Raw genomic sequence first — 72,089 nt, 5'->3', positions numbered from 1 at the left:
AGTGTCTCTGGTCAGTTTTAGATTATAATTAAACTTAATTAGCTGATTAATCCTACTGGACCCACATGTCAGTGTCTTATTAATTTATCTGATTTATTTTTATTATTTCTAAACTATCCAGAGGATGGCCCCACCCGTCAGTGGCTCAGGCCAGCTGAGATCCACTCGCGGCGAGGTTGTCCTCGCCGGCGGGGAGCCTTGGGGGACCACCAGAACGTCGGGGGGCATCGGAAACGGCGCACAGGGGGCCAAACGCTGCGCGAAGAGCACCAGAAGAACAACACTTCTCTCGCGGTTCCATTTCTGCACTTAGTCGGGGCTGATCTGGCCGGAGATGACGCCGGCGACGAGCTTGGTAGCGGCCAAGGTTCGGGCGTCATCGGGGTCATCGATACAGAGGGAGTTGTGCACGGGACTTAGCTCCTACGGCATCTACGCAACGGCCTGAAGCTGTTGGTGGCCTCAGAAGGACGAGCTGGTCACCGGATGGCTACCGGCGACGAGCTCCTGCGGCAGATCTCGTCGGGCTCCGGTGGAACTAGGCCTAGAGGAGGGGATCGACGGGGAGATCTTGGGGGAAAGAAGCGCAAACTCACGAGGAGTGTAGTGGTGGCGCTAGTTTGCTCGGGGACGGCCTGGAGAGGAAGAACGCCGGCGTCGATCTTCGGTGACCCGAGGAAGAAGACGACTGCTTCTCGTCGTTTCACTGCATATGGGCATCCGGCTCGTGGCTAGGGACCTTCAGGGAGCTTCAAGGAGGGGAGGCTAGAACGACGGCGAGCTCGAGCTCTGCTCGGGCTCCAATGGCGGCAGAAGGAAACGGGGCAGAGGGGGAGAATGGGCACGGGGATGGATAGGGACGGGCTCGGGGAGCTTATCCTCGTGCTTGCCAGCGCGAAGCAGCGGCCAGGCAGCCAGGGAGCTGCGTGGAGGCGCGCGGCGACGCGGCGGCCACCTCCTAGTTCTACTGGCGAGGAGGAAGACGACAGGAGGAGCTGGGCTGGGCTGAGGTGAGCGACAGGTAAGGTTTTTCCCATTTCTTTCTGTTTTATTTCTGTTTTAATTGCTGACATTGATCTACTATTTATTTCAGCTCCCAAATAAATTGTAAAAACTATTTTAAACACCCCAGAATATTTGTTGGAATATTTCCAACCATTCCCAAAGTTTTCAATAGTTTTGAAAGTTTAAAGTTTCTGATTTCAAATTTAAAACTTGAAACCAGTAGCTTTTTGCATTTATTTAAAATGCTTAAAGTGTCAAGAAAAAGGTTTTCTTCATTGCTCATTTACTTTCATGATTTATCAGAAAGTTTGAACTTTTCTTGAGGCCATTTTGGGTTCATTGATTTTAACTAGTTTGAGATTTCCTTTGTTTAAAGAAGTGGCTAGGGTTTGAGTTTTCCTTCACCTCTTTCTTTGTTCTTGTTGAAAATTTCTTAGATGCAATGCAAAGAAGACATGAGCACAATACTAACTTGCTTAAGGTGTCAGGGATGTGACAACTCACCCCCACTCAAAGGAATCTCGTCCCGAGATTTAGAAGTCGTTGGGAATAACGCAAGATACTCAAGTCGGAGACGATCCTCTCTTTCCCAAGTTGCCTCCTTTTCAGAATGATTTGAACATTGAACTTTAAGAAACTTGAGGTTTCAACGTCGAGTGGTACACTCAGCTTGATCAAGAATACGCACGGGGTATTCTCTGCATGAAAGGTTATCTTGGAGATCAAGCGTTTCATGGTCCACTTCACGGATAGGATCCGGAAAGCAACCCCTGAGTTGCGAGACGTGGAAGACATCACGAACCTTGGAAAGATGCGGAGGAAGTTCCAACTGGTAGGCAACTTCTCCTCGTTTGGCAAGAATGCGAAAAGGACCAATGTAACGAGGAGCCAACTTGCCCTTGATACCGAATCGATGGGTACCCTTCAAAGGTGTAACCCGAAGGTAAGCCTTCTCGTCAACTTCAAAGGTCACAGCCTTATGATGACAATCATATTGACTCTTTTGACGAGACTGGGCTCTTTTCAACTTTTCACGAATAATGCAAACCTGCTCTTCTGCATCCTGGATCATATCCGGGCCAAAGAGTTGCCTCTCTCCAGTTTCTGACCAATTAAGAGGTGTTCGACATCTTCGTCCATAGAGAACTTCAAAAGGAGCTTTGCCCAAGCTTGATTGATAACTATTGTTATAAGCGAATTCGGCGAATGGAAGGCACTTCTCCCAATTCATACCGAACGATATAACACAGGCTCGGAGCATATCTTCTAGGATTTGATTCACTCTTTCTACTTGACCACTTGATTGGGGATGGAAAGCAGTGCTAAAAGATAAGTGAGTCCCCATGGCATTCTGAAAAATTTCCCAGAAGCGAGAAGGAAAGATACTCCCACGGTCCGAGTTAATCTCCAGGGGAACACCATGAAGAGATACTATTCGGGAGATATATAACTCTGCTAGCTGGCTAGCTGTTATACTCTCACGAACAGGAAGAAAATGGGCCACTTTGGAAAGACGGTCAATGACCACAAAGATAGCATTATTTCCTTTCTTGGTCTTGGGAAATCCGGTAATGAAATCCATACTAACTTTATCCCATTTCCATTCAGGAATAGCTAGAGGTTGAAGGGTGCGAGTAGGCCTTTGATGTTCTGCCTTAACTCGACGACAAACGTCGCAGTTAGCAACGAACTCAGCAATTTCTCTCTTCATCCTAGTCCACCAGAACCTCTGGCGTAGATCCTGATACATCTTAGTACTACCGGGATGAATGGTGAGAGGAGAATCATGAGCCTCCTTAAGGATTAACTGCCTTAGATGTGGGTTCTTAGGAACCACTAGACGATTCTGGAAGAACACAACACCTTGATCGTTCATGGAAAATTCTTTAGCGTTTCCGCTAAAAATATTCTCCTTGATCCGTGATATACCCTTGTCACGCTTTTGGCCAGCTATAATTTGATCCTTAAGAGTAGACTTCGCCACCAGGGTAGAAAGGAATCCTTGAGGAACAATATGAAGATTCAACTTCTGAAAGTCCTCATGGAGATGTGGTTGACCTTGTTGTAGCATCAAATTGTTACAATAAGATTTACGACTTAGTGCATCGGGCATAACGTTGGCCTTCCCCGGGGTGTAAGTTATCCCTAAGTCGTAATCCGAGATCAACTCAACCCACCGTCTTTGCCTGAGATTCAAATCCGGCTGGGTGAAGATATATTTCAGACTTTGGTGATCAGTGAATATTTCGCAACGATTACCCAGAAGTTAATGTCGCCAGGTTTTTAGTGCATGGACCACAGCTGCAAGCTCAAGGTCATGTGTGGGATAATTATCCTCATGTGGACGCAACTGTCGAGATGCGTATGCGATCACATGATGATATTGCATGAGAATGCAACCCAATCCTTGTCGCGAGGCGTCGCAATAGATAACAAAGTCCTTGGAAAAATCTGGTGGTAGCAACACAGGTGCGGAAGTCAGGCGTCTTTTCAGTTCCTGAAAACTATGCTCACACTATGGTGTCCACTCGAACTTTTTATCCTTCTTGAGGAGTTCAGTTAGAGGCTTTGCAACCTTGGAGAAATTCTCGACAAAGCGGCGACAATAGCTCGCTAGACCAAGCAAACTCCTAACTTGCTTAACCGATTCAGGTTGAGTCCAATCAAGGACAGCTTGAACTCTCTCGGGATTGACAGCAATACCCTTACCAGAGATTACGTGTCCTAGATAGGTCACTTCTGGTAACCATAATTCACATTTTGAAAACTTGGCATAAAGGCGATGCTCTCGAAGTTTCATCAATACCAGCCTTAGATGCTCGGCATGTTCTTGTTCGTTCTTTGAGTAGATGAGAATATCATCGAGGTATACCATGACGAATTTATCCAAATACTCCATGAAGATTGAATTCATCAGACGAGAGAAGGTGGTTGGGCATTGGTTAAACCGAAATACATGACGGTGTACTCGTATTGGCCATAACGAGTAACAAAAGCCGTTTTTGGAATGTCCCCGTTCTTGATCTTGATTTGATGGTATCCCAACCTCAAATCCATTTTGGAGAAGACTGAGGATCCAGCGAGCTGATCGTACATGTCTTTGATCCTGGGGAGCGGAAACTTGTTCTTTATGGTGACCAGATTAACTGGTCGGTAATCTACAACCATCCGATCCGTTCCGTCTTTCTTCTTGACGAAGAGGACGGGGCAAGCCCAAGGAGAAGAGCTAGGACGAATGAACCCTTTGCTCAAGGCTTCATCTAGTTGCTCTTAAGTAAGGCTAGCTCCAGGGGTGCCATCTTATATGGTCTTCTGGCTATTGGGACAGTTCCCGGAACAAGATCTATCACAAACTCTACATCTCTGTCAGGTGGAATTCCTGGCAGTTCCTCTGGAAAGACATCCGGAAAGTCAGAGACTACCGGAATGTCTTCAAGTTCCGGAAGAGGGTTGGCATTTAAGAAATAGAGTTGGCATTTGGCAACCCGAGTAGAGACATTTACTATCTCACCCGAGGGATGGGTAAGCTGGACATTTCTAGAATAGGTATCAATCTTGGCATAGTGAGCTGACATCCAGTCCATGCCCAAGATGATATTAATATCCGAAGATTTCAAAGCTATCAATGAGGCTAGAAAAACTAGCGTGTCTACTAGAATTTCATTGTCATAGGTTATCCTAGAGGTTTGCCATTTACTACCAGGAGTTTGGACAACCAATGGGATTGGCATATCACAAAAAGACATGTTATGCAACTGTGCATAACTTTCTGAAATGAAGGAATGAGAAGACCCAGTGTCAAAGAGAACAGACGCTGGGTGATGATTAACAAGAAACGTACCCAGCATGACGTCGGGATCCTCTGCAGCTTCTTCTGCTGACACATAGTTCACACGGCCACGTGCAGGAGTTGGCTTCACATAGTAAGCTTTGCCCGACTTGGCTTGCCCGACGGTCTTTCCGGGTTGCTTGGCACCCACATTCTGAGGACACTCACAGGAATAGTGCCCTAGTTCTCCACACTTGTAGCATATCACTTGGTTGGCACGTGGTGCAGCATTGCTAGCTGGACCACCATAAGCTTTTGCTGGAGGGTTGGTCTGATTCATCTGAGGCGCCACGTAGGATGGCCTCGGAGTGTATCTTGGCGGCAGAGAACTGTTCGGAACCCACAGCCTGCATTTGGGAAACGCAGAACGAGAAGACGAGCCAAAGTCACGGGAGTGCTTCCTTGTGGCTTCGAAGTCAGTATGACCAGTCTCGACACTGATCGCTTTGTTGACCAGGGCTTGAAAGCTTGCACACTCGTGGAGGCGCAGATCACGACGAAGCTCAGGGCTCAGACCCTTACGGAATCTTGCTTGCTTCTTGGCGTCAGTAGACACCTCCTCTTTTGCATAGCGGGAGAGGTTACCGAACTCGCGGCTATAGGCATCCACGGTCAACTTGACCTGAGTGAAGGCACAGAAGTCCTCTCTCTTTCTGTCCATCAGGCCCTCTGGAATATGGTGCAGACGAAAAGCTGCACTGAAATCTGCCCATGTGGCTACTGGTTCAGCGGGACGCATAGCTTCAAAGTTCTCCCACCACAGATTGGCGGGTCCTTCCAGGAAATACGCCGCAAAGTTCACCTTGTCGGCCTCAGACACATTCGCAGAGCGAATCTTGCGTGAGATGTTGCACAGCCAGTCATCAGCGTCGAGGGGATCGACGGAATGATGAAACTTTGGAGATTTCAGCTTCACAAAGTCGTTGAGGGACACTGCAGCATTCCTAGGCTGACGAGCCGTATTCTGCTCAATACGCTCTAACAGTCGGTTGGTCTCCCTTTTATTTCTCTCTGCCTCAATCATCACTTCTGCCAAAGAGGGCGGGTGAGGCAGGTCTTCCTGCGACGCTTGACTACCCTCGCCTTGCTCATGACCAGGGGCACGGTTCAACCTGGTGAACACCATCCTGACAAACAAACTCACAGCTTAGACCAATATCATATCAATACTAGCTATGGATTAAGAATGTAGTGAACACACGGAATGCGGAAATGAATATCCGAACAACATGGTAACAAGCAACTGCTATATATACACCATGGTTCATACACACCCTTACATAGTTCAGTACAACCTTAACCGAAGACCAAACTACTGAAATTATGAAACTACTCATCAGAGGCTTACAGGCTTCCTATACATTATTTATCTAGGCCTCCGGAATTCATTTCACATTACAGGCATACTTCACAAGTCACGCAGGACTCTGAACGTACGGCTACTACCATATTATCCTTCCGCTCACAACTCAGGCATCCGCATAGAACATCTCGTAGAGATTACCTCCATGACCTGGAAGCTCAACCTGCGGATCAGGAAACACACTAGCCTGAGATCCCTGGGATCCATAAGGACACGGATGTGGCCTTGGTCCCCTGAGTGGTGGTAAGAGGGGTCCCCGAAGAGGTGTGACTCCTCCTATAGCTAGCCAGTCAACGTGGGCCGGAAGATGGGTCCTAACAGGGTTCAGCATCTCCATATCTCCGTACCCTGTCTGGACTACCGGTGCCAGCTGCGTCAAAGCCGTCCACAGACGGGCACGGGTAGCATAAAGCTCCATGCGGAGAGCACGAGCATCCCTGTCTCTGTTCTCTAGCATCTCAACAGTGGACTGCAGTAGTGGATCCTCCATAGAAGAATCAAAATAGACTCCACTGAGGTATCCCTCTTCACCAGGCTGAGAGGCCGGAACATAGCAGAACTCTGAATTCTGCAGCAGTGCATGTCTCGCTCTTATAATGGTCAGCATTGAATAGGCAGCATCTTGTACTGCCATGTCAACAGTGACTCCCAACCCATAGGACCAATGGATTGGCTCCTCAGCTCCAGGGTAGTCTGGAAATACCCTAACAGTGCAGATGTACTGGCTCTGGTTGAAGTCTCGGTACTGCTCCTCCACTGTGTACTCGGGGTACCAGCGGTAACCGCACACCGACATCACCCTGACCAGCATGGCCATATGACCCGGTACATCAATGCACCTGGTCAGACGTACCACCTGACGAGAAGGACGGCCAGGCATCTGTAAGTAGAGAGTAATGCAAAAGCATTAGAGCTCTGAATGCAAAATTGGGCAGCATAACGGCTGTAAATGCTCAAAAACAAATTTTGAGACAACCCAAAATGGAATAGCGTAACCACTCAACTATCAAGTTCAACTCTCTGGTCATCAAACTTACTTCCCCTTTATCTAGGAATGAAAGAAACCCAAATATCTCTTGACTCATAGTCCTATAATCTACCGATCAGAAACACGAGCCTAGAAGAAGATGAGTAACCTAGTCCTTAATTCCCGCAGAAAAGACGAGGTTGACCAGAATAGAATAACCTGAGAAGAGAACAAGAGTCTTACGTTCCCTTCCACAAATAATTCCCTTATATATAACTAAAGCAATTCTAGACTCAACTTCGACCAGTTTGGCTTAGTAATCCTACAGTCAGTCAGGCTCTGATACCAACGCTGTCGGGGCCCCGATCCTAAGTCATAGGAATCCAGCCTGTAGCACATCGCAATTCTTTGCGGTCTCACGCACGGTTAACTCCACGGCTGCAACCTTACCTTAGCCGGGACCATTTGCGTCTTTTGACACACGTATGCAATAGTGTCGCTAGCATTCCAATGTCAAAGAACCCGGATCGACAAGTCTAGTCACAAACCAAAGTGGCAGTACCGCACAAGGACATGCATACATTACCCAACAAAGCAGGTGTCGGTCACCAGCGAGTGTACACGAGTCGTAGCAAGCTACAGGGACTCCATTACATCGCGTGACATTTCCCCAAGGGGGGACAGACACAACAGCTAAGAAGGACACATGCCGGTCAACCAATGTGTCCGGAGCAGCAGCGAACTACCAAGGCTCGTTGGATCACAAAGGGGCATTTCCTTGTAAGGAGTGCTACTAAAGTTCACGACTAGGTAATCGAACCCCATACATATCAAGTACGACACACGTACGCATGGCATACCGATATGTATAGATACATCGATGGCATCACAACATAACCATAAAACATACAAGCTTTATTTAAGAGGCTCGGAAGAGCCACACACATAATATTACACACTAAGGGTCTCATGACCCATAATAGCAGTCATTCAGTTACAAGCCAGCGGAAGAGTTTAAAACTGTCTGAGTACAGACAGGGCAGCTAGAAGGCACATGGCCTGACTATACTTCAGACCCAACGTAGGGCCAGATCGTAGCTGGGACATCAGCTACTCGTCGTCGTCGATGTCTACGAAGAACCCTCCATTAGGGTCATTAGCAACCTCTGCAACATTTATTAAGCAAACATGAGTACGAAGGTACTCAGCAAGACTTTAGGATAACTAACTACTCATGCAATGTATCAACAAGGTATGGTGGGGTTTCATGCGGAAAGCCAGCATTTGACTCGTGGCTAGACAACTTGCATTTTTAAATAATTTTGACAACTTGATTTCTTGCACACGAGTCCACTAACACCACAACAATACACCATCGTGGAATCATTCTCCATACGGAAATGCGTCCACGACACTCACACTTATCTTGACAATTTAAGTTATCTATGAACAACATATGTCTCCAAGTAGTCCATATCCGCGGACGCGGCTATTCGAATAGATCATAACCCTACAGGGATGTACTTCGTCACACATGCTCTCGCCACTTATCTCCATGTGCACGTCATGCACCTCGGCAACCTTCAAGCGGAAGCCTAGCGAGGGAGTCGGCCACGACCGTTAACCACACTAGTACCTAGTCCAGGTTTATCGCCTATCTGAGAGTAACCCGTACGGAAGTCCGGCCGAGGTTTCCGCCATGGCCTCAAACGATGTGCGCAGGGTTCCCAAGCCCACCATCTGGGTGCCACTTGGTACACCGTGCCACTGCCTACCGCACCACGGCCCACGTCTTAGGTCAACACCATGCACGGCCTCCAGCATAACTATAAACACCAGAAACTACTTGCAACTCCTGGACCGAGTACTAAGCGATTAATAGGCCGAGCGGGGTCATATTTCAGGGCCCAGCATGTGGTAGTATCTAGTCTGGGATTACATACACGGAACTCAGTTCCTAAGGACGGTTCCAATGAAACAACCCGCCATGTACTCCTACACAGCCTTTCACCGGTACCTTTACCAAATCAGATTCAACACACAACCTTTCCTTACCGAACGCATTCTCACAATTCTGTTCATCTCCCAGATGACAGACCATACACAACTCTAAGCATAGCATGCATAGCAGGATAAGGCATATCATGGCTCAAGCAACTACCAGGTATGCTAGGTTGCAAGGTTCGGCTATTTACTGTGACAATGATAGGTCATGCAAAGGAAGTGGGTTCAACTAACGTGGCAAAAGCAGTTGAAGCATTTGATCCTAATGCAATAAACAAGTGCAGGAGCAAGAACATGGGATTTATCGGGATGATCAAAATGGTTGCTTGCCTTGTTGCTCAGAGGAGGGACAATATCCGTCAGACGGATATTCGGTGGAATCCGGGGGTGCGGAGCCTACCAAAATGAATGGCAACAATCAATAACAATCATATGCAAACAAGATGATGCATGAGCATGGCATGAGAATGCAAGGTGATAAACTAATATAGTCAACATGTATTAGGTTTGAAGTTGATTTGAATCAAATTCAAATATCACTTCGAACGAGGTATTCTCAGATACCGTTTTAATTGATTCGACGTGATGCTCAGATCAACTTGATGTTAACATGCATGGGATGTCATTTTAAGTTGCTGGTTTCTTATTAGAACAGTGTTTGATCATGTCAAACATAAAGAAATTTAAATATTTTCCATATTCCATTTATAAAATATTTATAAGAATTGACTTATTCATTAATCTACATGTTTGGGTTCTGTAACTTTTTCAAACATGATTGAAAATAGCAGATTCAGATTCCTTGAATTTTTCTGATACTTTTTCATATATAAATTATTTTCATTGGAGTTACAGATTAATTTCTATGAATTTTTAAAGTTTTAAACATATCTGGAATTATTCTTATACTGGAAAATACTTTTACTGCATCAGCATGACATCAGCAGGTCCAACTGGCCGTTGAAAGTCAAACCTGACCAGTGGGACCCACTGGTCAGTGTCTCTGGTCAGTTTTAGATTATAATTAAACTTAATTAGCTGATTAATCCTACTGGACCCACATGTCAGTGTCTTATTAATTTATCTGATTTATTTTTATTATTTCTAAACTATCCAGAGGCTGGCCCCACCCGTCAGTGGCTTAGGCCAGCTGAGATCCACCGGCGGCGAGGTCGTCCTTGCCGGCGGGGAGCCTCCGGCGACCAGCAGAACGTCGGGGGGCATCGGAAACGGCGCACAGGGGGCCAAACGCTGCGCGAAGAGCACCAGAAGAACGACACTTCTCCCGCGGTTCCATTTCTGCACTTAGCCGGGGCTGATCTGGCCGGAGATGACGCCGGCGACGAGCTTGGCGGCGGCCAAGGTTCGGGCGTCATCGGGGTCATCGATACAGAGGGAGTTGTGCACGGGACTTACCTCCTACGGCAACTACGCGACGGCCTCAAGCTGCTGGTGGCCTCAGCAGGACGAGCTGGTCACCGGAGGGCTACCGGCGACGAGCTCCTGCGGCAGATCTCGTCGGGCTCCGGTGGAACTAGGCCTAGAGGAGGGGATCGACGGGGAGATCTTGGGGGAAAGAAGCGCAAGCTCACGAGGAGTGCAGTGGTGGCGCTAGTTTTCTCGGGGACGGCCTGGAGAGGAAGAACGCCGGCGACGATCTTCGGTGACCCGAGAAAGAAGACGACTGCTTCTCGTCGTTTCAGTGCATCTGGGCGTCGGGCTCGTGGCTAGGGAGCTTCAGGGAGATGCGGCGGACCTAATGCGTGGCTCAGGAGGAAGGAGGGGAGGCTAGAACGACGGCGAGCTCGAGCTCTGCTCGGGCTCCAATGGCGTCAGAAGGAAACGGGGCAGAGGGGGAGAATGGGCACGGGGATGGATAGGGACGGGCTCGGGGAGCTTATCCTCGTGCTTGCCAGCGCGAAGCGGCGGCCAGGCAGCCAGGGAGCTGCGTGGAGGCGCGCGGCGACGCGGCGGCCACCTCCTGCTTCTACTGGCGACGAGGAAGACGACAGGAGGAGCTGGGATGGGCTGAGGTGAGCGACAGGTAAGGTTTTTCTCATTTCTTTCTATTTTATTTCTGTTTTAATTGCTGACATTGATCTACTATTTATTTCAGCTCCCAAATAAATTGAAAAAACTATTTTAAACACACCAGAATATTTGTTGGAATATTTCCAACCATTCCCAAAGTTTTCAATATTTTTGAAAGTTTAAAGTTTCTAATTTCAAATTTAAAACTTGAAACCAGTAGCTTTTTGCATTTATTTAAAATGCTTAAAGTGTCAAGAAAAAAGTTTTCTTCATTGCTCATTTACTTTCATGATTTATCAGAAAGTTTGAACTTTTCTTGAGGCCATTTTGGGTTCTTTGATTTTAACTAGTTTGAGATTTCCTTTGTTTAAAGAAGTGGCTAGGGTTTGAGTTTTCCTTCACCTCTTTCTTTGTTCTTGTTGAAAATTTCTTAGATACAATGCAAAGAAGACATGAGCATAAGACTAACTTGCTTAAGGTGTCAGGGATGTGACAGGGTTAGAGGGAAGAGGAGGGCCGATGACGAGCATGTCCGCTTCAACGCAAATGCCGTTCAAATTTGTGTCTGGAAAGGGTCACGGACGAACGAAAAACGAATATGCGTTCGTTTGGGACGACGTCGATGCGTTGGATTGTATTTTCTGTCTATGACGATTCAAACAGATACGGACGGACGAAATGCGCTGGAGTTGCGCTTAAACAACGGCACGCTTAGCCTAAGTTCATGTTGAGTAATTGGTCTATTTTTAATAATTGGTTTGGTATCTACAGGAAAGGAATGGAATCCACATGTGAGGCCTCGCATCGATCAGTGCAGGCAAGATAGATGCTCACAAGTAGGCTCAGGCCTTGTGGAAATTTTGATTTGATGAAGCTATGCGAATCAGCCAATGCATTGGGTCACTCATTTTCTGCTGTGGTGCCAGCGTTCGGTCCTACGTCTTTGTCGAGAAAAAAATATATGGTAAATTCGTGGGCTGGGCTGGGCCGTGCAGGAGACGTGCTGAAGTGGGCCTGGTCCCCGAGGCAGCCAAGTCGTCGTCGTCTTCGGTCGTCACCTGGGTAGTCGCGTCGGTCATCGTCAAGCTCAGCTCTGTACATTTTTTTTTAAAAAGGAGGTTAAACCCCCGGCCTCTCTGCATCAATCGATGCATGCAGCCATCTTTATTAATTATTCCACAAAGTTCTAACAAAAGTACGTATCAATCTATCCAAAGCCACCACTCACACCTACAAACTCGATAATGTGGAGTGCTCTCACTCCACATATCTAAGACCGGTGTTGTCGCCAATCCATCCACATAACGTATCGGGAACAATAGCCGGTGCAGCACACCTCACATACACGTTTTACAAGCCGCCATCATCATTGAACCACTGACCCATCTTCAGGAAAGAGATTCGCATCATCCTTGTCAATTCAAACATCCGTCGACGCCACCACGACGCCCAACGGCGCCACCGTCCTACGCTCGTCCGTCCAGATGCGAAGACTTCGGGAGATCTGTCATGCGTAGCACCTGCCAACCAGGCGTGACTCGGCGTAGCACCTGTCGGCCAGGCATGACTTGACAGATCCACCGAAATTCCGTGCAAGACGAAGCCGCTCCACCTCCTACCTTAGTGTGTCAGCGCTGCTCCACAAACGATGCCCCGAAGAGAGAAACGACACCATAGTGCCGCCATCGTCCGATCTGAAAGACCAGATCCTAGGGTTTCCCCCGAAGCAGTGCCCCACCAGCAACCGTTTAGGACCCACACAGCGCCCACCATCATTCAGCCCTCAAGACGACGCCTTCAGGAAGGTCACGACGTCAAGGACGTCGCTGTCGCCCACTGGAATTAGGGTTTTCACCCGAGAGGTAAGGTAGGGGAGCAGAGGAGCAGATATATACCGACGTCTCCAAAAAGAAAAACGGCGCCCTTGACCGTCGTCGGCGGCGCGGTCGGCCTGGGCCAAGCAAGGGGTTTCCCCCAATCCGAATCTCTTCCACTAGCTTCACCCGCAGGTAGGGCCCCGGCAACCATGCTGGCACCGCCAAGAATCCGCAGGAGAAAGGCCCACTGATCAGGGTCGGAGAACAGCGGCCAGATCTGGCGCCACCGGCCGCCATAGCACCCACGCGACGGCTGACCACACGAGGGTACACGGCCCAGAGGTGCGCCCGCGACGACGCGCCGCTGCCCGCACTGCCACCTGCGCCCCACATGGGACAACCCCCCACCGCGCGAAGGGGAGCTGTCGGGGCGCGCCGCCCTCGCCCCTGCCTTTGGCAGACGGGCATGGCCGCCACCGCCGGCACCGGCGGCGACAGCGGCCGAGGGAGGGAGGAGATCGTACGCCCACTCGATGTAGGGTTGGGGCCTCCGAAGTCGCTCGCGCTAGCGACCCGGGAGGCAGTTTCTGGAGGAAGGTGCCGCTGGAAGGGGAGTCTCCTGAGGCGACGAGCCGGCGGCGGCTAAGGTTGAGGAGGCGGCAGCGCGGCGGCACAGGGATGGGGTCGCTGAGACGGACTGGGCGGTTTCCCTAGCTAGCAATCCCCTCAGCTCTGTACATCTCTTCGCTCCTCATTATCACTCTCACTCCCCTCATCTCCTCTAGGTTCCCCGGTATCCAGATCCGTCTCCTTCCCGGACCGCCTCCCCCCGATCCAGATCCGCATCCTTCTGGGACCGCCTCCGGCAGATCCAGTCCGGTCCGCCTCCTCCGCCTCCGGCAGATCCCGGCCAGTCCAGCTTTGTCAGTAATTTGCATTTGAGAGAGCTGGAGGATGTAGGCAGGAGTTATTTCTATGAACTCATCAATAAAAGCATCATTCAAGCTTGTAACACAGAGTATGGAGATGTGTTATTCATCCAAAGTACACAATATGATGCTTGATTTGATCTTAAGCAAGTGTGATGAAGATAACTTTATAACTGTGACATATAATTATGAAGATATGGAAAGACTCCATGCTAGGAAATACAAGGTCCGCTGATTATCCCGAGGTTCATGGCTAGTGGTGGAGCAACATATGGCCTAACTATTGTCCTTAGAGTATCTCCAGCCGCGTCCCCAACAGGCTCTGTCCAGGCCATTTTTTTCGTTGGGGAGGAAAAAAAGGTCTAGTCGTGTCCTCCGGAGCCGTTTTTTTACCGGTTAGGGCCGAATTTAGCCCTGACTGTCCCAATCCGAACCCAGCGCGTTGGAGGTGACCGGGGACGTCGGCGGAAGGAAAAACGACGCGTCGAGCCCCGTGTGAGGCGAAAAAGTCCTTTTCTTCTCCGGACCCGCCCCTCGCGCACCAAACCTTTCATCACAGTCCCGATTCCAGCGCCCCCCACCTGCCTACCGTTGCTACAAAGGCCATCTCCCCGTCGACGGATGTAGGGTTCGAACAAAAATTGTCTGCGGTTTCGAACAAGCTCTAAAGAAGCACCAAAATAATCCAAAAAAACCAAAGGATGCCACAACCGGCTAACATAGGCTGGATGCCTACCCCCCCCTCATCGGCAAGCTCACCACACTCATGGGTGATGAGTAGAACAAGTTCAAAGGGGTCAAGAAGCAGGCGTCCTTCCTCCAGAAGGAACTCAGCGCCATGAATGTCATCCTACAGAAGCTTGAGCTCATTGATGATGAGCTCGACCCAACTGTCAAGGATTGGAGGGACGACATCACGGAGATGTCCTATGATATGGAGAATTGCATCAACGACTTCATGCACCAGTCTCGAGCTGATGATGCCAAGTCAGGCTTCATCAAGAATAATGTTCGAAGTATCAAGAAGCTGTGACATTGTCTTTGAATAGCCCACCGGATGGAAGATCTCAAGGCCCTTGACATAAAGGGGAATGCTGGTGCCAGATGTACAAGGTTGATGATTGGAAGCATGCCTATGGCGCTGTGGTTGTTGATCCTCGCGTTCGACCGGTCTACCAGGAGGCAGATTCTCTCATGGGCATTGATGGCCCAAGGGTGGAGGTCGCGACTCAGTTGATGGATACTCAAGAGAAACTCAAAGTGGTGTCAATAGTGGGATTCGGTGGTCTTGGTAATACTACACTTGCCAAGCAAGTCCATGACAAGATTGTCTCACAATTCAATTGCAAGGCATTCTTTTCAGTTTCGCAGAGGCCTGATATGAGTGAGCTACTCAACAATTTACAATATAAACTTGGGATGAAAAAGCTTGATACATCTCACGCTCTCAAGGTTGATGACATCATTGAAGAGCTAAGGGATCATATGAAAAAGAAGAGGTACTGTCGATGGCCATTTCCATGAGCTACTCGTCTTAAATTTGAGCTAAGCAATGTCCTAACATATATCTAGTACTATTTTTTGTCTGTCCAAGTTGCATGTTTGATTGTTTAGTTCTTTGTGTGTTTATGATAGAACTTGAAAATCATAAAGAAAACATGTACAAAAATACATCTCTTTTTTGAAAAATCGAAGTATTGATATATTTTCCATCCAAGAGTCATAATTGCTCGGGTAATAGAAACATGTTAAACCCATGTGCCTTTCACTAGTAGAAAAGAGGACTTTGGTTCACTTGTTGAAATCACATTAGTCCCGGTTCACTTACGAACCGGGACCCGTGGGGGCATCGGTCCCGGTTGGTGAGGCCAGGGCACCGGACGGGCCACGTGGGCCATTGGTCCCGGTTCGTCTGGCCCCTTTGGTCCCGGTTCCAGACATGAACCGAGATGAATGTGCCTCTCTCCTGGCCCACAACAATTGGTCCCGGTTTTTGGCTGGAACCGGGACCAAATGTTGTCCTTCACTCGCAGTTCCGTCCACAAACCGGGACCAATGCTTGGCCTATATATACCACCCGACCGCGAGCAGAGCAGTGCACTGCTTTGTTTTTTGGCCGATCGTGGGAGAGCTTTGTGGTGCTCTAGCTCACCTCCTATGCACATGAGGTGTTCGACGAAATGCCCAAGCCACACTTAAGCTTTCTCCTCTCGAAGCACCTTGTCCAAGCTCCATTTTCCTCTAGTTTTGTGTAGCTTTGGCGGTCCATCTGTGTCTCCTCCCCGTCCTCGCCGCCGTCGATCGCCCGCGCCCATCTCGGCGTCGGCACCACCGTGGTTAGTCTCTTCTTCTTATCTTCTTTCTAAAAGAAAAAAGTTGTTACATGTATGATTTAGATAGATACTTGTGTAATTTTCTTACTTCTATTATTGTTTGTTATTATATAGTGCGATGGTTTTGGTATCCGCCTCCGTTGGCCCTCGTCCTGTCTATAATTCGGATGTGCTATATATTATCTTTTATAACTATTTGTTTTATTTAGTGTTTATGACAATTATGCCGACCAACGTGACATATATTTTTTATCGAGGAGGTATGTGAACCGGAAATTCGAACCGACATACAAATTCTTGCTGAGAAGTTAAATTTGGTTGAAAAAGAAAACAATAACTTGAAAGAAAAATTACAAAGAGTTGAAGAGGAGAAGATGATATTGGAGTTGGATGTTGCCGATGTGCGTGACGATCACAAGATCAAGATGAATGCAATGCGCTTGAAGATTAGAAACATTAAAAAATATGCCATTCATATTAAGGCTTGGTATCATTATGTCGTTGGATCAATTTGTACCTTAGTTGCGGTTATGATCGCATTTGTTGTTGCATTTAAATTTACTAGTTTCAATGTATGTTCTAATTGCTCTAGAGAGCTATATGTTGTTCAATAATGAGAACTGTGTAAGAACGTTATGTATTTATTTTGGTCACTACTTTACTTTGGCTTTAATGTGATGATGAATTTCTATTAATTTGGTCACTTCTCTATTCATGACATGTTGTAATGGTTTTTAATACATGCACCCATGTGGAAAAAATGAAATAAGTTTGAAAAAATAAAATGCCTTTTGTAACAGATGAGTTTTCGTATTAAACCCTCATACTTCGAAAGAGATTGTCCGATTTGTACACGAAGTGCATCCAGTTTTTGTGGCAACCCTCTCAATTTTTTAACACATGCTATTTGGGTGAAATGATGATACCGTGCCAACTTTCAACCTATTAAGAGTTCATTTGTAGTGCTTTTCAATTTCTGAGTCATTTAGCTCTAAAAAATCAGTAAAAGCATGAAAAATACCAAATGAAGTCAGAAAGTGTTGAAAATTCATGATGGTATCATCATTTCACTCACATAGCATGTGCTAAAAACTTGAGAGGGTTGCGGGAAAAACTGAATACACTTCGTGTACAAATCGGACAATCTCTTTCAAAGTATTAGGGTTTCTTACAAAAACTCATCTATTACAAAAGGGATTTCATTATTTTGAACTTATTTGAACTCAAGACTTTTTGTGTGTTCAAAATGCACCATTCAAGGCCGCATCATCAATTTTCAACATTTTATAAGTTCATTTGGTATTTTTGATGCATTTACTGATTTTTTGAGCTAAATGGCCCAGAAATTGAAAAGCACTATAAATGAACTCTGAATAGGTTGAAAGTTGGCATGGTATCATCATTTCTCCCACATAGCATGTGCTAAAAATTTTAGAGGGTTGCGGCAAAAACTTGATGCACTTCGTGTACAAATCGAACAGTCTCTTTCGAAGTATTAGGGTTTCTTACGAAAACTCATGTGTTATAAAAGAGATTTCATTTTTTTGAATTTATTTAAACTCAAGACTTTTTTGTGTTCAAAATGCACCATTCAAGGCCACATCATTAATTTTCAACACTTTCTCAGTTCATTTGGTATTTTTGATGCATTTACAGATTTTTTTGAGCTAAATGGTCCAGAAATTAAAAAACACTACAAATGAACTCTAAATAGGTTAAAAGTTGGCATGGTATCATCATTTCATCCACATAACATGTGCTAAAAAGTTGAGAGGGTTGCGGCAAAAACTGGATGCACTTCGTGTACAAAAGTTCCGAGGTGGGAAATGCATGATACCATGAAAAGTGGCAAATGAAGTTAGAAAGGGCTAAACCATTCAAATTTGAAAACTATAATGGCACACACAGAAACTAGACATATATAAATTGGTCCAAGCAGTACATAATGATACTAGTCCAAACAGTACATGATAATAGCTAGCATAGATATATATACAAGTATTCGCCGTTGTGAACACTACTCGTCTGAATCATCTGAATCAGAATGTCCACCTGCTCTAAGGTGACGCCGGCCATAGTTGACGACTCGAATCTTGCGGTACAAATCGTATGAAACGTGTGCATCTTTTGCTGCATACTCAATGTTGATACGATCAAGTGGGGTCTTCTCCCAAAGTTTGTGCTGAGACTTTGGGAATTTGGTCTTCATATCAGCATACTCCTCGTCGATCAAGGTGACTGCCATATGAGGCATCGAAGTCCTCTCATGTCGAAGGCTGAATTCCTGTTGGAGATCAATGAGGCAATCAACTGGTATCTCAATACCGAAGCTGTGCCTCATCTTCAGCTTGTCGTTCGTTATGTCAACGGTAGCAAAACTGATGCGGCTGCGAAGGAAGTCCAGGAGTTCTGGACAATGCTTGTCACTACTGCAATAACCACATATTAAAATGGAACAAATGTTACATACTGCTGCAACAAGGAAAAATGTTTCACTACAACTAAAGTGAAAATTATCTTTAGGATTCAAATGAAACATATTGCTATGCTATGCAATTTTCATATCCTATGAATTGATCAAGAAACCGTCAATTACCTATCCAATGGAACATATATAGAAACTACATATTGCTATCCAATGGAACCTAAAGAAATCACTATATATATATATGCAATTTTCATAACCTTGGATCAAAGAAAGCCTCAAAACATACCTCGCCCATTGGAAGATCAAGACATGGTGTTTGAAACATAGTTGGATGATGACAACACCTCGTTGATCGGCCGTGTACTCCAGATCAAGCCCCAAGAACTTCTCATGATCCACCACACCGTCAAGCCACCGTTCCTTCACCTGTCTAAGAAAATGCGGCACCTCCCTGCTCTCGTTCGTGCTTTTGCGAAGCGGGATGCAAACCGTTTGGTCCTTTAGTCCCGGGTTGAGCCACCAACCGGGACTAAAGGGTGATACGAACGGTTGCCACCACCACTTCGTCCCGGTTTTCTCTACTAACCGGTACTAAAGGGGGATACGAACGGTCCACCTGGTCCCGGTTTGACCCACCAACCGGGACTAAAGGGAGATATGAACGGTCCCTGCCTATTGGTCCCGGTTCGTGTCTGGAACCGGGACCAATGGCCCATGATGCCCGCCTGGCACCCTGGCCTCACGAACCGAGACTAATGACACCATAGGTCCCGGTTCGTGGGTGAACCCGGGACTAATGAGATTTCTTCAGGTGGACCAAAGCCTTGTTTTCTACTAGTGGGGCTAGGGAATACCTTAACTCAATTGATTAACACAATACACAATTCTTTGATTCTAAAAGCCAAAACTACAAATATATATATGTGTATGTATATATACACTTAATTTTGAGTAAACAAAAAAATGTTTTGCATAGAACAAATAGTGATTTGTGCTAAAAACCGAGCACAATTGAAGACCTTCAAAATGGAAAATAGAGTTATGCGTAAAAACAGAAATAATATGTTTCTGAGGGACGAGGGGGGGGGGGTTGCATTGATAACAAAAAGAAAAATATTGTTTGGTTTAAAATTGATAATTCTATAGTGTCAATTCCTAGAAGAGTTAAATGCATTGAAAGTCCTAATATTTCTCCTCAATAACCAACTTAGTCCCAATTTAATGGAACACTCCCTCCACAATGAAATGCCCGCCTAAGCATTACACACCCCTTCCCCCCTCTCTGCCTTGTGGCACAATGGGCGTCTGATGTCATCCTCGCGGATCTCCACTCCTTTTCTTTTCCGTCTCCACTTGGATGAACATGAATCATGATTCAATTTCGTTCAATGAAACACATAGGTGACTACGTTATGAAAAATTCATTAGTTTAACTTATACAAATACAATTACTGAATCACACTATCCTCAAGGAAAACGAAACTAAAAATACCTGAGCAAGAATGAGATTAATATCATATTATTCCTTTTCCTTCGAGAAACAAATGCAACATTGGTTCCTTTTCTATCCAGATGGACATTTGTTCTTTTATTTTTCACATGGATTCTCAAAATGTTTGGCAACAAAAAAGACCCTCCTCGAATGGCATTTGCGAGAACCTCTTATTTAATAAGGCAACACCGGAACTTTGATGTATGTTAATTCACTTGAGCATATACTTGATGACCCCGGGGAGGTGGACCCTATAGAAGTAGTCGTCCCAATCGATGGTCTTGGGGTCAATATTGAAGAGACTACCATGGTCATTGGCCATGGCGAGTCTAAGCTTGTTTAGGTTGGCATCGACGAAGCACCCCTTGAATAGGGCGAAGGGACCATACAAGTCCACTATTTGCATTGCGTGCCTTCAACAATTGTAACAGAGGTTGTCATTTTTGTCTCGTCAAGGTGATACAACCATAGAAGAGTTAAAGTGACTAACCTATACTTGCGTGCAAGTTCTTGGTACAAATCATCAAGGCCGAAGAAGCCACAACAGAGGACGGATATCAAGTGGAGAAGCTCGAGGGGGAGGCGGTACCTAAGCACCATGAAGAGTCGAAAGAAGAATATGTTGCCAATAAACCACATCTTATGAGTGAGCACGGTGCGTCCGTCTAGACCAGAGATGGGTTGCTCCTTGAAGAACCGAAATGCCGCCTCGTACAACACCGCGTATGACACTGGGTAGCGTAGGGACGAGCTCACGTGGTACACCATCGGTGTGTTTGGTTCAAGATGTGACTTTTTCTTCTCCAACAAGGACGAGCTGTGTGCCACCATCGTTGTCATCATCACATTCACCACCATGTCGCCGGGCATCTGCAAGAACATACGCCCAAAACCTCGGGTCTCATTCACCTTTTAATACAGCTTAATAAAAGATACACTCATAGCAGAAACATTGCGTGAACAAGATCATGATAACACGATACGAGGTGGCTAGCTTACCACATCCATTATTAGATTGCGGTTAGCCAAGAAGCTGGTATGTCCATTCTTTACGTAACCAATCAAGATTGAGTGGATTGAACTGCATCATCATCATCATCATCATCATCATCATCATCATCATTATTATTATTTAGGGGAATTAGTATTGTTTTTGTTGTTGTTGAACAAGTATCAAATTGTATTTCGAACATGCAACATGATGTTACAGTTTGGTGGTTGATAAACAAAACTAAGATTAGTATGAACCCGACGCCTTCAATCCATCCAGGCAAAGGGTCATTATGTAGGCTTGTGATAACGGTGGGACGGATGATGACAACGGAGACACTAGTCTCGCCCACGAATTGCTGGCCCAACACCATCTCTCCCATGGATTTGGTGAACACATACGTGTTGGGCCACCCAAAGTGTCGGGCCCTGCACATAGAATTCATATTTTGCGTGTGTAAACAAGTATCTTAGTTTGACTATAAAAACTATGAAAGATCCGTAGTATTTTGAATTTCTTTTCATTTTCACACCAAAGAGCTTTAGTTTTTCAATAATTATGAAGATCACCTAGTGAGGCCGAGGTCCTTCATGGCCCTCCTCTGAGCCTTGGGTGATGTGTACACATCAGCATCCATCTTCTTCTTGAGGTTTTTCGCCAACCTTACCTCCATGTCGATGTCGAGGTGGGTCCCATCACGCAGCGTCTCACTATCTTGGAACAACCTCTCCTGCACCAGCCCTTGCTTCTCACCCGCCACGTAAGCTACGCCCATTCATTGATGGATTTATTAGCATGATTCATGAATCGAATCTAGGAGGAGCTTATTTGGTATCCATGAACTTGGATAGTCAATGGTAGTTTTGTACAGTTAATGACTTCCGTACCCGTGGAGACGTGGAGGAGCATGTCAAGATTGGGGCACTTCTTGGCAAAGTTACACATATGCTTCACACCCATCACGTTCGTATCGAGAGCCACATCATACCTTGCACACATATGCACAATTGCAGATACTCGTTATGGTTTTTACCATGAACTTTCCTCGGATCAAGCATACAATACGTCAATGCAATGGAAATGGTATAGATGTACCTTTCATAGAAGTTGGTCGTGGCAGAGGCGTTGACAATGACCTCTAGCTCGTGGGTCAGTCTTAGCTCCGTTAGAGTCTCATAGTCAATGCCGAAGTCCTTGCACCTCATGTCTCCGGCCAATGGAACCACCTTCTCTGCAATGAAAGATTCAAACCCGTCCCCGTGCTTCTCCCTCAAAAGTCCGAACAACTCCTTCCTTATGACCTGCACATGCATCGTTCTGATGATGTAATTGATCTACGGTACTTCTCATCATGATTGAGGTGCATGCTTAAATTTTCCCGAAAATAAGTGCACGCTTAACTCACAGAAAAATGAGCACCAAAACCAAGTAGAAAGGATGAAAGAATTAAGAGACGACTGCAGGGCTAGATCATGAAGAACCTTGATGCATGGACAACACTACCTCAGTCTCCACCCGTTGTTTCGCCGCCGCTTGATTGACCGCTCGAACCGGGAGATAGATTTTCTTCACATCAGGCTGAACTCTCAGTACCTTCTCCACCAGTACTGCACATATGCACCAGAACTATTTAACACATGAGCATGATGCAACGGTAGGCCCAGACATATAAACTTAACAACAAAGTGCTGTTTGTTCATTCACACCCTCAATATGCGAGCCATTTGCCCATAGATCCACGTCAGCGCAGAATACGGGCCGACCGTAGTTTTGATGGTATGTGCTTTTCAATAGACAAGGTGTTTTTCATAATAAAAAAATTAAGCCAAGTTTAGGGTGCTAAAAACGCCTTTTTTTTACAGCTGATGCACCATAATGCTCTTGCCTGCAATGTTCATGTACCGTGGGCGTCACTTATTCTTCTAGATTTGCAAACAAAATAATACATGCATGTGTGATATGTGTGTGAGTAGAGACTATGCATGCATGCATACCCTTTCCAAGAAAGCCTGTTGATCCAGTGATCAGGATGCTTTTGTTCTTGAAGTATCCACTGATCTTTTGTTCATTTAGTGTGCTAACCATCCTGCTTTTTCTTGTGCTTGTGTGTCGGTGGGAGAGAGAGAAAAGAAGGACTGAAGAGATGCTTGGTGTAAGGTTGTGACTCGGAAGAAGCTCGTGCATACATACAATATATTTATACACGGTCCATCAGGTGCGCGCGTGTGGAGGGGGAGGAGAGTCTAAATTTTCAGCAGTTGAGAGCCGTAATTAGCCGTGGCAATTCGCTTGCCTAGTTACGTACTAGGTGCCGTCCAATTAAAACCAAGGACCTATATTGGAATGCTATAGCTTCGAAAATGAAAGCTATCAGTGCTGTTGGAGTAGGTTTGCCTTTGAAAGGATTACAGTCAGTCCGTCACTACCCAGCAACCAACGAAGCAAGAGAGCATCACCGATCCCTTAAAATTTAATCTCCAACACACACGTATATACTACTAGTACTGCTAATGATCCGGCAACGTTGATCACACTTCTAATCCTAACCGAACTCAACATGAAAGACACCAATACTTACCAAGAATAACTCATTGTAATGTTTGGATTACTCAACAGTTTAGTCCCGGTTCGTGAACGAGGACTAATGGCCCAACCAAACCGGGGCCGTAGGCCATTTTTATACTAGTGCTCCTGTGAGCTCAGAGGCAGTCCCGCCTCAATGCTGGGGTCGCGGCGAAAGTTTCTTCCACCACCCACTTCCGGTCCGTGTTAAATTGTGATCGAAATTCTACCGTATTGGACTAGACGTAGTACAAACGGTGTGGGCCTTTGCGTTGGTACCGACACGTACAAGTACAACTCGTTTACTTATCCTTCAAGGACTCTCATGTATTGCCCCTCATATATATTCTATGTAGTCGCACCTAAAGACGGGTTGTCGTCTCGTGCTTGTAATACTCCATCCTCACAGTGATTGCGCCTTCGTGCGTCCGTGGTTTTCTTCCATAAGGGTTTCCACGTAAAATCCGTGTCTCTCGTGTCTTGTTGATCTCGTTTTATCTAACAAGTGGTATACAAAGCTGAGGTTCTATAGTATACGAGATTTCAGATCGAGAGAGATTCTTTACCTATTAATAAAGCACCTATTGCTTATGTGGTACGTCATGAAAATTGCCCCTGAAGTTTGCATAAATTACCCACCATGCCACCGGTAAGTAATAGAAAACGTTTCACAAAACGAAAAATCTCGGACTGGGTCGACCCATGTAAAAACCTCCTATATTACGCTCTGCACCCTGGGAGAATATCCAGCACACCGTATGGACCGGCCCATGCACAGGCGCCAGTTTTTTAGTTCCGTTTATTTATTTATCTCCAGTTCCATTTTATTTTTCTATTTTAAATAATTTAGAACTTCAAATAACCTTTAAAATTTTAATAAAACTAAAATTTTAAATCAACATATTTAAAAAATAAAATGTTTGTGACTTCAAAAACTGCTCGGAGTTTTTGTATAAAATGCTCGCATATACAATAAAATGTTTGCAAGTTTGAAAACATGTTTGTAAAATAAGAAAAGTCCATGATTTCAAATCAAACTCCATGTATTAAAAATTATTATAAAAATTTAACAAAATGCTTTCTAATTCAAAATATGTTAATGCATTTAAAAAATGTCCTAAATTTTAAAAATAGCTAATGCCTGTTTTGATAGTTTCTTTTTTTATTTAAATTTTTTTGTTCCATTTTTGTTTACTTCTAATTTAAATAATTTAGAATTACAAAAGCACTTGCATATTAAAAAATAGGAATTTTGAATTAAAATGTTGACGAAAACATAAAATGTTTGTGGACTAAAAAAAGGCGCCGGATTTTTATATTTTTTTTGGCAAATTCCAAAACAATGTCCATGAATTTAATAAATATATTACTGACTTATAAAAATGTTTGTTTATTCAGAAAAACTTCATGCGTTTCAAAAATGTTTGTGAATTTAAAGTAAAATCCTCCAACATAAAAAATTATGTTCGTCTTTTCTAGAATTGTTCGCCAATTCAAAAGAAAATATTTAAACCCATTTGAAATATAAAAACTATTCACGATTTTCAGTAAATGTTTGTAAATTGTAAAAAATGTTCTCGATTTTAAAATTGTTCTCATATTTGTAAAATTGTTCATGAAAGATCTAATGTATGTAATTAAACATTAATGCTTCTAAGTCTTTGTGAAAATATACTCGTGTGATTTTTGAAGAATTAACTGTTGGATGGATCCGATTATTATTGTATGTTTTTTAAAAACAATTCTTGAAACTAAAAATAATTCTTTGAGTTACCAAGATTTTTAACAACCATGATATATATTTTTTAAATGTAAAGATTGTTTCAACTTGTGAATAAATTTAAAAAAAGAAACATTTTGTTGCATTTGTGCATAAAATTACAAAATCAAACAATGATGTATGAATATAATATGATCATTATTATTAAAAATTATGTTTTTTTATTTCGTTACAACGCACGAACCATTTTGCTACTAGGTTCTGAAGCGTGCCCCATCGCACGCGTCTCTGGATCCGAGACCGACAGCAACTCTGCTGCCGTGGGCCGCCGTACGCTGCTGTCATATAAGCCGAGGCGGCCGCTGTTTCCCGTCTCGATCCGGTTTTTCGTTCGCGCCTCGGTTCCATCGCGCGCCTCGTCGTGACCCGATCCGTTTTTTCGCTCGCCAGGAGGCCGCCGCTGTTACCGCAAAGTGCTGCTGCTCCACGCAACCAAGATTCGTGGCTGTAGCTGCTCGTCAGATCCGAGTACTGCCGCAAGTCCCTGCTGCTGCTACTTTCCAGCCACACAGAGCAAAATCCATCAAGCAAGTTGCTGCTGCTACACGTAACCAAGACCAAGGCCACAGCTACTCACGTGGTAGTCAAGGTTGGTTTATAAATCAGATTTTTTATTTTTTGATTCGTTCTCAATTGCTACATCCACAACCGAAGCTACCAGGTGCTACTGTTTCTAGTTCTTTGCTCTGCATATTAATTCTGTCAGGAATTTTCTCTACCGGCTTGTACTACTTTGTGTAGACAGATTTATCTACTCATGGTTTCCATGAAGTACGATCTTCCGCTGCTGGACCGTGACACAAGGTTTACCCTATGACAAGTCAAGATGCGGGCGTTGTTGGCGCAGGCCGACTACGATGATGCAATTGATAGTTTTGGGAAGAATAGAACTGAGGATTGGACTGCTGAGGAGAAAAGAAGGGATCGTAAGGCTTTGTCACAAATTCAACTCCATTTGCATAATAATATTTTGCAGGAAGTATTGAGCTAGAAAACTGTCGCCGCTCTATGGTTAAAGCTGGAAGGGATTTACATGACAAAACATCTCACCAGCAAGATGCATCTGAAGCAAAAATTATTCATGCACATGTTACCCGAGGGAGGAAATGTTTTGACTCATATTTCAGAATTTAAAGAGATCATATCCGATCTAGCTGCAATGGAGGTTACGTATGATAAAGAAGATACTGCTTTAATGTTACTTTGTTCGCTGCCAAGTTCTTATACCAATTTTCGAGACACCATATTATACAGTCGTGATAATCTCACGCTTAATGAAGTTTATGAAGCTTTGAACTCTAAGGACAAGATGAAATTAATGGTGCCTCATGATGGTTCAAGTTCATCCCAAGCCGAGGGATTATCTGTTCATGGCAGGACAAAGGAAAAGAACTAACATAATGGAAACCGTGGCAAAAGTAAGAACGGCCAGAGGGGCCGGTCGCAATCCAGAGACAAGAAGCAGTCTTGCAGATATTGCAAGAGAGACGGGCATGACATCTCAGAATGTTTCAAGTTGCAGAACAAGGAAAAGAGGAACGACACATAAAACCGAAAGGTAACAAACAAGGTGAAAATTCTGCTAATGTTGCTCGTGATGAAAGTTACGATGATGCTCTTGTTGTTATTGCTGGATGTGCTGAGACCAATGATGAGTGGGTACTTGACACTGCGTGTACTTTTCATATGTGCCCACATAGAGATTGGTTTACTAATTTTGATTCTACTACTGCTGCTGGTTCCGTTTTGGGTTTTTATAATTCACCATGCAAGATTGAAGGCATTGGTTCCATTCGAATCAAGATGTTTGATGGCACAATCAGAACTTTGACAGATGTTCGGTATATTCCGAAGATGAAGAAAAATCTTATCTCTGTGAGTGCCCTTGATGCAAAGGGGTACAAGTATTCAGGTGGAGATAGCGTTTTGAAGGTCAGCAAAGGTTCTCTCATTGTGATGAAAGTTGACTTAAGTTCGACCAATGATCTTTATTACCTTTGAGGTTCTACAGATTCGGGTAACGCTACTCCAATTATTTCAAAGAATTCTGATTGTGATGCTTCTAACCTTTGGCATATGCGTCTTGGACATATGAGTGAACTTGGTTTGGCAGAGTTAAATAAGAGAGGTCTTCTTAAAGGATATCAAACTGGTAAATTGAAATTTTGTGAGCATTGTATCTTCGGCAAGCACAAGAGGGTGAAGTTCAACACTTCGACGCATACAACTGAAGGTATTCTTGATTATGTGCATTCTGATTTATGGGGACCATCTCGGAAAAACTCACTAGATGGTGCTAGTTACATGTTGACTATTATTGATGATTATTCGAGAAAGGTTTGGCCTTATGTCTTGAAGCATAAATGGCAAGGTTTCTCAGCTTTTAAGGAGTGGAAGATTATGATTGAGAGACAAACTGAAAAGAAGGTAAAAATACTTCGCACTGATAATGGTATGGAATTCTGTTCTAAGCAATTTGGGAATTATTGCAAGTCTGAAGGCATTTTCAGACACCACACCGTTCCTTATACTCCTCAACAAAACGGTGTTGCTGAGCGTATGGACAGGACCATTCTTTCCAGAGCCCGATGCATGTTGTCCAATGCAGGTTTGCATAGGCGTTTTTTGGCTGAGGCCGCTTCCACTACTTGTTATCTCATCAACCGTTCACCATCTATTCCTCTTAATAAGAAAACTCCAATTGAGGTATGATCTGGTTCAACTGCTGATTATTCACAGTTGAGAGTTTTTGGTTGCACTGCTTATGCTCATGTTGATAATGGAAAATTGGAGCCAAAGGCTGTTAAGTGCATCTTTCTTGGTTATAAATCTGGCGTTAAAGGTTTTAAATTGTGGAATCCTGAAACACAAAAGATTGTTATTAGCAGGAACGTTATCTTTAATGAATCTGCTATGTTACATGATGTTCCATCTAATAATGTTCCTGTTGAGAGTGAACATCAGTCTACTGTTCAGCAGCCTACTGTTCAGGTGGAGCATGTTATCGATTCAGGTGATACTTCTGATAAGGAAAATATTGATGCACATGATGAACACGTCTTTGATGATGAACATGTCACTCCAAATCAGCATATTGTTCCACCCAGTTGGAATCTCGCACGTGACAGAGTTAGGCGGGGTTGTAATGCACCTGAAAGGTTAATTGAGGAGTGCAATATTGTTTCTTTTGCTTTATCTGTTGCAGAAGAAATTGAAGGTAATGCTGAGCCTTCTTCATATTCCGAGGCTATTATTTCTGGTGATCGTAATAACTGGATAACTCTTATGCATGATGAGATGGAATCACTTGAAAAGAATGGCACTTGGGATTTAGTAAGATTACCTAGAGAGAAGAAACCTATTCGTTGCAAGTGGGTTTTCAAAATAAAGAAAGGTGTTTCTCCTAATGATGAGGCAAGCTATAAAGCAAGGTTGGTTGCTAAAGGTTATAGCCAAATTCCAGGTATTGACTATAACGAAGTCTTTTCTCCAATTGTGAAGCATAGCTCTATTCGCACTTTATTTAGTATTGTTGCCATGAATGATTTTAAGCTTGAACAATTGGATGTTATAACTGCATTCTTACATGGAGAATTAGAAGAGGATATTTATATGGAACAACCTGAAGGTTTTGTTATTCCTGGAAAAGAAAAGCTTATCTGTAAGTTAAAGAAATCTCTTTATGGATTGAAGCAATCCCCTCGACAGTGGTACAAAAGATTTGACACCTTTATGCTCTCTCAAGGTCTCAATCGGTCTAGTTATGATAGTTGTGTTTATTTGAAAACTGTCAATGGTTCAGCTATTTATTTGCTCCTTTATGTTGATGATATGTTAATTGCTGCAAAGAGCATGTAAGAGATTGATGAACTAAAGAAGCAATTGAGTAATGAATTTGAGACGAAGGATTTGGGTGCAGCAAATAAAATACCTGGCATGGAAATATCCACAGATAGACCGTCTGGAAAATTATATCTCAGTCAGAAGGGATATATTGATAAAGTTCTTCGTCATTTTAATATGTATAATGCCAAGCCAGCAAGTACTCCGTTAGCTGCACACTTTAAATTATCATCAGCCTTATGTCCTGAGTCAGATGCAGGTATTGAGTACATGTCTAGAGTTCCCTATTCGAGTGCAGTTGGTTCACTTATGTATGACATGGTTTGTTCTCGTCCAGATTTATCTCATTCACTGAGTGTTGTTAGTAGATACATGACTAATCCTGGAAAAGAGCATTGGAATGCAGTTCAGTGGATTTTCATATACCTGCGAGGTACTTCTAATGCTTACTTACAGTTCGGGAAGACTGGAGATGGACTTGTTGGTTTTGTTGATTCTGATTTTGCTAGTGATTTGGATAAGAGAAGATCGCTCACAGGTTATGTTTTCACCATTGGTGGTTGTGCTGTGAGTTGGAGAGCAACTTTGCAGTATATTATGGCTTGTTCCACTACTGATGCCGAGTATATGGCTATTTCTGAGGCATGCAAAGAAGCTATCTGGTTGAGAGGTTTGTACACTGAGCTTTGTGAAGATTCATCTTGCCCTACCATATTTTCTGACAGTCAGAGTGCTATGTATCTTACAAAGAATCCAATGTATCATGAGAGAACAAAACACATTGATGTCAGATTTCACTATGTTCGAGATGTTGTTGCTAAAAGTGATTTGAAGGTATGCAAGATAAGTACTCATGATAATCCAGCTGATATGATGACAAAGCCAGTTCCTACCAATAAATTTGAGCTTTGCTCAGGCTTAGTTGGTATTTCTCACTAGTCCTTTGGACTTTGACGCACAAGGTGTTTATGCTGATTTGGATGGAGTTATTTACTTTCTTCGACTACTGGAGGGAATTTGGCTCAAGATGAAGATTGTTAAATTGTGATCCAAATTCTACCGTATTGGACTAGACGTAGTACAAACGGTGTGGGCCTTTGCGTTGGTACCGACGCGTACGAGTACAACTCGTTTACTTGTCCTCCAAGGACTCTCCTGTATTGCCCGTCATATATATTTCATGTAGTCGCACCTAAAGACGGTCTGTCGTCTCGTGCTTGTAATACTCCACCCTCATAGTGATTGCGCCTTCGTGCGTCCATGGTTTTCTTCCGTAAAGGTTTTCATGTAAAATCCGTGTCTCTGATGTCTCGTTGATCTTGTTTTATCTAACAGGGCCATTGCATCTACAATCATGGAAGAAGGTGGCGCACCGGCGGAGGCATGCTTGTCTCTGTAACTCTGTTCTCGATGCTGGTGTTTAGATGCCTATAATTCAGCTTCTAACTGTATTTATCAGCATGTTGTAATAACCATCCTTCCATTAATCGTTGGGCTGTCAGCTGCTTTTCATCAAGCAATAAAAAAGTCAACATTGCGAACATCTTATTTTGTTCACCTTGGTTTGTTCATGCTGGATGTAGAGGAGGTTCAACATTACTCTCAGTCCGCAAAAAAAATTCTTAAAGTGTACATTTAATAATATCATTATGGCCTTATTAACATATCCACAACATGAAATTTGTATTTATTCCATCGCCCCATAAAGAGAACCCGATGTTACATTTATCGCTTCTTAAGCTTCACTATGAGCCCATTTTTCATATGAAGTATACAAGACATCTTGGGTTGGATACTCTGCCCTTGCACCACCTCCATGTCGAAGTTCCACAACACTGCAGCAACGACGGTTTTCATCTGCATAATAGCGATGTCCTTACCGAGGCACGTCCTCGGACCCGAGTTGAAGGACAAGAACTTGTGAGATGGTACATAACACAGCTTGTTGTCCTCCGAGATCCACCTATATGGGTTGTAGTCATGGCAATCTTTTCCCCACACGTCCTCCATTCTTCCCATAGAGTGGACAGAAATGAAGATGGTGTCACCGGCTTTCACCTTATGGCCACTCGGCATGATATCATCCGCGACAACTGTCTTCCGCTCAAATGGTGCCGGTGGGTACAACCTGAGAGTCTCGAATAAGGTAGCTTGCAAATAGACCAAGGATTTTATCTCCTCTGGCTCAAAGATCACAATGGCACCCCTACCCGCACCTATTTTGCGTGACGCAATTGGTGAGAGTTCATTGCGGATGACTGACACGATGTTAGGATTCTGGGCAAGGTTGTAGAAGATCCATGGCAAGATTGTACCAATTGTGTCCCTCCCAGCAAACATGAAACCGAGCATTGCACGAAACAAGCCGTCGTTGGAGTAGTCTGGGTCGTTGACATAGGAAGACAAGATATCCACACCCTGTTGCTCCTCGCGATTACATATACATCCTCCCTTGATCTTCTTGCTCTCTATCATATTTTTAATGAACCCTTGTAACACAGTGTGTGCCGCATGGAGCTTTCTCTCAGGGCCGATGTTTAGCCGCCTCATAGCCTTCCAGCAAAAATCCGGCATCATGTGCCGAATAAAACCTACCTCCATGACAGTGTCCATGGCCATCGCAACTTCCACGGAAAGCATGTCTGAGGACACGAGACCAGGGTCCACGCCAAAGATAGGCATGGCTGCCAGATCAAATATAAACCTTGATATCACCTCTTGCATGTCGAATGGAGCGTTAGTGCTCGCCATATCGGTAAAGAATGGAAGGAGGCCATTCTCCAACTTGTTGCGGCAGCAAGCCGCCATACTAGCAACCAACTGTGGGCTGCTGAGCACGCTCTGCAATTTCGCGCGTTGCCGGCGAGCGGGCTCACCATCTATGGTGAAGAGAGTACGATCCATGATGTCGAAGATGGCTGCAAACTCCATGCCCTTGGGGAAGTTTGTGTAGTTGGTCGTAAAGATGTGACGGACATTCGCAGGGTCGCAAGTCATGAAGATGCGCCTACCGGGAAGATGTATCCTGGTGTTCTGGCTATTTTGGGCTAGGACGGCAGCAATACAGTCATGAATGTTATAAAGGTTCACTATGAGTGCAGGCAACATGTGGAATATTGGCCAGTTTGTAGCATGCGCTGATGTGTTTTTTGATATACTACTAGACCTGTAGCACAAGTATACGAAAACAAAAGGCACGACTACTGTGAAGAATAGCAGCTCTTGTGAGAACAAAGAAATCAACATTGTTGGCAGGAGTGTGGGATATGCAACTACTGAACTTTATGCTGTAATGGATATGGCGGTGGCTTGATTTATACACTGGTGTGAGGGATGTGTGCAGGGTTTCATGTTGTAGTTGTTCAACTCCATTAATTGGTACTACACACTATAGCGAACTGCACGCGCTTCGCATTATCCAGTTCAGGTCAACCAACCACAACCAGTCATTTAGATACATTAAAACCAAGTATCCTCCCCATCCTAATGGCCTCTTCCAATGCTCCACCTTATACAAATGCTAAGATTGTTATGTAGATAAAAAAATTGATATAGCAAGGTAATTACTAATTAAGATAAGAGAAATGGGTGTGACAACCCCAGAAAGAAATCGTAAGAAACAATGCCAGTCACGTGAACCTAGACAAAACACTTAAATGAAATAAACGCATTAATGCATGAAGAATTTTAGTTGCTAAATTGTTAAAGGAAGGATGCTTAGCAATAACTATTAGAGAGGGTTTACTGCTCTGGAGCTACCTTCCTGAACCAGGAACCGTGTCGGACTGCTGAGACATGATGCTTGCAAATGAGCCAAAACAGGTGTGCCGGCATCACAGCGGGAGGATCACCGACCCTTTATGGACTGCCGGGAATGAAAGAAGCATGCGCGTTTTTATAGGACTACGTCTAAGAGCATTTCCAGCCGTTTGGCCCCCCAACGTATCCGGCGATGGCGTTTGTGCGTTTGCACCGGCGTTATTTTCGGCTTGGGGGCACACGTTTCCATCCGCCCCCCTCCCCCTCCTCCCAGGTTTCGGCCCCAGACGCACATAAATTCAAAGTTCTCCTTCCCCTACGAAAAAATGGCACAGGTTCGGCGATCATCATGGCACAGGTCGGCGATCGAACATAGCCGAAGTCCGACGATCAAAAGGGTAGGAACCATATACATGGAAGTTAAATGGCAAGCTCCTCTCCTGCAGGGGTGGGAGAGCTCTACCCAGGCGTTGTGGTCGCCGTTGCAGTGCTTGGCGTTGGCATGGGTGCCGTTGCAGTGTTCGGCATTGGCGTGGGCTGTTTGTGTTGGCGTTGCCGTTGTGGTTGCAGCTGCAGTTCTCGGCGTTGGCGTGGGCGGGGATGTGGTCGCCGCCGATCCTGTTGTGAGATTCAAGATGACGTCGCGCTCCGTCATGTACCACGCCTTCACCAGCCAGTGCTGTTGTTCTATTGACGTCTGCATCCCTCACCACCTTGGCTCTCTTGTTGCCATTAGGACGCCCTTCTGCCGCCCCCGAGACAGGCGTGCCCGTGTTGTGGATGCCGTCCTTGTTCTTGGTGAGAGCGAGCTGGACCTTTGTCCATTTGTCACACAAATCGATCTTTGCAAAGACATGAAGGAACTTGAACTCGAGGTTGCTATTGTCCTGCCAAAGCATGTCGAACATTCAGACCATCTGCACACATGAAGAACACGTGTCGGCGGCGTACATAGTGATGAGCTGGGCGAGAAGGCTATGGACATACGAGACGCTCGACGTTCACGCTGCTCTCCGGGCGACCAATGACCTCCTCCTGAATCACATGCCACTTGTTGCAGGCTAGCTGGATGGTCGCCCAATGTTTGGCCATGGCCTTCTCGCCGCGATCCATGTGGACACTGGAAACTCAGGGTCGACCATCTTACTCTCATCGAATGCCGTCTTGACCCTTTTCCAGTAGGTGTAGGCATTCTGATTCGCGCATGTGATCGGGTCGATGCTGACAGCCTTCCAGGCTTCGGGGAGGCACTCGTCTTCCTTTGGCGTCCACTTGACACGAGGCTCGGACGGCTTGGCGTTGGACGGACACCCCTTCTTTCTCCCGCCATTGGTCGCTGGTGCCGCCGATTGTTCCTCTTCCAACTCCTCCTCGACATCGTCGTTCTCGATGTCCTCCATGTCACCGACGTTGTCCAGTGTTTCCTCTTGCGTGCGGAACTGGAGGCAAGAAGCGGCAGCGGCCGAGCCGTTCTTGATGATCTCGTCCATCTTGGCGTTGGCGCTGCTGAACTGTGATGACCTTGGTGCGAAGGGCAGGGGTCCACGACGCACATTCGTCGCAGACAAGCCTGAGTACGTCGACGAGTAGCCGTACTAGATGGCGAGTCCGACAGTAAAAGCGGAGGGTGTGCGTGGGTCGGGGCTGATGAAGACGGAGGGGCACGACAGAAAGCAATGCGGGAAGGTGGTGTTAGGGTTCAAGCTGTCGAGCGCGTCACCGCGGCGTATTCAGGCGAGTGCGCGTACCCCCACACTGGCAGTGAGAAGCTGGCCAGCAATGCGACGCTTTGCTGGCTACCCCGCTTGCCTTGTGGGTACTGGCATGTCTATTGAGGCGGAAGGATCTAGTGTGTGTTCGCCATGGCTGCACGAGATGACTCCTCCTGCTCCGTCGCCGCGTCCCTGGCCTTCTTCATGTTGAATATGTTTTGCCAGCCGTTGGTGACCGCCTCTCGGCGACCAACGTCGGCCTTTCACTGGGCGTTTGTCAAGCCCGAGGGCCTTGGCATCGGCTCCCTCAGCTTCCTTGGCTTAGACTGGGGATCAGTGGGTTGAGGAGGGGCAACGTACTTCTTCGGCGGCAAGGTGGGGGGGGGGGTCTGTGGAAAAAGGCGGGAGCTGCGGGAGAGATGAGGGATGGTGGGGAGGAAAAGGGAGGGAACTGTGGAAAACAACGAGAAAGTGGACTGGTGTCGCTGATAGTGCGGGTCTACACGCCTTTTTTGCTTCAGTCAATGCCCCCATGCGCCCTCCGGTGCGCTGGGTTTAGTTTGGTTTCGCCGGATGTAATTTAGGCCCAAGCTAGTTTTTTATTTTGATGCGGTTTTGCCATGTCTCGTAAAAACGTGTGCCCATGTATAGATCGTATTTTCCGCTGTTTTTGTAAGAAAAGACAATGCTTCTATCGGTTCCTAAAAAAAAGGGTATCTTTTTTTCCATGTGGCACGGCTTATGCATGTGTGTACGTAGACACATGCACACCGAAAAAGCCTTTCCCTTTGTTTTATATATAAAACAACGATCATCAACAAGATTATACAGAGACACGCCATCACAATACATAGACAAGACAGGATACCTAGGCGCTGAATGCAACAACACCACCCAAGCACCACAAGAGCAACTGGACTCTTTAACCGTAAACACGTCAACCGAAGAGATAAAGCCGGATATGACGAACCGTGGGCTCCAAACCGACGCCTTCAAAAAGGAAATGACACCGGAGCGCCACCACCGTTCGACCCGAGGGTCAGAGTTCCCCCTTGAGAAAGACGACATGCAATGAGAGCCGCGATGATGCCTTCATGAAAGGAAAGAGCTTCGCCACTGCGGGTTCATCCAAAAATAGAGCAGGTTTTCACCCCAGCCAACACTCAGCGCCACCGAACGCCACACCCTAGCTACCATGCTGCCCACACGACTATGGTCAACGGGCATCACCAAGCCACCGGCTCTCCCATGAGCACCGCCCTACCACCACCAGGCCGCCTCCCCGTCATCCATGACCTTGACACCGCGTCACTTGAGACCCGTCGCTACTCCAACCAAAGAGACGAGTGGAAAGGCAATAGTAGAAAACATACATTATGTTTGGTTTATTAGTCCCGGTTTGATTTCGGCCTGGGACTGTCACATTAGTCCCTGCTCTAACGGCTAGGAGCGTTCGGTGGCACGGGCATCTTTAGCCTGGTTCATTTTCTACCTATAGTCCCGATTTGTGAGACAAACTGGCACTAAAGGTGTGGTGGCAGGTGGGCGTCAGGCTGTGGCCCCCACAAGCCCATTTAGTCCCGGTTTTTATTACAAACTGGGACTAGAGGGAGCCATTTAGACCCGGTTGGTTATACAAACTGGGAATAAATATCTCCCTATATAAGCACTTCGTCCAGACCAAGCCCACTTCTCTGTCTTCTCCATTCCCCTCTCTGTTCTTCCCCTTAACTCGAACTCATCCTCCATTTTTTGCGAAGATTTGTCCTTACCACCATCGATCACCCGCACCATTCCATCGTCGGCGCCACCTTGGTGATCCTCTTGTTCTTATCCTTTTTATACAAGAAAAATCTTAGTTGTATGATTTTGATAGTTTTCTTACCTATATGATTGTTTGTTATACATAGTGCCATGATCTTGATATCCGTCCCCGTCGGCCCTCGTCCGGTTTATGATTCGGTTGTGGTATATTCTTTTTTTAACTATTTATTGCTTTTCTCATTTATGACAGTTATGCCCATCAAGTTGACATAGATATTTTTATCAAGGATGTATGTGACCGGAAATTGCAACTCACCCTCTTGTCAAGAAGTTAAATTTCGTTGAAAAATAAAATGAGTATTTGAAAGAAAAAATGAAAAGAATTTAAGAAGAGAAGATGAAATTGGAGTTGTATGTCGCGGATGTCATCGATGATCACAAGAAAAAGATGGATGCAATATGCTTGAAGATTAGAAAGATTAGAAAATATGTCGTTAATAAAGAGGCTTGGTAGGACTCTGTTGTTGGATCAATTGTTACCTTAGTTGCGATCTTGATCGCATTTGTTGTTGCATTTAATTTCTTTAGCTAGGTACTCTTGTATGTTGTTTTATGAGAATAAGTGTATGAACTTTATGTATGGACTTGTATTAATTTGGTCTTTTCAGTCCTGTGTAATGAAGATGAACCGACAGCGGATGTACAATGACCAACGCTATCCCCAGTTCATTGATGGCGTGCATATTTTTATACATGCGGTTGAGGTAAACCAGCGGGATGGTTTTATGTGTTGTCCATGTGCTATGTGTAAGAATGATAGAACTTACTCTAAGTCAAGAGTCATTCACGTCCACCTGTTTACGTCCGGTTTCATGCCCGACAATAACTGTTGGACCAAGCATGGACAAAGGGGGTTATGATGGAAGAGAATGAAGAAGAAGAGGATGATGAAAGCTATCCCATGTTCCCTGAATATATCGTACTACAATGAGGGAAGAAGTTGAAGAAGATGCACCAGATGAGCCTGTTGATGATCTTGGTCGGGCCTTGGCTGATGCAAAGAGAAACGGCGCAAGTGAAAAGGAGAAGTTTAAGTTGGTGCGCATGTTAGAGGATCACAAGAAATTTTTGTGCACAAATTACAAAGAGGACAAGAAGAATCTGGGTAACCGCACTGGAATTGCTGCAATGGAAGGCACATAATGGTTTATCTGACAAGGGATTTCAAAAGTTGCTGAAAACGTTAAAGAAGATGCTTCTAAAGGACAACGAATTGCCCGACAGTACATACAAAGCAAAGAAGGCTATGTGCCCTCTAGAATTAGTAGTGCAAAAAATACATGCATGTCCTAATGATTGCATCCTCTACCATGGTGAGGAGTACGATAATTTGAATAAATGCCTGGTAAGCGGTGCATTGCGCAATAAGATCGTCCGCGATGACCCTAGTGACGATTTTGAGGGCCAGCGCCCCAGGAAGAGGATTTCGTCCAAGGTGATGTGGTATGCTCCTATAATACCATGATTGAAACATTTGTTCCAAAACAAAGAGCATGCATGATAACCCACATGTATAGGGGATCAATTGTAGCCTTTCTCGATAATTAAGAGTGTTGAACCCAACGAGGAGCTAAAGGTAGAACAAATATTCCCTCAAGTTCTATCGACCACGGATACAACTCTACGCACGCTTAACGTTCGCTTTACCTAGAACAAGTATGAAACTAGAAGTAGTTTGTAGGTGTGATAGGATAGGTTTGCAAGAAAATAAAGAACACGTAAATAAAAACTTGGGCCTGCTTAGATAAAGAAACAACTAAGTTAGTCTTAGTAGAGATCTTTTTGTCACAAGAAGGTTATTTGTCCCTAGGCAATCGATAACTAGACCGGTAATCATTATTGCAATTTCATATGAGGGAGAGGCATAAGCTAACATACTTTCTCTCCTTGGATCATATGCACTTATGATTGGAAATCTAGCAAGCATACACAACTATTATAGATCATTAAGGTAAAACCCAATTATAGCATTATAAGGTATCAAGTCCTCTTTACTCCCATATGAAATAAGCCACCTACTCGGGTTTATGCATTTGTCAATCAAGCAACCCACCATAAGCAAATCATGAACACATTGCAACAACTTACAACGAGGATCCCTCACGCTTGCGTGACATGGAGAGCGCCATAGGACAACACCAATAATAAAACATGCAACTCAAACCAATCATGATCATCAATCAACCCGTAGGACAAAACGGATCTACTCAAACATCATAGGATAGCCATACATCATCGGCAAATAATATATAGCGTTGAACACCATGTTTATGTAGAGATTACAGTGGGGAGAAGGGGTGTTACACCGCTGCATAGAGTGGGAGAGAGTTGGTGATGATGGCGACAAAGTTGTTGGTGTAGATTGCCGTCACGATGATGGCACCGCGGCGTTCCGGTGCCACCGAGAGAGAGGGGGAGATAGAGCCCCTCCTTATTCTTCTTCATTGGCCTCCCACCTAGATGGGAGGAGGGTTTCCCCTCTGGTCCTTGGCTTCCATGGCGGCGGAGGGGCGAGAGCCCCTTCGAGATTACCTTTCTTACGGCGAAAGAAGGACACCAACCGCCTTACGGGGTGGCCACATGCTAACGTGGCGCGCCCTACCCCCCAGGTCGCGCCCCTCTGGCTTGTGGGCCCCTCGGGCACCGCCTTTCTGTTGATTCCACTTCCCAAAATTCACATATATTCCAAAAAAATCTGTAAGTTCTTATCCCGTTTGGACTTCGTTTGATATGGATTTTTTATGAAACAAAAAACATACAACAAGCAGAAACTGGCACTCAGCATTGGATCAATATGTTAGTACGGAAAATAGTATACAAAGTTGCCAAAAGTATATGAAAGTTGTAGAATATTGGCATGAAACAATAAAAAATTATAGATACGATGGATACGTATCATCATCCCCAAGCTTAATTCATGCTCGTCCTCGAGTATGTAAATGATAAAAAAGATAATTTTTGATGTGGAATGCTACCTAGCATAATCTTGATCATATAATCTAATAATGGCATGAAATTTAAGACATGAGTGATTCAAAGCAATAGTCTATCATTTGACATTAAGACAATAATACTTCAAGCATAGTAATAAAGCAATCGTGTCTTCTCAATATATCATGGCTAAAATAAAGTTATCCCTACAAAATCATATAGTCTGGCTATGCTCCATCTTCATCACACAAAGTATTTAATCATACACAACCCCGGTTTTAGCCAAGAAACTGTTTACATGAGCATTAGCCTTGGATATAGCACTATAGGTGGAATATAATATGGTGGTTGTGGAGAATACAAAAAGAAGGATATAGTCTCACATCAACTAGGCGTATCAACGGGCTATGGAGATTCCCATCAATAGATATTAATGTGAGTGAGTAGGGATTGCCATGCAACGGATGCACTAGAGCTATAAGTGTATGAAAGCTCAAAAGAAACTAAGTGGGTGTGCATCCAACTTGCTTGCTCACGAAGACCTAGGGCAATTTGAGGAAGCCCATCATTGGAATATGCAAGCCAAATTCTATAATGAAAAATTCCCACTAGCATATGAAAGTAACAACATAGGAGACTCTCTATATGAAAAACATGGTGCTACTCTAAAGCACAAGTGTGGTAAAGGATAGTAGCATTGCCCCTTCTCTCTTTTCTCTCTTTTTATGTTATTTTTTTGTTTTTTGGTGGGCTTCTTTGGCCTCTTTTTTTACTTGGGCTTCTTTGCCATGTTTTATTTATTTGGAATGTCTAGAGACTCATTCCAACTTGTGAGGGAATCATAGCTTCCATCATCCTTCCCTCACATGGGACAATGCTCTAATAATAATGATCATCACACTTTTATTTACTTAAAAGTCAATAACTACAACTAGATATTAGAACAAAATATGACTATAGGTATGCCTCCGGCGATGTATCGGGATGTGCAATGATCTCGCATATCAATGACATTAAAAAATAGACAAGCCATGAAAACATCATGCTAGCTATCTTACGATCATGCAAAGCAATATGACAATGATGGTGCGTGTCATAATAAATGGAATGGTGGAAGTTGCATAACAATATATCTTGGAATGCCTATGAAAATGCCATAATAGGTAGGTATGCTGGCTGTTTTGAGGAAGGATATATGGTGGGTGTAATGCACCGACGAAAGTTGTGCGACACTAGAGAGGCTAGCAATGGTGGAAGGATGAGAGTGCGTATAATCCATGGACTCAATCATTAGTCATAAAGAACTCACGTATTTATTGCAAAAATTAATTAGTCATCGAAACAAGGTACTACATGTGTCGGGGATATACCCCGCAGTGTAACCCGGCTTGGCGTATGACCCGCCAAAGGACTTGGCGACTCACCGGCAACTCAGCAGTGACCTGGCGGGCGACTCATACTTGTCCCCACAGACGACTTAGATAAATGACGAAGGCCCAAGGTCCAGCGTGCACCCTAGCATAAGGCGACTCATAGAGAAGCTAGGTGGGCTGGCTCACAAGAGAAGGCCCAAGAAGAGGAGAGACTCCCTCACAAAGGAAACAAGACCCGGATTAGGATTCAAGAGAGACTAGTCCTATTCCTACTGCTAGTAGGACTCTACATGTAAACCTACTGTCGTGGGTATAAGTCTGACAGTAGATGGTTAGGGTACGAAAGGATGGGCAGAGCCTTAGCTACGGCGAGGTTGTATGAGTACATGCCCCTCTACGGTGGAGGTAAAAGCCCTACGTCTCAGTGCTCTTGGGAGCTTGTTGTCGAGTGGAGTATGGATTACAGTGAATTCCTAACCCCTGCACCAGTAGGGAAGGGCGGCTTATATAGAGTGCGCTGCCCTTCACAACGGTTCGGTGCACAGGGGTGGAGTAGTGGCGAATAAATGCCTACGTTACAGGTAACGTATGTCTTAAATGCTAATAAAGGTATATGGAAACGTATGACCGTTGCCCTCCAGGGGGGTTACGATGTACAGAGTGGAATCCAGTCGGTAAGTTTGATACGCTCTGAATGCTCATCTCCGACTGGATGATGGAGGAATCGTCACCGACTGGATGATGGAAAGTCCTTAATTCAGTCGGAACTGACTAAGGGCCTTATCCTTTATGAAGGGTAGTCCTTGGGTAGGACCCATAGGGCAGGTCTATGACCCTACCCTATGACTATAACCCCATCATTAGTCCCCGAATGGATTGGGGTTGGAACGACGAAGCGATGCTTGGAGTACGGATCCGACTGGTATGGATTGCGACTTCGGCGTTGTGTGCCTCGATCCATTTTATCTTCTTGACCAGTGATCTGAGTGGATGTATCTGTGAAATGAACCGTCAGGGACCGAGTGCTTCCGTGGAAGCTTTTGACGTGACCAGTCAACTGACAGCGGCGGATTTTCTAGGATCCTCAAATTTTGGTTGCCGCGCGCTCAGCGGGGATGACGACATCGCAATCGTGTAGTATCTACCGCCTCGATTTCTGCGCCTTCATCTCCTCCACTAATATCGCAGCAACCGGTCGGGGGATAAGATTTCGGGGCCACCTGCTAGTGACCCAGTCGGAACCTTATTTAAACCTCTACAGCGAGGGATTTTCGTTGCACTCGCGTGATAGCTCGCACTTGCCTCGACTCTCTCGCGACCTCCTGCGCATCCCAAGCTCCTTCCTGTTGGGTTACGTAGCATAAATTCAAAATTTTCCTACGCATATTCAGATCTTCCTATGGAGAGACCAGCAACGAGAGAGGGGTAAGAGCATCTTCATACCTTTGAAGATCGCTAAGCGGAAGCGTTGCTAGAACGCGGTTGATGGAGTCATACTCGCAACGATTCCGATCTAGTGCCGAACTACGGCACCTCCGCGTTCAACACGCGTGCAGCCCGGTGATGTCTCCCGCACCTTGATCCAGCAAGGAGGAGGGAGAGGTTGGGGAAGAACTCCAGCAGCACAACGGCGTGGTGTCGATGGAGAGACGAGGTCTCCCGGCAGGGCTTCGCCAAGCACCGGCAGAGAGGAGGAGAAAGAAGAGCAGGGTTGCGCCGACGGAGAGCAAAAAGTCTAATCCCCAATGGCCAGAAGTGCCCACTATATATAGGGGGAGGGGAGAGGGGGTGCCACCCCTAGGGTTCCCACACTAGGGGGTGCGGCAGCCCCCCAGATGGGAGGTGCGGCGGCCAGAGGGGGGAGGAGGGGGTGGCGCACCACCTGGTGGGCCTTAGGCCCATCTTGCTTAGGGCTTGCCCCCCCTTTTCTCTCCCCTGCGCATTGGGCTGAGTGGGGAGGCACGCCAGCCCACCTAGGGGCTGGTTCCCACCCCCACGTGGCCCATCTTACCTCCCGGGGTCGTTGCCCCCCTTCGGTGGTCCCCCGGGGCCACCTCCGGTGGTCCCGGTACGTTACCGGTGATGCCCGAAACACTTTCGGTATCCGAAACCATCCGTCCTATATATCAATCTTTACCTCCGGACCATTCCGGAGCTCCTCGTGACGTCCGGGATCTCATCCGGGACTCCGAACAACTTTCGGTAACCTCGTATAACAATTCCCTACAACCCTAGCGTCACCGAACCTTAAGTGTGTAGACCCTACGGGTTCAGGAGACAGGCAGACATGACCGAGACACCTCTCTGGCCAATAACCACCAGCGGGGTCTGGATACCCATGGTGGCTCCCACTTGCTCCACGATGATATCATCGGATGAACCATGATGTCAAGGATTCAATCAATCCCGCATACGATTCCCTTTGTCTGTCGGTATAGAACTTGCCCGAGATTCGGTCGTCAGTATACCTATACCTTGTTCAATATCGTTACCGGTAAGTCTCTTTACTCGTTCCGTAGCACGTCATCATGTGACTAACTCCTTATTCACATTGAGCTCATGATGATGTTCTACCGAGTGGGCCCAGAGATACCTCTGTGTCACACGGAGTGACAAATCCCGATCTCGATTCGTACCAACCCAACAGACACTTTCGGAGGTACCCGTAGTGCACCTTTATAGTCACCCAGTTATGTTGTGACGTTTGATACACCCAAAGCACTCCTACGGTATCCGGGAGTTGCACAATCTCACGGTCGAAGGAAAAGATACTTGACATTAGAAAAGCTTTAGCATACGAACAATACGATCTAGTGCTATGCTTAGGATTGGGTCTTGTCCATCACATCATTCTCCCAATGATGTGATCCCGTTATCAATGACAACTAATGCCCATGATCAGGAAACCATGATCATCTATTGACTAACGAGCTAGCCAACTAGAGGCTTGCTAGGGACACATTGTGATCTATTTATTCACACATGTATTACTGTTTCCTGTTAATACAATTATAGCATGAACAATAGACGATTATCATGAACAAGGAAATATGATAATAACCATTTTATTGTTGCCTCTAGGGCATATTTCCAACACTTCCTTCCCCTCCTCCCGCGCGGATCTACAGCCTCCACCATGACGAAGGGGCAGACGAGCAAGCTCGAGGCGCGGAAGAAGAAGAAGGCGACGGCTCCTGCTCAGCGGCGCCAGCGAGCACTGCCGGTGGGTTGGATCAACGGGGATTTCCTCCCTCCACGGTGACGAAGGAGGACATGCTGGAGCTGGTGGAGCAAGGCATGATCGAGCACAAGACGTGGAGGCTGCCGACGGAGGGCGAGACGGAGCCGGCGCCCCAGGAGGGGGAGCGCGTTCTGCTGCTCAGTCACGTGTACCGAGGCTTTTCTCTACCTCCTCATCCCTTCTTCAGAGGTATAATGATCCACTTCAGGGCGCAGCTCCACCATTTTCCTCCCAACGCAATAGCTCATCTCTCTGCCTTCGTCGTGCTATGCGAGTGTTTTATCAGCCACCCTATTCACTAGTGAGGAAAAGATCCGCCACTACTATATGCTCAGGTTGTTTCCTTTCTCGCTAAAGGATTATGCTAAGACCTGGTTCACTTCTCTTGCTCCTGGTTGTGTGCGTAGCCCCCAGGATATGGTCTACTACTTCTTTGAAAAATATTTCCCTGCCCATAAGAAGCAAGCTGCCTTGCAGGAAATATACAACTTTGCTCAAGCTGAAGAAGAGAGTCTCCCACAAGCTTGGGGGAGGCTCATCCAACTACTGAATGGTTTGCCTGATCACCCTCTTGAGAAGAATGAAATACTTGATATCTTATATAATGGGCTTGCCGATGCTTCTAGAGACCACCTAGATAGTTGTGCCGGTAGTATTTTTAGGGAACGAACTGTAGAACAAGCTGAGATTCTGTTGAATAACATCTTGTGCAATGAGAATGGTTGGACTATTCCCGAACCACCTCCTAAGCCAACTCCAAAGAAAAGAGGTATTCTATTCCTCAGTCCTGAAGATATGCAAGAAGCAAAAAAATATATGCGAGAGAAAGGCATTAAATCTGAAGATGTCAAAAATCTACCACCTATCGAAGAGATCCGTGGTCTCAATAACCCGATACAGGTAGTAGAAGTAAATTCTCTGCATAGGTTTGATGAGAGTGATATTCCTTTTGATAAACCTGCTAGCTTATGCTTGGATGAATTTTATAACTTTGTTGTCAAACAACAGAGTTTCAATGATTATGTTAGAAGACATTTGGAACAGAATGCTCGTATGCTTAGTCATTTAAGTGCTTGTGTGGACAGAAATCTCAATGATCTTAAACTTCTGAGTAAACATGCTTCTATGGTTACTACTCAGGTAGAACAAGTACTTAAAGCTCCGAATGACTTGCTCAATGAGTTGAATGACAATTCTGTCAGAGTCGTTACTAGAGGCGGTAGAATGACCCAGGAACCTTTGTATCCTGAGGGTCATCCGAAGAGAATTGAACAAGATTCTCAAGGAGTTAATACTGATGCACCTAGTCATCCTAGAAAGAAGAAGAAATATGATAGGAACCTGCACGCTAGCAACCCTGTTGCTGCTACACCTGATAATCCAAATGATGCCTCTGTCTCTGATGCTGAAACACAATCTAGCGATGAACATGAGCCTAATGATAATATCAATAGTGATGTTCATGAAGATGCTCAACCTAGCAATGATAAGGATGTGGAGATTGAACCTGTTGATCTTGATAACCCAGAGCCTAAGAATAGAAGATACAATAAGAATGACTTCACTTCTAGGAAGCATGGTAAAGAAAGGGAGCCATGGGTTTAGAAACCTATGCCCTTTCCTCCCAAACCATCCAAGAAAAAGGATGATGAGGATTTTGAGCGCTTCGTTGAAATGATCAGACGTGTCTTTCTGCAAATGCGTTTGACAGATATGCTCAAAATGTCTCCGTATGCTAAGTACATGAAAGATATTGTGACTAATAAGAGGAGGATACCTGAGGTTGAGATTTCCACCATGCTTTCTAATTATACCTTCAAGGGTGGAACTCCTAAGAAACTAGGTGATCCCAGTATGCCCACTATACCTTGCTCCATTAAAGGTAACTACGTGAGAACTGCTTTATGCGACCTTGGAACCGGTGTTAGTGTTATGCCTCTCTCTCTTTATTGAAGACTTGAATTGGATAAGTTGACACCCACTAAAATCTCTCTGCAAATGGCCGACAAATCAACTGCTTTCCCTATCGGCATTTGCGAGGATGTGCCTGTTGTGGTTGCTAACACCACTATCTTAACAAACTTTGTTATCTTGGATATTACCGAGGATGATGCCATGGCTGTCATCCTCAGAAGACCCTTTTTAAACACTGCAGGGGCTGTTATAGATTGCAACAAATGCAATGTCACTTTCCATGTCAACGATAATGAGCATACGGTGCACTTTCTGAAGAAACAATATCGAGTACATTGCATCAATGCTATCGAAAAAACTTCATCGATTCTCATTGGGAGCTTTGAATGCCCTATTTCTCGTGTCAAGATGAAGTATGATTTGCTTGTTGGGGAGATAAACATCCCCATTGAGGTGACTTAGTGACTCTACAAAAATTCTCCGTCTTCTTTTGCGATTCAAGAAAGTTTTGTGAAGGGATTTGATCAACCCCATTGACGGATTTCTTTCGATGACCATGAGATGGATGAATCGAGGAGTCACAAACCTCTGTTCTAAGCTTTCACCTTTGGTTGCTTAGAAGAAAAATGATAGATTTAGTTTAGTTTTCCCTATTTTCTATTTTAGCGTCCGGTAGAAAAGTACCCCGAAAATAAAAGTTCTCCGAACGTCCTGAAAATCAAGTATGATTTTTTCTGGATTTTTTGAAAAATACTGGGACAAAGAGTCTGTCTGGGGCCCACACCACTGGCCCACAAGCCCTAGGGACGCGGGCACCCCCCTGGCCGCGCCACCCAGGCTTGTGGGGCCCACAGGTACCCCCTCCACTCATTCTTGCTCTCATCTGGTTCTCCTACCTTCAGAAAAAATTGTTTTGCAGCACAAACCCGTGTTCTTGCTCCTCTTGCTGGAATTTTCAATCTCTTTGCTCAAATCACCGTTCCCCGAACTTTTTTGAGGAAATTACTCCTTGGTAAGTGACTCCTCCATTGGTCCAATTAGTTTTTGCTCTAGTGCCTTATACTCTGCGTATTTTTGCTGCCTTGGTGACCATGTTATTGAGCTTTGCATGCTAATTCTAGTTGGTCCCAAGTAGTTTTGATATGTAATATGGCCTCTAGGCACTTGTGGGAGTAGTTGCTACGAGTTTTGTTGAGCCTTATTCACTTTTCCTTAGAATCACTAAAAAAATTTGAAATTTTCAGAGATAGAAAAGGGAAAAGATGAGGAGGTTCTTAAGAGGCTCTTCAAGCCATGACCCCAAGGATGATGGGAGTGAGAAGAAGCCCAAGTATCCGGTCCCTCGAGTCGCAGAAGTTCGAGCGTGCGAGTGGCCAAGCGACGTGTTCTTACGCGCCGCTGGAATTTTTGAGGACTTTTATCACTTGGTGGAGAACGCAGGCCTTACCGCCTTCGTTGAAGATAAGTGTCCGCAATACCTCCTCCTCACTAATATCTTCGTACAAAGCTTTGACTTCTATCCGAGCAAGAATCCTCCTATGGTTGAGTTTAAACTTTATGATATCCCCCAGCGCATGTCACTCCAGGATTTTTGCAATGTTTGCAAATTGCCTTTTGTTGGGGATATTGATGAACCTCGTCCACGGGACTTGGAAGCTTTCATCGGTACAATTGTTGTACGAGAAGAGAGAGGAGTGTCTTTCTCTAGAGCTGCTAGCATTCATTTTCCCGTGCTTCGGTACTTCTCATTATTTGTGGGAAAATGTTTGATTGGCCGTGGGAAAGCTGGGTCACTTAGTTCCCCAGATCTTGCGGTCTTGCGCGAAGCCCTTTATAACGATAAAATGTATAGCTTGGGCGCTATAGTAGCTCAACGGTTGAACCTGAACCGTTCTAAAGGTGTTGTCTATGGAGGTATCTATGCTACCCGTCTTGTTAGACACTTTGAGATACCCATTAGACTGGAGGAGGAAGAAGAGGTCCTTCTTCCCGAGAGATATCTAGATTACGATAGCATGGTTCGCCATGACTTTCTTGATAGAGATATAAATAGAAGGATGATTTATAACCTGGTATTTAGTCAGGATACTCGTGAGACTATTACTTTGCCTGCTCCTTCTTTGTTCAATCTTCATGCAGGCCGGTACACTATTATGCCCTCGGACATCTACGCATATTGGGGCTTAGCCCAACCACAGGTGCCCGTGCCCGAGCCACCAGTCGAGTACCAGACGCCAGTTTATCAGTGGGAGCAGTGGCATCCTCAGTCCACTCCGGAGTACCCCGGAGCTGGTTATTTCCCTCCTTGGGAGTAGACCAAGTTAGGCCAAAAGCTTAAGCTTGGGGAAGTACGTGTTCTCACCGAATTTACATTCTTGCTTATGCTTTCACCTTGTTAGCCGGTGTTCACACTTTGCCACTGTATCATCCATGTTAGTTTATTTCTTTTTCTAGTTTTCTTTTCGTGTGTCCGTCTAGTTTGAGAAAAAACAAAAAGATTTTCTTTTTCTTCTTTTGCTTGTTGGGAGCTTTCCCGTGTAGATAGTTTTCTTTTTCTTTGGGTCAAGGTAGAAGATATTGGTTACAATGTTTAGTGGCTCTTGCATGCATACCTGTTTAGCTTTCATAGAGCCATATTACTTTGTCTTCTCCTTTGTGTTTGCCTGGAGATTCCAGCTTTAGTCCAATGCATGAGCACTCTTAATATTATTCACATCATTCGGTCGTGCAAGTGAAAGGGAATAATGATGATATATGATGAAGTGACTGAGCCTGGAAAAGCATGGTATGAACTCAATCTATTTTGTTTTTGTAAATATGACTAGCTCATCATGCCTGATTCAGCTTTGTTGTGAGAGAAACATGTTTGCAATAACAACTTAGAGATCATAGTTGCTTATGCCAAGCTTATTTAACTAGGATCTTATAATGGTTTGTCTTGGATGCCCACATGAATGTTGAGATGACTATGATGTAGTATGATAGGATGGTATCCTTCTTTGAATGTTTCAAGTGGCTTGACTTGGCGCATGTTTACGCATGTAGTTGAAACAAAATCAACATAGCCTCTATGATGTTCATGTTCATGGTGATTTTATGTCCTACTCATGCTTGCACTCAATGTTAGTTAATCTCAATGCATTTTGATGACTGTTGTCGCTCTCTAGTTGGTCGCTTCCCAGTCTTTTGCTAGCCTTCACTTGTACTAAGTGGGAGTACTGCTTGTGCATCCACTCTCATAAACCCAAAGTTGTGCCATATGAGTCCACCATACCTACCTATGTGCGGTATCTACCTGTCGTTCCAAGTAAATTTGCATGTGCCATTCTCTAAACCTTTAAGATATAATCTGTTTTGCATGCCGGAACTGCTCATGTGGTCATAGGGGGCTATTGGTATCTTCCATGCTAGGCGTGTTATGCTCGATATGTGTTTATTCACTATCATTCACGAGAAAGGGGCCCGTAATTGGAATTCCCAGTTCAATGCTCAAATCGGAAAGATAATTGCAAACAAAACTCCCCCGGGATTGATGTTGGTATGGACGGTACCTGTCGTGGTTTTGTCACGACAGATGTCCTCATGAAAGGACTTAGTGTTGGAGCCATCGCACCTTGGTGGCGACTCAAAGGGGTTGAAGGGGAGCGAGACAGAGATTTACCCAAGCTCGGCCCCTCGTGAGGAGGTAAAAGCCTACGTCCTGCTTTGTGTTGTATTGATGGTGTTTCGATTACAAGGAGGGCGTAACTCGCCTGACCTAGCACTCGATGATTTCTAACCTACCCTCTCCTTCCCTGGGACTCGCCTTTATATACAGGTCGAGTCCTTAGGGTTTACAAGGGTCCTTTCCTTTTCACAAATCGTGACTCTTCAGATCTCTAAGTCGCCCTCTTTCCAAGACTTGGAGACCTTCTCTACTAGGGACTCCTCCCGAAGGTCCTGAACCGCCATACGACTTCCGGCCTTACTGGGCCAAGGCCAGAACCACTTGGAGATGAGTCGCCAGCTTTGGTGACCCGGCCCAACTAAGGCGGGTTACCCAAAGGATAATATCCCCAACATTAGGCCCCAGATTGACTTGAATTTCTTTCACGCCAATTTCCTCACTCAGTCAGGGGCGATTCAACTTCACTCTCCTTATGCACCATACACTTAAACCGCCATCTGCTGCAGAAAAACTCAAGTCGCCAAACCTACTTCTTGTTGGCGCCTTCTTATCCCTTGAATCTGGGAAGAGATGATGACGTAATCTCCAACGGATCCTATGGTATCGTTATCCCAAAAATATCGGGGCGCCATCTTGGCGAATCTTTATCTTTTGGCAGTTGCCGCTCGTGGCGCCACGATCGTAGCGCCCGACCTGATAAATAGGTGGGAGGAAGGGACAGGGCACATTTCACCTACCCGTCTTGTCGCCCTTCTCTTCCTCGCCGTCGCACCGAAAGCCTTATCGCCACCCGAGAGCTCCGCCGCCACCCGAAGACTTCGTCATCGTCCGAAAGCTTCGGCGCCGCCCGAAGACTTTGTTGCCGCCGAACACCTCGTCGTGGCCGAGCATTTCGTCGTCATCGAAGGCCTCGCCGCCGTCGAGCACCTCGTCGCCGCCCGAAATCTTCGCATTCGTCCGAGATCTTCGCCGCCGTCAGTGCAACGCTCTCGGCGAACCCCTCTTCCGACGCCTCCGGCCGTATCCACCAGGTCAGCCTCCCGCCATTGAAGGCAGATCCAAGTTTTTCGAGGTTCATGCCTACTGTGTTCTTGGTACATCCCGAACGGCTTCGTAATTCCTGATTAGTTGGCGGTGATGATAGCAAGCACAACAATGTTTTCCATACCTTTAGTTGTTCGGCCTTGATTTGCATACTTAGAAAAGGTTTCATCAGATCAACAGTACTGCTCCCACCTTAGTCGCAGGCCGTTTTATCCAGACCTTTTTTGCATTCATTTCTGTCTGTCCAGTAGATCCATAATCTATCGCTTGTCGAATGAAATCTGTTTATAATCTCATACTTCACCATCTTGGCAAATACTACTCAGGCTCTGAAAACACCATCTCCTTTAAGTAGTAAGAGTTTCATAAGTCACCCTGGTAGCCTGACCCGGACCTTCATCGGCGGGTCTAAAAAAACTCCCTCAGCCATCAGGCAAATTGTTTGGTGAGTCAAATGAACTTGTTTCACCATTTTCAGTAGATGCTTGGCGTGATGATTTACCCGTAATTTTATCCCTTTGTAGCATGGGCACTGTTTTCAAAATTGATTGGCTCCCAACCAAGGTCAATGATGCTATACTCAACGACTATGTAAAAATGGGGAATCTGGACCCTCAAGAGGTTATCGGTTGGCGTACCGGGTTAGGAGAGGAAATCCCCAAACTGAAGGAAGGGGAGATAGTTGTTTTGGTTGAACACCTTGAACGGGGCTTTAAGCCGCCCGGATCGAAATTCCTTAGAGATGCCATGACCTTTATGTATGTCCGCCTCCAGGATTTAGGGCCCAACTCGATAAGCAATCTATGCCAGTTCCAAGTGTTTTGTGAGACTTACTTGCGGATGGAACCCTCAGTTCCTTTATTCTGGTACTTCTTCCATTTGAATCGCCAAACAGAATTTCACAATGGCCCTAGCCTAGAGCTTGGAGGTGTCAATGTTCAGCGTCGTAGGGACAGTTCATTCCCGTCACTCGCCATGCCAAGCCATCCCAAAGGCTGGGGCGAGTCTTGGTTTTACTGCCGGGAGACTTCGCCTGAGGGCGAAAACAAGCTTCTCGGTTATAGGGAAGATCGCCTTCCAACAAATTTCAAACTCCCAGACAAGCTCACCGAAGAAGAGGAGTCAGACTTTATCCCAGTACTGTCCGAGTTAAGATCTCTGACAAACAACGGTCTTACTGGGGTTGACCCGATCCGCTGCTGGGTTGAATGGCGTCTCCTCCCCTTAAGTCGCCGGGATGGATTAATGTGTGATTTTGACGGCACCCTGGATCACCCTCAGTGCTATTTCCACACGGCTCTGAAAGAAAGTGATATTGTAACCATCATCAAGAAGTTGACCGGCGAACCCGCGGCAAAATGCGGCCAAATAGGTCTTAAGCCGTTCTGCAAGATCAACCCGGCACCAAAGGTAAATAACTTAACCCGCCTCTTGTTTTTATTCCTTTCACCTTACTTGAACTATGACCTCTTATAAAATATGCCATTTCAGAAAGGTGATAAATTCTGGTCCAAGAGGCCAAAGAAGTCGGCCATGAAGCAAGCTAGGCCGCCTCCAAAGAAGAAGTCCAAGGGCAAGGGCAAAGCCGCCGTTACTGAGCCATCTGAAGCCGATGAATCACAAGTCGGCGACGTACTTTCAGAGGTAAAAAAATCCATCCTCTTAAACTCGCCATCCATTACTAATAGTTTTGTGTTTACACCTCTATATCTTTTGTGTAGAATGAGGACAATGAAAGCCAGGAAGACTCCGTAGAGGTAATTTCTGTTTCCTCCGACTCATCTTCTTCTCCACCTAAGCCAGCCAGGCGAATTTGTGGGAAAGTTCCCCTCTCACACCCAAATGCTTGTTTGGATCCAAATTTCCTTCTGAAGAAAGCGCAACATGCCTCAAATCGGAAAACTCGAAGTCATTCTGGAGACCTGGTGTCCGGGTTACCAACAAGAAACAAGAAAAGGCAAAATGAGGTATCTTTTAATAACACTTCTTCATGTCCTTTTGGATCGCGTTTGTAACTCGCTCATATCTTCGAAGTATTATTTTTGCAGAGTTCTCCTCCCACATCTGCTGACTCAGTGATGTAGGCACTTCCACCAATGATCCGTGTCCCCGGGTAAGCCTTTGACAACATTTACCTTTGTTCTGATGGTGGTAACATCTATTCCTTTAAACGCACCCCTTCTCTTTTTAGGGCACAGGCGAAGAAAAGGAAGACTGGCGGGTCAACTCCCATTACAGCTTCGGAGCCAATTGAAAAATCGGCGCCGATCCAGAATAACCCGGACCAAGACAATGTTGGGGAACGTCGCATGGGAAACAACAAATTTCCTACACGCACGAAGACCTATCATGGTGATGTCCATCTACGAGAGGGGATGAGTGATCTACGTACCCTTGTAGATCATACAGCAGAAGCGTTAGTGAACGCGGTTGATGTAGTGGAACGTCCTCACGTCCCTCGATCCGCCCCGCGAACAATCCCGCGATCAGTCCCACGATCTAGTACCAAACGGACGGCACCTCCGCGTTCAGCACACGTACAGCTCGACGATGATCTCGGCCTTCTTGATCCAGAAAGAGAGACGGAGAGGTAGAAGAGTTCTCCGGCAACGTGACGGCGCTCCGGAGGTTGGTGATGACCTTGTCTCAGCAGGGCTCCGCCCGAGCTCCGCAGAAACGCGATCTAGAGGAAAAACCGTGGAGGTATGTGGTCGGGCTGCCGTGGAAAAATCGTCTCAAATCAGCCCCAATACCTCCGTATATATAGGTGGAGAGGGAGGGGATATTGCCTTGGGGCTCAAGGAGCCCCAAGGGGGTCGGCCGAGTCCAAGGGGGGAGGACTCCCCCCCCCAAACCGAGTTGGACTTGGTTTGGTGGGAGGGAGTCCCCCTTCCTTCCCACCTCCTCCTTTTTTTTTCTTTTCTCTTGATTTTCTCTTCTTGGCGCATAGAGCCCTTTTGGGCTGTCCCACCAGCCCACTAAGGGCTGGTGTGCCACCCTCAAGGCCTATGGGCTTCCCCGGGGTGGGTTGCCCCCCCCCCCTGGTGAACTCCCGGAACCCATTCGTCATTCCCGGTACATTCCCGGTAACTCCGAAAACCTTCCGGTAATCAAATGAGGTCATCCTATATATCAATCTTCATTTCCGGACTATTCCGGAAACCTTCGTGACGTCCGTGATCTCATCCGGGACTCCGAAAAACATTCGGTAACCAACCATATAACTCAAATACGCAGAAAACAACGTCGAACCTTAAGTGTGCAGACCCTGCGGGTTCGAGAACTATGTAGACATGACCCGAGGGACTCCTCGGTCAATATCCAATAGCGGGACCTGGATGCCCATATTGGATCCTACATATTCTATGAAGATCTTATCGTTTGAACCTCAATGCCAAGGATTCATATAATCCCGTATGTCATTCCCTTTGTCCTTCGGTATGTTACTTGCCCGAGATTCGATCGTCAGTATCCGCATACCTATTTCAATCTCGTTTACCGGCAAGTCTCTTTACTCGTTTCGTAATACAAGATCCCGTAACTTACACTAAGACACATTGCTTGCAAGGCTTGTGTGTGATGTTGTATTACCGAGTGGGCCCCGAGATACCTCTCCGTCACACGGAGTGACAAATCCCAGTCTCGATCCATACTAACTCAACGAACACCTTCGGAGATACCTGTAGAGCATCTTTATAGTCACCCAGTTACGTTGCGACGTTTGATACACACAAAGCATTCCTCCGGTGTCCGTGAGTTATATGACCTCATGGTCATAGGAACAAATACTTGACACGCAGAAAACAGTAGCAACAAAATGATACGATCAACATGCTACGTCTATTAGTTTGGGTCTAGTCCATCACATGATTCTCCTAATGATGTGATCCCATTATCAAGTGACAACACTTGCCTATGGCCAGGAAACCTTGACCATCTTTGATCAACGAGCTAGTCAACTAGAGGCTTACTAGGGACAGTGTTTTGTCTATGTATCCACACAAGTATTGTGTTTCCAATCAATACAATTATAGCATGCATAATAAACGATTATCATGAACTAAGAAATATAATAATAACTAACTTATTATTGCCTCTAGGGCATATTTCCAACAGTCTCCCACTTGCACTAGAGTCAATATTCTAGTTCACATCACCATGTGATTTCAACGAATCCAACACCCATATAGTTATGGGGTCTGATCACGTCTTGCTCGTGAGAGAGGTTTTAGTCAACGGTTCTGAAACTTTCAGATCCATGCATTCTTTACAAATCTTTATGTCATCTTATAGATGCTGCTACTACGTGCTATCCGGAAATGCTCCAAATATCTACTCTACTATACGAATCCGTTTCACTACTCATAGTTATTTGGATTAGTGTCAAAGCTTGCATCGACGTAACCCTTTACGACGAACTCTTTAACCACCTCCATAATCGAGAAAAATTCCTTAGTCCATTAGTTACTAAGGATAAATTTTGACCGCTGCTAGTGATTCAATCATGGATCACTCTCTGTACCTCTCAACATACTTTGAGTCAAGGCACACATCAGGTGCGGTACACAGCATGGCATACTTTAGATTCTACGGCTAAGGCATAGAAGACGACCTTCGTCTATTCTCTTTATTCTGCCGGGGTCTGGTTTTGAGTCTTACTCAAATTCACACCTCACAACGCAACCAAGAACTCCTTCTTTGCTGATTTATTTTGAACTCCTTCAAAAACTTGTCAAGGCATGCATCTTGTTGAAACTTCCATTAAGCGCTTTCGATCTATCTCCATAGATCTTTGATGCTCAACGTTCAAGTAGCTCAATCCAGGTATTCCTTTGAAAACTCCTTTCAAACAACCTTGTATGCTTTACAGAAATTCTACATTACTTCTGATCCACAATATGTCAACCACATATACTTATCAGAAATTCTATAGTGCTCCCACTCACTTCTTTGGAAATACAAGTTTCTCATAAACCTTGTACAAACCCAAAATCTTTGATCATCTCATCAAAGTGTATATTCCAACTCCGAGATGCTTGCACCAGTCCATTGAAGGATCACTGGAGCTTGCATACTTGCTAGTATCTTTAGGATCGACAAAACCTTCTGGTTGTATCACATACAATGTTTGCTCAAGGAAACCGTCGAGAAAACAATGTTTTGACATCCTACGTGCAATATTTCATAAATAATGCATCAACAACTAACATAATTCTAACAAACCTTTAGCATCGCTACGAGCGAGAAAGTCTCATCATAGTCAACTGTTTGATCTTGTCGAAAACATCTTTGCGACAAGTCGAGCTTTTCTTAATAGTGACTTATCACCATCATCGTCTGTCTTCTTTTAAAGATCCTATTTTTACTCAATAGTCCTATGACCATCAAGTAGTTCAACCAAAGTCTACACTTTGTTTTTACACATGGATCCTCTATCGGATTTCATGGCTTCCAGCCATTTGTCGGAATCGGGGCCCACCATCGCTTTCTCCATAACTCGTAGGTTCACTGTTGCTCAACAACATGACCTCCAAGACATGGTTACCGTACTACTTTGCAGCAGTACGCGACCTTGTCGACCTACGAGGTTTGTAGTAACTTGATTCGAAGCTCAATGATCATCATCATCAGCTTCCACTTCAATTGGTGTAGGCGCCACATGAACAACTTCCTGCGCCCTGCTACACACTGGTTGAAGTGATGGTTCAATAACCTCATCAAGTTCTACTACCCTCCCTCTCAATTCTTTCGAGAGAAACCTTTCCTCGAGAAAGGATCCGTTTCTAGAAACAAACACTTTGCTTTCGGATCTGAGATAGGAGATGTACCCAACTATTTTGGATATCCTATGAAGATGCATTTATCCGTTTTGGGTTCGAGCTTATCAGACTGAAACTTTTTCACATAAGTGTCGAAACCCCAAACTTTCAAGAAACGACAGTTTAGATTTCTCTAAACCTCAGTCTATACTGTGTCATCTCAACGGAAATACGCGGTGCCCTATTTAAAGTGAGTGCGGTTGTCTCTAATGCATAACCCATAAACGATAGTGGTAATTCGATAAGAGACATCATAGGATGCACCATACGAAATAGCGCGTGGCTATGACGTTCAGACACATCATCACACTATGATGTTCCAGGTGGCATGAACCGCGAAACAATTTCCACATTGTCTTAACTGTGTACCAAAACTCGTAACTCAGATATTCATTTCCATGATCATATCGTAGACAGTTTATCCTCTTGTTATGACGAACTTCACTCTGAAATGGAATTGAACTTTTCAACATTTCAGACTTGTGATTCATTAAGTAAATACTCCTGTATCTACTCAAATCGTCAGTGAAGTAAGAACATAATGATATCCACTGCGTGCCTCAGCACCCATTGGACTGCATACATCAAAATGTATCACTTCCAACAAGTTACTATCTTATTTCATCTCAATGAAAACAAGGCCTTGCTCATGTGGTATGATTTGCATGTCACTAGTGATTCGAAATCAGGTGAGTACAAAATCCATCAGCATGGAGCCTCTTCATGCAATTTATACTAACATGACTCAAGCGGCAGTGCCACAAGTAAGTGGTACTATCATCATCAACTCGTATCTTTTGGCACCAATATCATGAACATGTGTAACACTACGATCGAGATTCAATAAACCATTGAAGGTGATTATTCAAGAAAATAGAGTAACCATTATTCTCCTTAAATGAATAATCGTATTGCAATAAACACGATCCAATCATGTTCATGCTTAACGCAAGCACCAAATAACAATTATTTAGGTTTAACACCAATCCCGATGGTAGAGGGAGCGTGCGACGTTTGATCATATCAACCTTGGAAACACTTCCAACACGTATCGTCACCTCGCCTTTAGCCAATCTCCGTTTATGCTGTAGCTTACATTTCGTGTTACTAATCACTTAGCAACCGAACCAGTATCCAATACCCTCATGCTACTAGGAGTACTAGTAAAGTACACATCAACATCATGTATATCAAATACACTTCTTTCGACTTTTGCCAGCCTTCTTATCTACCAAGTATCTAGAGTTGCTCCGCCTCAGTGACTTTTCCCCTCATTACAGAAGCACTTAGTCTCGGGTTTGGGTTTAATCTTGGGTCTCTTCATTAGTGCAGCAACTGTTTTGCCGTTTCACGAAGTATCCCTTCTAGCCCTTGCCTTTCTTGAAACTTAGTGGTTTTACAAACCATCAACTATTGATGCTCCTTCTTGATTTCTACTTTCGCAGTGTCAAACATTGCGAATCGCTCAAGGATCATTGTATGTATCCTTGATATGTTATAGTTCATCACGAAGCTCTCACAGCTTGGTGGCAGTGACTTTGGAGAACTATCACTATCTCATCTGGAAGATTAACTCCCACTTGATTCAAGCGATTGTCGTACTCAGACAATCTGAGCACATGCTCAACGATTGAGCCTTTCTCCTTTACTTTGTGGACAAAGAATCTTGTTGGAGGTCTCGTACCTCTTAACAAGGGCACAAGCATGAAATCACAATTTCATCTCTTTAGAACATCACTTATGTTCCGTGACATTTTACAACGTTTTCGGCACCTTGCTTCTAAGCCATTAAGTATTTTGCACTGAACTATCGTGTAGTCATCAGAAACGTGTATGTCGGATGTTCATAGCATCCACAGACGACGCTCGAGGTGCAGCACACCGAGTGGTGCATTAAGGACATAAGCCTTCTGCGTAGCAACGAGGACAATCCTCGGTTTTACAGACTCAGTCTGCAAAGTTTGCTACTATCAACTTTCAACTAAATTTTCTCTAGGAACATATAAAAACAGTAGAGCTATAGCGCAAGCTACATCGTAATTCGTAAAGACCATTAGACTATGTTCATGACAATTAGTTCAATTAATCATATTACTTAAGAACTCCCACTCAAAAAGTACATCTCTCTAGTCATTTGAGTGGTACATGATCCAAATCCGCTATCTCAAGTCCGATCATCACGTGAGTCGAGAATAGTTTCAGTGGTAAGCATCTCTATGATAATCATATCAACTATACGATTCATGCTCGACCTTTCGGTCTCATGTGTTCCGAGGCCATGTCTGCACATGCTAGGCTCGTCAAGCTTAACCCGAGTGTTCCGCGTGCGCAACTGTTTTGCACCCGTTGTATGTGAACGTTGAGTCTATCACACCCGATCATCACGTGGTGTCTCGAAACGACGAACTGTAGCAACGGTGCACAGTCGGGGAGAACACAATTTCATCTTGAAATTTTAGTGAGAGATCACCTCATAATGCTACCGTCGTTCTAAGCAAAAAAAGGTGCATAAAAGGATTAACATCACATGCAATTCATAAGTGACATGATATGGCCATCATCACGTGCTTCTTGATCCCCATCACCAAAGCACCGGCACGATCTTCTTGTCACCGGCGTCACACCATGATCTCCATCATCATGATCTGCATCAACGTGTCGCCATCGGGGTTGTCGTGCTACTCATGCTATTACTACTAAAGCTACTTCCTAGCAAAATAGTAAACGCATCTGCAAGCACAAACGTTAGTTATAAAGACAACCCTATGGCTCCTGCCGGTTGCCGTACCATCGACGTGCAAGTCGATATTTCTATTACAACATGATCATCTCATACATCCAATATATCACATCACATCATTGGCCATATCACATCACAAGCATACCCTGCAAAAACAAGTTAGACGTCCTCTAATTTTGTTGTTGCATGTTTTACGTGGTGACCATGGGTATCTAGTAGGATCGCATCTTACTTACGCAAACACCACAACGGAGATATATGAGTTGCTACTTAACCTCATCCAAGGACCTCCTCGGTCAAATCCGATTCAACTAAAGTTGGAGAAACCGACACTTGCCAGTCATCTTTGAGCAACGGAGTTACTCGTAACGATGAAACCAGTCTCTCGTAAGCGTACGAGTAATGTCGGTCCAAGCCGCTTCAATCCAACAATACCGCGGAATCAAGAAAAGACTAAGGAGGGCAGCAAAACGCACATCACCGCCCACAAAAACTTTTGTGTTCTACTCGAGAAGACATCTACGCATGAACCTAGCTCATGATGCCACTGTTGGGGAACGTCGCATGGGAAACAAAAATTTTCCTACGCGCACGAAGACCTATCATGGTGATGTCCATCTACGAGAGGGGATGAGTGATCTACGTACCCTTGTAGATCGTACAGCAGAAGCGTTAGTGAACGCGGTTGATGTAGTGGAACGTCCTCACGTCCCTCGATCCGCCCCGCGAACAATCCCGCGATCAGTCCCACGATCTAGTACCGAACGGACGGCACCTCCGCGTTCAGCACACGTACAGCTCGACGATGATCTCGGCCTTCTTGATCCAGCAAGAGAGACGGAGAGGTAGAAGAGTTCTCCGGCAGCGTGACGGCGCTCCTGAGGTTGGTGATGACCTTGTCTCAGCAGGGCTCCGCCCGAGCTCCGCAGAAGCGCGATCTAGAGGAAAAACCGTGGAGGTATGTGGTCGGGCTGCCATGGAAAAATCGTCTCAAATCAGCCCCAATACCTCCGTATATATAGGTGGGAGGGAGGGGACCTTGCCTTGGGGCTCAACGAGCCCCAAGGGGGTCGGCCGAGTCCAAGGGGGGAGGACTCCCCCCCCAAACCGAGTTGGACTTGGTTTGGTGGGAGGGAGTCCCCCTTCCTTCCCACCTCCTCCTTTTTTTTTCTTTTCTCTTGATTTTCTCTTCTTGGCGCATAGAGCCCTTTTGGGCTGTCCCACCAGACCACTAAGGGCTGGTGTGCCACCCTCAAGGCCTATGGGCTTCCCCGGGGTGGGTTGCCCCCCCGGTGAACTCCCAAAACCCATTCGTCATTCCCGGTACATTCCCGGTAACTCCGAAAACCTTCCGGTACTCAAATGAGGACATCCTATATATCAATCTTCGTTTCCGGACTATTCCGGAAACCCTCGTGACGTCCGTGATCTCATCTGGGACTCCGAACAACATTCGGTAACCAACCATATAACTCAAATACGCATAAAACAACGTCGAACCTTAAGTGTGCAGACCCTGCGGGTTCGAGAACTATGTAGACATGACCCGAGAGACTCCTCGGTCAATATCCAATAGCGGGACCTGGATGCCCATATTGGATCCTACATATTCTACGAAGATCTTATCGTTTGAACCTCAGTGCCAAGGATTCATATAATCCCGTATGTCATTCCCTTTGTCCTTCGGTATGTTACTTGCCCGAGATTCGATCGTCAGTATCCGCATACCTATTTCAATCTCGTTTACCGGCAAGTCTCTTTACTCGTTCCGTAATACAAGATCCCGTAACTTACACTAAGTCACATTGCTTGCAAGGCTTGTGTGTGATGTTGTATTACCGAGTGGGCCCCGAGATACCTCTCCGTCACACGGAGTGACAAATCCCAGTCTCGATCCATACTAACTCAACGAACACCTTCGGAGATACCTGTAGAGCATCTTTATAGTCACCCAGTTACATTGCGACGTTTGATACACAAAAAGCATTCCTCCGGTGTCCGTGAGTTATATGATCTCATGGTCATAGGAACAAACCAGAAGACAGTAGCAACAAAATGATACGATCAACATGCTACGTCTATTAGTTTGGGTCTAGTCCATCACATGATTCTCCTAATGATGTGATCCCGTTATCAAGTGACAACACTTGCCTATGGCCAGGAAACCTTGACCATCTTTGATCAACGAGCTAGTCAACTAGAGGCTTACTAGGGACAGTGTTTTGTCTATGTATCCACACAAGTATTGTGTTTCCAATCAATACAATTATAGCATGGATAATAAACGATTATCATGAACTAAGAAATATAATAATAACTAATTTATTATTGCCTCTAGGGCATATTTCCAACAGACAAACCTGAAGATCAAGTAGATCTCCCCAGCTCGCCCAAGGAAACCATGTAAGCGCCTAACCCGCCAAGTCCATTGAAAACAGCAGAAGACCCAGACGCTGTAGTTATCACCGGTACTCACTTCTCTAAGCCGGCCACCACGGTCTTATCGAAGCATGTATCATCATCAGCTCAACCTGTTTTTGAGCACGAACTTTCCAAGGCTAAGCTCTCCCAGTATGAGAATCTCGAATTCAAAGAACTTTGCTCTGGCTTTGCAAGTCGCCTGGAGGCGAGTTATGAGATGGAGAAAACTCTGCTTCGATTGCTCAAGAACAAACATGAGGTACGTCTTATTGCACACTGTATTATCCTCATTAACCCCCAAGGGCCGGGTCATCAGTAAAAAGATGAGTCGGGTCTTGAGAGTAAAAATGAATCTGTCAACCTGTAACCCCAAGGGCCGGGTCATTTGTAAAAAGATGAACCAGGTCTTGATACTTGAAGAAAAAACTTTCGTCCTGTAACCCCCAAGGGACGGGTCATCTGTAAAAAGATGAGCCGGGTCTTGATAATTAAAGAAAAACTTTCGACATGTAACCCCCAAGGGCCGGGTCATCTGTAAAAAGATGAACCGGGTCTTGATATTTGAAGAAAAAACTTTCGACCTGTAACCCCCAAGGGCCGGGTCAACTGTAAAAAGATGACCCGGGTCTTGATACTGTATAATTTTGTAGCCCCCAAGTGTGAGGGATGTTGCTTGCAATAATTCTGAGACTTGCCCCTTGACTATATATTTCGACAGGAATCACTTATCCAAACTGAATCAGCATTTGGCGACTTGAAGAAAAGTTTAACCGATCAGCAGGATGCCCAGGAAAAATCAGAAGATAAGTGTCAACTGATCTTATCTGAGATGGAGAAGCTAAAAGCCGACTTAAAAAGGGCTCAAGCTGATCAAGATGCCTTAATAAAGCAAGCAGAAAAAGCTGAAGCCAAATTGGACACTGTGCAACAAGAGCTGTCCGGCTTATAAGAACCTTGGTTAGCTCAATAAAATGACTAGTTTAGCTCCAAAATGACATAATAAGCTCAAAATGGCTTAATAATCATAGTTGGCTACAAAATGACATATTTTATGCAAGTTAGCTCTAGAATGACCTATACTTAGCTAAGTTCTCTCCTAAATGACATAATAAGGCTATGTAGCTCCAATATGACCTATTCCACCTAACTTAGCTATTAAATGGCCTATACTTAGCTAAGTTCTCTCCGAAATAACCTATACTTCTCTTCTTCATCTAGTCTTCTTCTTCTAACTTTCTTATTTGCCATTTTGCAAATTACATTCACTTCACGGAAAGGTTGGATTATATTGATGGAATACTTGAATCTGGTTTCTTCTACCAGGGCTTCACGGAAGCTTGGATTGAAACTATTGTAGTATATGGATATATATGAAACTTTGTATGCATGGATGAAACTGGTGTAATATATGGTTTGGTACGGATGCAACTTGCATAATATGTATGTATTATGGATGGAAGTTATTTTAATATGGTTATGAGTACAGAAACAATATTATTTCTGTCAAATATATATATATATATATATATATATATATATATATATATATATATATATCCTGATTATTGTGAAAATTGCTGGATATAATAGAAAATAAACTAAACAGGGGGTGTTTTGAGCTTTGTCGTCCGCCCACCGACACCAAAGGCCTTGCGGCAGACGGCAAAGGCTCAAAACAGCCTGGCTGAAACAGGTTGGGAGTGCCCCTTTGTCGTTGGCCTCCAACACAGCTGACGGCAAAGGGGGGAGGGGCTGACGGCAAAGGGGGAGGGGCTGACGGCAAAGGTGGAGGGAGAGAGGGGTTGGGTGCCCACCTTTGCCGTCGGCCTCAAACATGGCTAACGGCAAAGAGGGGAGGGCAGACGGCAAAGTGAGGGAGGGCAAACGACAAATAATAGTTGGGCCCAACAGCCTGCCGTTAGCACTTAACGAGAGCGTTTGCGGATCTGCCGTCCCATTTTATTTGCCGTGTGCCCCCCCCCCCATGCCAAAGATTCTTTACCGTTCGCCTTACAAAAGCACACGCCAAATAACCTCTTCACCAGATATATTTTTGCCGTCTAGTTTGCCGTCAGCTGACGAACGGCAAAGCCTTTGCCGTCCGGGGTTCCCCCCTTTGCCGTCAGCCTTGGCAGACGGCAAAGTCTCAGATTCCTATAGTGTTTGGTGTTCCAAGTTGTCACCATTGGGATCGCCGGTTCCGGACTATAATAGGTGCATACAACTCATAGATAGGATCAAGAACACAAATATATTCATGAAAACATAAGTGGTTCAGATCTGAAATCATGGCACTCGGGCCCAAAGTGACAAGCATGAAGAGCAACAAGTAGTAGCAAAGATGCTAAACACCATAGTAGATGATAGGAAACAAGCCCCCAACGATCTGACGAACTATTACATGGTCTAACTCATCCAATCCCTACCACCCCCTTCGCCTACAGCAGGGAGTTACTCACACATGAAAGGGGAAGTCATGGAAGGGTGATGGAGTGGCGACGGTGATGACGATGGTGATAATTTCCCATCACTGGAGGCCAAGGCAGCGTCCACATTAGCTCTCCCAGAGAAGAACAGAGGGTGGCGGCAACTCCGCGACGAGAATTGGCAAAACAACTTCTCTTCTTGGGTTTCTTCGTCTCGGGTAAAAATAGGAGCCAAGGTAGGGCACCTGAGGGGGTGGGCCCCACCGAGGCGGCCTCCTGGCACGACCAGGGGGCAAGCCGAGCCACCAGGGCGCCTGGAGGCCTGGTGACCCCCTCTGGCCCATCTTCTGGTCCAGGGCTCCTCCTGGTGCGTGGATTTTCTCTATTTTTTATTGGAATTTTCCGAGACACCTAAAAATCCATGTTCCTACACAGAAGAAAACCATACACTCAGCTCTGTTTAAAATAGCGTCAGTCCGGGTTAGTTTCTTTCAAATCATGCAAGAATGAGGCCAAAACAATAGCAAAAGTGTTTGGAGAAGTCGATACGTTTCAGACATATCACCGGCTTATTGGTCCCCGTTCGTGGCTGGAACCGGGACAAAAGTGGTGAGACGAACCGGGACCAATGGTCCACGATGCCTGGTCGGTGCCCTGGCCTCACGAACCGGGACCAATGGCACTGTAGGTCCCGGTTCGTGTGTGAAGCGGGACTAATGGGATTTCAGGCCCTCGACCAAAGCCCCGTTTTCTACAAGTGTAAGTTAAAAACATTTCCTAATGAATAGCAACCTATTCAATCGAGGGATTGCAAAATCAAGAAAATCTCGAAAGCAGATAAATCCAGAAAAATTCAGCATGGATCAAAGTCATCCACGCGACCATAAAGTACTCGGGTACCACACCCGAACGAAGTTTAAACAGATACATGAAACACTCGGCATACCGAGGCAAATTTAAATTTTGTGTAGGACTTGCAGTTTTCTCTTCAAGGCTCACGAGGACTTGCAGGCTCGACGAAGGTATCGAGATCAATTCCATCAGCGATGCGAGTTGCAGCAGTGATGAAAGTCTCCATGAAGTTTTTGAATTGAAGCTTCTTCGTGTTCGCCACTTGGAGTGCCTTTAGTTTATCTTCTCTCGCCTCCTTGCAACGGACTCTGACGAGTGAGAGGGCGACATCAGCTCCACACCATGCAGTGGACTTCTTCCAGGCTTGAACACTGTCAGGAATCCGACCTAGGCGATCCATCACAGACTCCAGATCAGTGAGGAAGGTGTCTTCAGACCACAGTTCCTTGTTGATCCACTTCACTACTGCTCGCATCCGAGCAAGATACCCCTGATCTTTCAAGACACGTGAATTGAGGCGGAACATGTCTACAACAACAGCATCAGGAACGGACACCTTGATGGGTTCCACGTGCGGCTCCACCTCAAAAGTTTCCTTGTCAAAGTCTGGGCAGAATTCTGTGCAAAAGGGATAAACGAAGAATCGGTCATAGTTCATTCGGTTAAGTCCACGAATATTCACTCGGTGAAAAGAACATACCAATGAGCGTCGCAAGCATCTTCGTCGGGAAGTCGTTCACAAATTTTTCCATGGCATCTCCTCTCTTCGCCATAGAATCCAGCTTCTTTCCCCACTCCAATCTCTCCTTCTTCAGTTTCGCATTTTCATCCACCAACCTATTAAGGTCCGCGAGCTTCTTCTCATCAGCTTCGGACTTCTCCTTGAGCTTCGCAAGGACTTTGTCCTGATCTCCGAGTGTCTTCTTCAAGGCATCATAATCCAACTGCAGCTGGTTCTTTTCCGATTCCACCTTGAGGTATTCTGGTCCCATCTGACAAGTCAAGGTCAAGGGAAAAGATCAGTCAGCACAAAGATTTCCCAATTCCGAGTGGAAAAGAACAAGTGTATTTTCTGATTAAGACCACTGCCGATGCAAGCACTCGACAGCGGTCTCGGGGACTACACCCAGTGAGTTCACTTAGAGTGACCCCACTGAATCCGAAACACTCGACCATACACGTTATGACCGAGTAAAAAAAACTCGTCTACTAATTAGACCCCTGCCAATGCAAGCACTCGACAGCGGTTTCGGGGACTACACCCAGTGGGTTCACTAAGAGTGACCCCACTGGATCTGAAACACTCGACCATACACATTATGACCAAGTCAAAAAAAACTCGTCTACTGATTAGACCCTTGACGATGCAAGCACTTGATAGCGGTCTCGGGGAGACTACCCAGTGGGTTCACTAAGAGTGACCCCACTGGATCCTACAACACTCGGCCAGGTCTGCCCTAGCTGAGTCACAAAACAACAAGGAAGAATTTCTTCTTCTAATCAGACCTCTACCGATGCAAGCACTCGACAGCGGTCTCGGAGACTACACCCACTGGGTTCACTCAGAGTGAAACCTAGCGGATGTGGTTTACAATTCATCAAACAATGAGCTTGTGAGGACTCAAATCCATGTGAAGAACGCCATTGTGCAAGTTGAAACTCAGCAGAGTGGAATTATGTAACTTTGCATCACTACTAAACCCCGAGTGGGTGAAGAAACCTCAAGTGGGTGAAAAGTTCAAAACAGAATATTGAACTTACAGTCACACTTACGCGGATGTTAGCTCGGAGTTCAGAGCTGTTGTCATATACTCCCTCCGTCCCAAAATAACTGTCTCAACTTTATATAAGCTCTAATACAAATTTGTATTAAGTTTAAGACATTTATTTTGACACGGAGGGAGTACTATCTTGACGGCTTCATATGCTCCTTTGGCTTGCTCCATCATGAGGTCCATTTGGATCATGGCCTCCTTGACGGCACCAGTCTGATCCTCCGGGACTCGGCGTGCAGAGTATGCTGGCGCAGAACCAGTCGGATCCGTAGCAGACACGATTGGAACCTCCAGTTGTGGTCCAGCCGCAGTGACGACAACCGAACTGGCAGGAGGAGCGCTTGCCATAGGCATCGTGGCACTCAGCACAGGTGTCACAGCCACACTCGAACCACCTCAGCTTCCCGCAGCGGCTGGTCGTCATCATCCGATTCGATGACGTCTGCTGAAGACAAACAACAATATCAAAATTCCAATTGGAGAACTATGTGTATAAAAATTCAGAGCAGAGTGGAAGTTGATCATACTGCGTTGGGAGGTGACCACGTCCGTGGTGTCCACGTCCATGTGATCTTCTCCTCCAGGCAATGACGTCACGGAAGTTGCAGCTCTGGCAAAAATTCCATTCGGTCAACAGAAAATTCACTCGGATCAAAGTGAAAGGACTACTTAGTACTTACGCTAATGCGACTCGAATGGATATTCTCATTCTGGGCGGGGCCTTCCGAGTCTTCGGCTCGCTGGGCTTTGGTTGCTTGGCGGTCCTCTCCATGGGCTAGCCGGATGCATCTCTGGTCCTCTTAATGTTGCGACTGCTCGACGCCAAGGCTTTGCCCGACGTGGGAGTTGGGTCATGGCACTGCTTGGTCCGGGGCTCGGCGTGAGAAGGAGAGGAGACCTCCTCCTTGCTCTCTTCCGAGTCATCCTCGTCCTCTTCACTGTCCTCCACGTAGTCCTCCTCAGCGCTACCCTCCATGCTCCCTTCCTCGACATCGAGCAGAGCACCGTTCGGCACAGGCGAAAACAAGTTCGTCCACTCCTGTAAAGTGCAAAATATCAAGTCAATCGACAAGGACTCAAGTCACTCGACCACAATATAAGAATGCATAGCAAAATGAAACTTACCACGTTCTTCGGCTGATTGCCGAAAGAGTAAGGTAACACCCGCTTGGACCCGAGTGGATTATTACAAGGGTCGGTGATGCTGCGAATCCACTTGGCCACTTTGTCTTCATCGACCTCTTCTGGATGGGACCGAGTGGAATCCCCTGGGCCCGAGTAATGCCACATGGCATGGTCCGTTGCTTGGAGAGGCTGAATGCACCGCGCAAGGAATGTCTCCAGCAAATCCATCCCAGTCACTCCTCGGCGCATCAGGCCGATCAACTTATCTACCAGAGGCTCTACTTGGGATTTCTCTTCACTCGACATGGACAGGATCCTAAGAGGTATGGGTCGCTAAAGAGTAAAGGGAGGAAGAGCACTCGACATCCCAGGAGAAGCTAAGTCATTGCAATAAAACCAAGTCGACTGCCAGTTGCGAACCGACTCAGGAAGGGTCATGTGGGGGTAATCACTCTTGCTTCTTTCCTGAAGCCCCAAGCCCCCACACAATTGGATCATGTGGGTCTTATCATCAGTCGGCTTGACCTTTTTAACCGACTGAGATCGTACACTAAAGAGATACTTGAATAACCCCCAATGAGGAGGGCAACCCAAGAAGCTTCCGCACAAGGTCACGAATGCAGAGAGATGTGCTATAGCATTGGGGGGAAGATGGTGCAACTGAGCTCCAAAGAAATTCAGAAATCCATGGATGAAAGGATGAGGAGGAAGAGAAATACCTCGTTCAATGTGGGTCACAAGGAGGACTCGCTCCTCTTCTTGCGGCTCCAGCTCGACCTCGTTGTCGGGCAACCTCCATGATTTCTCAGCCAACATCCCGTGCTCGACGAGCCCCAGGAGTTCTTCTTACCGAACGGAAGAATTGAGAAAGTCTCCGTGGATCCAACCCCGTGAAGGCGGCGCACGGCCGCCCGACTTCTTCTGCTTGCTGCCGGCCTTTTTCTCCCTCTCCAACTTGCTGGTCTGACCTTTCGTCATCCCGGCCGCAGCGCGATTCGATCTGGGGCGCAGAGATTTTGGAGAAGCGGAGGAAGAAGAAGAGCAGAGGAAGAGGAACAGCGCAGGGCCGTTCAAACCCTAGCGCCGACCGCATTTATATAATCGACCGACTGTATCGCTAACTGGTAGGCTCCGCAGATCCCATCTTATCCCAATAACATAGGAGATTTGACGTGTGTCGATGATGACGGCGCGATAATCGAGGCGTCGCTACCCCACTTACCTTAGCGGTTGCGTCATCCCCGTGCAGCGCGCGCAAACCAAAACTTCAAATCCCATGAAATCCGAACCTGCCGAAGTGATCCATCACATCCAAAGATATCGTCAATCAATTGGTGTAACTTCAAGTACCCAAAGTCACTCGGGCTTGCAACTCTGCAGAATCGGTCAGGACGAATGATGAAGATTCCAATTGACGCACCGTTCTGCAAAGCTCAAGTTCAGTCTACTGCTACAAGATTTTGCATTGACACCTTCACCACTCGGACCTTAATCCATTTGAGGGCTAATGACGGGGACATAGCCCTAGGGTAGGGTCATGGGCCTGACCCATATGTCCTACCCAAGGACCCCTCACCATTAGTTTAAGGACCACAAGGAACATTCCGAGTGGATTGTGACATCGTCCGATGCACTCGGATGGTTCCTCGTCCACTCGACGGCGCTAGAAGACAGTCGACACGGAAGACTAAAGTCATTTAAGAGAATCCAACGGGCAGGCGTTCAGTTTACCGCGTTGAACATCATTTATTACGTACATTACCAGTAATGTACACTCTTAAACACCACTAACCGCACCCTTGCATGCCGGGCATTTATGAGGGATAGCGCACTCTTTATAAGCCACCCTCCCATCTGACACAAGGGTTCGCACCTTCTGTAACACTTATTTCACACTGTGAGAGCTCCCGAACACTGAGAGGTAGGGCTATTACCTCTAATAGAGGGGCCTGAACTCATATATCTTGCGTACAATCTTACCGTAGCTAGGACTCTTCCCTATCTTTTCGTACCCTACACCTCTACTGTTAGGTTTACTCCCACGACAGATACCATGAAGAACTATGTGCATTATCCAAAACCTCATGCAAATCCAGAAATGTGGGCTACACATTTATACGTCAACAAGGTACTCAAACAGCACCATAAGGTCTACCATGTGGGCTCGGGTAGGGGGGAGCAACAAATACGGTGACACCATGGTGGTGGGGTGCGGTAAGCGGGAGGAGCGGGCACCCAAGGTCGAAGTCATTTAGGACAGTAAAACTGAACCTAAAGCGAGCCCTCTCAGCGTTTTGCTTTTTTAGCCGTCCATTTTGACGATCGGGTCGTTTCTACCCGTCGGATGTGATGTATACCGCCACCTCCAGCACACTTTTTCATCGTCGGCTCGACTGTCTTAATGGGCCGCTGCTCCGGTGGCCGAAACCGTGTTATCTCGTTAAATGGGCCTATTTTCTCATCCCATCCAAGGTCAAAAAATTCATATTTTCCATACGTTATCTACAAAATATATGCAACTACACAAATGAAACATACATAATTAAACAAATAAATTTATATTACCTGTTTCAACACCATCATTTACGCTAACTTTATTCGAACAACAAACCTACAATACACAATAAATTTCAACAAATTTAACATACAACTATTACTCATTATTTAAAAAAAATAAAGAATTAAAGACAACAAAGTTTAACAAATATAATCGTACCTACAACCAACACAACTGAAAAAGAATTAAGTCTAGCTCACAAACTAAGAACTGCATACACCAACATCGAAATAAACACAAAGGATGATGTGTATATATAGAGCAAGTAAGCTACTAACGTCCCTCTACTTATAACTACTGTTCATAAATACAAAGGTCAACAAAGTTACAAATGCTAATGCAAAACCTACAACCATTCCTATCCTAGATCAATACCAAATTAATGCCTCACTAAAAACGTTCAACATACACATCAATACACAAAAAATGCTGACGCAAAAGTATTAATAGCTAAACAGACCCATATCAGCCCAATTACAATATTACACACAAATTACAAAATTACTATTATGTGGCCCATAACACCCCAAATTTTCCAAAAAGTAAAACAAAAAAATTGCATCAAAATAAAGATCGCAAACCACAAGAAAATAATTAATGTAATACAAATATATCTTAAACGATTACGATCCTACATAAATATACAGAATTAAACCCTCACTAAAAACGTTCAACATACACATCAATACACAAAAACTGCTGCTGCAAAAGTATTAATACCTATGCAGGCCCCTATCAGCCTAATTAAAATATTACACACAAATAAGAAATTTACTATTATGTGGCCCATAACACCACAAATTTTTCAAAAAAACAAATAAAATGCAACAAAATAAACATCGCAAACCACAATAAAATAATTACTGTTATACAAATATATCAATAATAATTTCATCCTAAATTCATAATAGACGGGCGCAGCAACGCGCGTCTTTCATGATCTAGTGGGCAGTGTAGTTGGCTCCCAAGGCGAGCATGTTATACAACGTGTCCATGCATGATGCAAAACTAAGACTTGTTGTGGCATGGTATCAAATTTTAGATTCAGAAGTATGGTGCACTGCACAATTCGGTACTGAGAGCTCCGAGCTCGTGGATACTCGTTTTGTTTACAAAACTAGCCAGAAATATTTTTATTGTATGGTCTCAGATAGAAATATTGATACTTCTATTACACCTTTTCAGGCTCTTAATTTACCTTTTGCTAGGACTACTTTCACTTTGTTTGTACTTTTTAGAGCATGGTTGCTTGCGTTGTAGATTATTCTTAAATTTTTTGTATTGCATCTTATTGTTGCTATCTATTTTGATTGCTGATAGTGCTTATGGCGTGTAATGAGAATGCAACTGGAAGTCGTTTGTTAATCATAGCAACAATTCACGAAAAAAAACACAAAAATAATATGGCATATGGTACTTTACTAAGCTCAGTACAGATAGGACACCTATGAAGTTCCGGGCTTGTTTCCGTGACCCAACATTCAGTCGTCTAGTGCCATATTCCTAAGGGTGGCCCAACCATGTGCAGTTATATC

The 72,089-nt window shown here is 45.3% G+C and overlaps 2 protein-coding genes and 1 long non-coding RNA gene across 6 annotated transcripts; all 3 read right to left on the bottom strand.

The window, feature by feature from the left end:
• Window positions 1–19,412: 19,412 nt before the first annotated feature.
• On the bottom strand, window positions 19,413–23,368 carry LOC123421713 (probable fatty acyl-CoA reductase 4). Of its 4 annotated transcripts, XR_006619938.1 has the most exons (10): window positions 23,184–23,368; window positions 22,693–22,796; window positions 22,285–22,490; window positions 22,077–22,177; window positions 21,759–21,954; window positions 21,447–21,617; window positions 21,198–21,279; window positions 20,689–21,068; window positions 20,199–20,611; window positions 19,413–20,111 (listed from the first exon to the last, which is right to left on the bottom strand). XR_006619938.1 is itself a non-coding variant. In XM_045107583.1 (9 exons), exons 1-9 carry the CDS (start codon window positions 23,272–23,274, stop codon window positions 20,410–20,412), a joined length of 1,533 nt encoding a protein of 510 aa, XP_044963518.1. In that variant the 5' UTR covers window positions 23,275–23,368; the 3' UTR covers window positions 19,413–20,409. The 4 variants fall into 4 exon arrangements, 3 of the variants coding, with proteins under 3 accessions (XP_044963518.1, XP_044963519.1, XP_044963522.1); XM_045107583.1 differs by having other exon boundaries at window positions 19,413–20,611; XM_045107584.1 differs by lacking the exon at window positions 21,447–21,617 and having other exon boundaries at window positions 19,413–20,611.
• Window positions 23,369–31,031: 7,663 nt separating this feature from the next.
• LOC123421697 (alkane hydroxylase MAH1-like) lies at window positions 31,032–32,741 on the bottom strand. Its single transcript, XM_045107581.1, has one exon. It carries the CDS (start codon window positions 32,618–32,620, stop codon window positions 31,100–31,102), a length of 1,521 nt encoding a protein of 506 aa, XP_044963516.1. The 5' UTR covers window positions 32,621–32,741; the 3' UTR covers window positions 31,032–31,099.
• A 34,638-nt stretch (window positions 32,742–67,379) lies between these two features.
• Window positions 67,380–69,737, bottom strand: LOC123421686. The gene is made up of 3 exons (XR_006619902.1): window positions 67,998–69,737; window positions 67,553–67,911; window positions 67,380–67,482 (listed from the first exon to the last, which is right to left on the bottom strand). It is a non-coding gene; the product is annotated as an uncharacterized LOC123421686 (long non-coding RNA).
• Window positions 69,738–72,089: the final 2,352 nt, after the last annotated feature.

Source organism: Hordeum vulgare, chromosome 1H (assembly GCF_904849725.1).
Source record: "Hordeum vulgare subsp. vulgare chromosome 1H, MorexV3_pseudomolecules_assembly, whole genome shotgun sequence".
NCBI classification, from domain to species: Eukaryota; Viridiplantae; Streptophyta; class Magnoliopsida; order Poales; family Poaceae; genus Hordeum; species Hordeum vulgare.
Note: the sequence above shows the minus strand (reverse complement) of the source record. Positions and strands in the feature narration are given on the sequence as shown.

What these genes read in the sequence shown, in the direction of transcription:
- LOC123421713 (XM_045107583.1), bottom strand. Translation starts at nt 23,274, where the DNA reads ATGGTTAGCACACTAAATGAACAAAAGATCAGTGGATACTTCAAGAAC. An exon ending in AACAACGGGTGGAGACTGAG is followed by an intron (nt 22,491 to 22,692) that starts GTAGTGTTGTCC and finishes ATGCATGTGCAG; the next exon opens with GTCATAAGGAAGGAGTTGTT. An exon ending in GCTCCTCCACGTCTCCACGG is followed by an intron (nt 21,955 to 22,076) that starts GTACGGAAGTCA and finishes GAATGGGCGTAG; the next exon opens with CTTACGTGGCGGGTGAGAAG.
- LOC123421697 (XM_045107581.1), bottom strand. Translation starts at nt 32,620, where the DNA reads ATGTTGATTTCTTTGTTCTCACAAGAGCTGCTATTCTTCACAGTAGTC.